Source organism: Leiobunum rupestre, chromosome 2 (genome assembly GCF_980474605.1).
Source record: "Leiobunum rupestre chromosome 2, qqLeiRupe1.1.hap1, whole genome shotgun sequence".
Classification (NCBI taxonomy): domain Eukaryota; kingdom Metazoa; phylum Arthropoda; class Arachnida; order Opiliones; family Sclerosomatidae; genus Leiobunum; species Leiobunum rupestre.
The window spans coordinates 27,292,783-27,364,871 of NC_143385.1; the positions used below are offsets into that span (position 1 = coordinate 27,292,783).

At 34.4% G+C, this 72,089-nt stretch overlaps 2 protein-coding genes across 4 annotated transcripts; both read left to right on the forward strand.

The window, feature by feature from the left end:
- The first annotated feature begins 7,326 nt into the window (after positions 1-7,326).
- On the forward strand, positions 7,327-33,227 carry LOC149957238 (tolloid-like protein 1). Of its 2 annotated transcripts, none has more exons than XM_090164752.1 (20): positions 7,327-7,426; positions 9,540-9,653; positions 11,789-11,940; positions 12,487-12,805; positions 15,587-15,747; positions 15,822-16,008; positions 16,093-16,218; positions 21,372-21,532; positions 21,605-21,791; positions 21,876-22,001; positions 24,471-24,631; positions 24,705-24,891; positions 24,949-25,074; positions 28,707-28,867; positions 28,926-29,112; positions 29,197-29,322; positions 29,398-29,507; positions 29,588-29,801; positions 29,865-30,121; positions 32,631-33,227. In XM_090164752.1, exons 2-20 carry the CDS (start codon positions 9,557-9,559, stop codon positions 32,745-32,747), a joined length of 3,162 nt encoding a protein of 1,053 aa, XP_090020878.1. In that variant the 5' UTR covers positions 7,327-7,426; positions 9,540-9,556; the 3' UTR covers positions 32,748-33,227. The 2 variants fall into 2 exon arrangements, with proteins under 2 accessions (XP_090020878.1, XP_090020879.1); XM_090164753.1 differs by having other exon boundaries at positions 29,401-29,507.
- Positions 33,228-53,889: 20,662 nt separating this feature from the next.
- On the forward strand, positions 53,890-64,557 carry LOC149957239 (tumor necrosis factor-inducible gene 6 protein-like). 2 transcript variants are annotated; one of them, XM_090164755.1, is made up of 4 exons: positions 53,890-53,950; positions 59,342-59,455; positions 61,434-61,692; positions 64,237-64,557. In XM_090164755.1, exons 3-4 carry the CDS (start codon positions 61,597-61,599, stop codon positions 64,351-64,353), a joined length of 213 nt encoding a protein of 70 aa, XP_090020881.1. In that variant the 5' UTR covers positions 53,890-53,950; positions 59,342-59,455; positions 61,434-61,596; the 3' UTR covers positions 64,354-64,557. The 2 variants fall into 2 exon arrangements, with proteins under 2 accessions (XP_090020881.1, XP_090020880.1); XM_090164754.1 differs by lacking the exon at positions 53,890-53,950 and adding an exon at positions 57,637-57,722.
- The last annotated feature ends 7,532 nt before the right edge of the window (positions 64,558-72,089 follow it).

Genomic DNA, 72,089 nt, shown 5'->3' on the forward strand with positions numbered 1-72,089 from the left:
CAATTTGAAAACGAGCCTTGGAGGGCAAACAGGGTTTTGGCGGCATAGAGCTTACAATAATCTTACTTATTTTCTTATTAATTTCGTGAAATTATCTATTTAACATGTTAAAATTAATTGATTTTTGCGCTTTTTACGATACGCGGAAATCGAGACGGCAATAAGGTTTATTTTTATCGCTTTCCATCATTTAACGAAAAGAATAAGAACCAAGGCATAGTAAAACTCAAAAATATGGAGGCAAAGGTGGATTCAAGCTTTATAAAGGAAAGACCTACAGTAATTAAAGAAAAAAATAAAAGTGCAATATTATGTTATCTTCATTTCATCACAGGTGAGTTTATATGTTTCTTTTAAAATTTAAGTAAATAACGGTAAATTAACAAATATTTGTTTCAGGAGCCCCTGCCAAATTGTTGGACCAAGATAACAGAGATTGGATCCCAAGTTTAAATTTGGGTTACAAAAAATCTCAAAATTCCAATAAACATTTAAAGATTATGGATAGAAGAGAAAGATTACTGCGAAGATTAGAAATTACTAAATCAAAGACAAACACCCATGATACGCCTAAAGACACCCTTATGGTTTCGGAAGAAGATATGGTTCTTGAAGATATCGTTTCTTTACTTCAACACGAAGAGTCTTCGTCTATTGGTGATAATCTTCCAAATTCCATTAATAACACTACACTCCACAAAAATATTACAAGCCAGACATATTCTGAATCGTTTTAATTTAGTTGAACCTAAATGCATTCAAGTTTGTCCTAACATTCAAGATTCTTCAACTCAATCGGATTTGTGTGAAAAAGATATAGTCAAAATTGAATAAGAAATCTTTAGAAACTAAAACTTAATTCCAAAAAACTACCGCGAAACTCAAAGCTATGTACAGCAATTACGGAAGGAAACTTTCTAGATGAATTGAAAGTGAAATATTATACTGGCTTATCAAGTTGTGAAACTCTGATGATTGTATTCAACATTGTCAAACCAAATAAATCTGCTCTAGCGAAATTTGAACAAGTTATTATTTTTCTAATGAAGTTGAGATTAAATCTGGACTTTTTAGATAAAGCGTACAGGTTTAATGTTTCCAATCACACAGCATCAAGAATATTCCATTCAATTTTGGATATTTTCCCTTTCGACTTGTTCATCTTGTTATTTGCCCATCATTTTAGAGATCAACTCTACAAAACTATTCCACGTTCATTTTTTAATGTGTTCGGGAATAAATATAGGAACTGTTAAAATAGGCGGTTTTTCGATGAAAATCCCGAAACAGTAAAATTTGTTAGCTAAAGGGCAGCTCCGGTCGCAATACAAACATCATCATACAGAAAAATTCGTAATTGGAGTAACCACTCTATGCTCCGTTTCATTTTTGTCCAAAGCATGGGGTGAAAGAGTGTCTGATAAACACTAAATATTGTGGTATATTAAAAAATCTGGGGCCTGGACATTTAATACTTGCTGGTAAAACATAAATATTATCCTGTAAAATATCATTTAAAACATTATATTTAATTATTCATAGATACGAGGATTCAGTACGTTTCCATTGTGCTGAGGTGAATTTGCTTGCGTTTAAAAATGGGAAAACAACAGTTGTCACCATAAAAATTGTATGCTTCTAAACTTTTATAAGTTTTCAATTCATCAAGTGTGTATGCACTTTTACGAAAAAATAAGTATGTAAATAAATCTAAATATGTAATTGGAAGCCACAGTCTGATATCAGTTATGTTGTCATTGGGCCTAACCCCAACTAAATATGTATCTTCACCATCTATTAAAGTAATTTTATTAGCATACCGCTTCCCCGCTGCTACGTCCGTAATACACGGACTTTTAAAATATTCACTTATTAGTAACTTTTGACTTATAACCATTTTAAAACTGAAATAAATTTGAAATGACTAGCTCTCTTCCATAGTGCTTCCCGCTATAAAACCGTGCTTGTCCTCCAAGGGATTGAAAAGTCGTCTACTACAGTGGTTGTCATAGAAACGGAGGCGGAGCTTATGGCCAGTGTCAGAGCTCTATTGGTGATAGGTTGGGTGATCTTCCCGGCCACCGAACGTGACCGTTCATTCCAATCCATCGTTGAAGGTATTCAGGGTTAAAATGAGCTACAAAAGCTTGAGGTTGATGCGGTGGTGCACCATCATGTTGAAACCACATCCGAAGGTATTCGACCAGAGTAATGCCGTCCAACGCATTCGCAACTTCGTTGTGAAAGAGCTACAAATAGTTCTTCCCGTTAAGACAAATATTGGGCAGATCTCGTGATCGCCCATGCGTTAAGTTGAAATTGGACTTGGCCATGGCGAGTGAATCCTAATTGAGGAATAACATCATCTCAAATGAAGAAAATCCGGGTTTTCTTCACACATGATGGTCAGCCATCTATAAAGGTCATAACAACGTTTCGTATCGCCATCGTTAAGTGCTGGTGAAACTCCGCTCGTAACGAATGAAAGTTGTGGTTTCGCAGGGTTCTCTGAACTTTTTGTCTGCAGCCTACAGGTGATAAATAATATTTTCCAAAACCACGGAAAATGCCCCAATTTTCGTGAAAATCAAAATTAAAAACGTACTTCTACAATACATAGTTTTCGCGGAAAACGCTTTTGTATATCAAAAACAAATAACCTTTATATGAATAAAGTAAAATTAATGCAAAATATATTTTTGACTACCAAATCTTTCTAAGCTAGAGACCAAAAGTTCCTATCTTCTTCCATCGACGAAATGACTTTTAAAAATAAATTACAATGTTGATATTTTTATCCATTTCAGAAAGGCTAGCACGTTATCTTGGATCAGTGAATGCGATTTATCTGCCAATATTTTCCTGTTTCGCGATGCAGAAATCTACAAAGCCAACCTTTCGACGAGATTCGTTGTTTCTGAGCATTGCAATGTAAACACCCTGGATGATGCCGATCGCTAAGAACATTTAATTCCTTTAGCCGGAGATAATACTGAGATCAGGACATTATTGATGGTAAAATTGAATGACCCGCGAGAATTTCTGAAAGGACGTCTGATAATTTAAGCTTCTAATTGAGGCAATAGCGAAATAATTTGAATGCATTTTCGGAAGAGCAGAATCAAGGGAGATATTTTATTATTCTATTACAGGCAAAAGGAGAGGAGTAAGAGCTCAGATTTCGGTTATTATATAAAAACAAAAGCTTCATCCAGGACCCGTTATAGAATGCCATCCGCATAAATTAGTATTGATCTGATCTTCAATTTCCAGGAACTCCTTTAATTGGGAATCTAATGATTGATTTTGAACTAGTTTCAGAAAATTATCGAATTTTGCGTAGAATTGTAGTTAGCATTGGATCGTTTTCAGAAAGTTCTAAAATTAAACGGTGAAGTTTACTGTTGTCTTACCAATTTCGAATCTCATCGAATCTGTAAAATCCCCCATTAAATTATTTTGCTAGAGTCCATCGAAAAAATGTTATTTAACTGTCTACAACACGATTAGAATATCAAATGCCTAACTAGGGTCTTTATTAAACAGAAACATGGTGCTAATGAGTCTATAATGAGGACAAGAAAAAATGTATCTGAGGTTTGCTTTCAAATTTATCTGACATTTTTTGGGCTACAAACGGGTTCTAATTAAGTGTTAAAACATTCATCTATTCAAAATGTTATCAAGAACCTTTAAGAACAAACAAGTATATTAAAAGCAAGAAAGTTATAATAAGCTAGACTAATACCCACGGCACCACCTTAGGGTCAACTTATCGAGAAACCTTTGCCATTAATTCAGGTGGCCCGGTTATACCGCGTAGGACTGTGGTGGCAGCCCTTTCTTGACACACGAGCTAACTACTCCTTTTAATTTCTATTACCGTTAACCTGATCAAATTAATATTGTTAGTATCACGTTCATATTTTCATTATTCAAACATAAAGGATAACGATCTAAAGGGTACAGAAAAGATAACTATGAAAATTAAGTTTGATATTATTATTAGAAAAAACCGAAGCTTTATAAGAGATTCATCGAAGCAGAACAGATATTTAAAGGACGGAGAAAACTTCATAGGATACAGATATTATACTCCGTGGCAGCGGAGTATATTTAGAGCTCATCTTTTTCCCCCATTTCCACCTCTGCTGCGCGTATATTGGCAATTTACCGGTTTGGTCGTGGAAGACGTCAACTCAGCTTGAGATACATTTAGGCCTTTTTTGGGTCGCGCTCTAACCTCAACCACTTGTTTTATTTTAATTCTGTAAACGGATTTAAAATCAGCGTGTTTCACTTCATAGGCCCGTCTTTTCACGATTTATAATTTAATCAATAACGCCGAGAATATATAAGTTTTTGAAGCAAGGAAATTACGGTTTCGAGGCATCCATTTTCCCTCTTAAGTTTCAGATTGGCGCGCATGCGCAACGGGAAATGAGTCTAACATGAAAACCGAGGCCTAGCACAAATACAGGTCCTCACCTTAAAATTTTCGTCGATTTTAAAAGTAGATTACGAGCGGAATACTTAAGGGAAAATTATGAATGTAGTCTTAAATAAAACCTGGAAACTTACTAAAAATCATATGAAAAATTCCAAGTTGATTACAAACACTAAAATTATTAAAAAGTCTCAGAATTGCAACACAGTTAGGATAACAAATTCCCGTAGGAAAAGCATTGGGGAGAAAATCTAATTTTCCCGAAAATTCGTCCGCTTAGACTCAGTTCGTGTACATGTTATGCTTGGTTGAACTAATCTATCAGCTGTTAAGTTTAACACTAATAATTTTCGAGCTTTAAAATTTGAAATGCCAAGGAAACAAAGTAAAAAGGCAAAACGACGGGCTGAGTATTTGCACAGCAAAGGTAATAATTTTATGTGGTTGAACTAATATTTGTATCGGTAAAGGGTGTAAAATTGAGGGGACGACAAAAATATCTGGCAGCCTCGTTTGAAACAAACATCTGCAACTAATAGTATAATTATAACAAAAACCGTTCTCCGAACTGAAAAAACTGTTTAGAGCTCCTACCAGTTAAAGCAAATATTACTTTTATGCACCACTTCTCATAAATGGGCATATATTATAACAAAAACAGTTCTTCGAACTGAAAAAACAGTTTAGAGCTCGTTATAGGTGCAGCCTTAAAGGGACATATATTATTTTTATTGTTGATTAATATGTCATTAAAATTAAATTAATTAATTAAATAACCTTAAAATTTTAAAATTTATTATTATTATTGTATTATTTATTGCAGTAATCTGCAATAAGTAAATAATAATAATAATAATTTTTAAAATTTTAATGTTAATTAATTAATTAATTTTATTATTATTATTGTATTATTTATTGCAGTAATCTGCAATATGAAAATAATACAATAATAATAATAATTTTTAAAATTTTAATGTTAATTATTTAATTAATTTAATTTTAATGACATATTAATAAACAATAAAAATAATATATGTCCCTTTAAGGCTGCACCTATAACGAGCTCTAAACTGTTTTTTCAATTCGAAGAACTGTTTTTGTTATAATTTAACAAAATTCCATCTGTGATTTTTCTTCCTTATCAATCTTTTTCGGCATACTGCCCTTACATTTTGCAACATTTAAAATCAATCAATAAAAGACTACCACCGGAAATTCGAGACACATTCTTTAAAAGGTAAGTGAGGCGACACCAAATATTTGATTCAAAGATAAGTAACACCCCAAGTTTAATTTTATCACGTAAGATAAATTAATTTATATATTAACAAAAGTTACATCCAGTTCGATATTCGATTTGACGGAAGCCAGCATTCGATTCGTTTTAGATTATTTCACATTGATTTATATTGGAATCGGGTGACTTTTAAATTTGATTTGATATTCGATTTGATATCCGAATTTTTTTTAATCAGCTAGGCCCAAATCATCTAGCGACTTATAATGCCTTTAAACAGGGGGCCGGGACAATGCGTAGGAGGGTGGCGGCAAGCCCTTCATGCCACGCGAGCCATCAGCTCCCTACACTAACTATTACCGTCAACCTCTAGAATAGGGCCATTTTGCAAGGCGCTAACGTAGAAGACTTATGAAATGACGCTAGGCGGAGCTGCATTTCCATTCCGTTTGAAGGAAAAAGATCTCGTTACTATGGTGATCAATCTCGAACAGAGCGTAGAAGACTTAAAGAACCCGCTAGATGGCGAGGTGCTCCATTTCCGTTGGAAGCAAAAACTACATTGCCATGTTGATCAGGCTCTTACACAGCGTAACATAAATATAAAATGATGCTAAATGGTACAGCGCTACAATTGAGTTACTAGCAAAAAACCAGGTTGAAACTCTTTGATGCATTGAAAACATTTAAAAAAAAACATTCGTCGTAGGTTCCAAAAAAAGTATCACTGACCTTGGAATTACCCATAAATCATTTTTTGTAAAACTTCCTTTTAAAAATATTAAAAATAATATAGTGTCTCATGCAATCAGTTTTTGAATAATGCGCCATTCTATAAACCAACATAAGCCTTTTTGTTTTAATGTGGCTGCTGCGTCACGAGTGACGTATCGATGACGTTTTTCTACGAAAAGCCCAGGACATGAGGGTAAATTCGACTAGGAACCTGGTTTTTAAGTATAAACGGAACTGATCTGCTAAGTATTTCCTGTTGAAAGAGCTACATAAACACCAGCCTATCAAGTGTAGCTTATGTTATGGAAAGGCCTATTCAAGCCTTCATGGAAGATCAAGGATGGCAATATTTTTTAAATTCATTTAAAATTGAGATTTTTTTGTTCGAAAATAACTTAACTAAAGTTTAAAATAAATATACGTAAATAGGTTTTTCATAAAACAAAATATTTTCTTTAAAGTATCAAATTCGTCATTCTCTAGATATCGCAAGTACATGTTTTATGAAGAAACGTTCGATCATATTTCGTTCACGATAAGCGTAGATTAGCAATGCTTTCATTCTAAGTGGCATTCTTGTTACTTATAGAGTTAGTCGCCACGCATTGATTTACTTAACATATTTAATGTTATCATAAGATAATTTTTTGTCATCCTTAAGAAGTTAGGAACGAAATCAATTGGTGTAACCATTTCATCGAAATATCAAATTTCTCATTTTGCTTTTTCCAAACGGTCCCTGTACCCGCCATTAATTTTATTAGCAGGGGCATTTTTAAACACAACCCTTATTTCTCGAGATATATCGGCACTTTTCAACTTTGAGCCTGTGTTCAAGAGTTAAGATTAGAACTATCCTAGTGAGTATGTCAACTGCTCTCCGGAAAAAGCCAGCTATTTCGTACGACTCTGTTTGTAATTATATTTTATCGCACTAAGCTTGTCTAGTCGGACTCGCTTCGTAGGCGAATGGTCTTTTTCTCCAAATTGAGCTCCGAACTTCCAAAGTAAGAGTTTTTTAATTTATTATATATGAACTTGCTTCGTTTCATCATTCAGTTCCGCTTTGTATAGCAAGGCTCTATGAGATAATTATTCGTTAACTCTAGTGCGAAAAGAGCAACCTTTAGAATAACCATTAAATACAAGCCGCTAGAGAATTTAAAACGGTTTTGAAAGATCAAATTGTAAAATTTTATTGTCGAATGTATTCATCCTATGCTTTTTAATACACTTGATGACACCGAAAATGTTTAATTTGATCTTTCGAAACCGGTTTAAAACATTTCGTAAGTGTCTAGTGTGAACGAGGCTTTAGTGATATAAGAAAGAACTTTTTATACGGAAAATTCAAAAGTCGTCTGCCAAATTCAACAGAGTAGTTAACACGACTGAATGTAGAAGGCGCTTTCTTTCCTAAAATAAGGTATCGTTTAATTTTACACGCGCCTCCTGAAAAAGAACAAATGCACGCGCGCGCTATCAACTTTAGTCTTACAAATAAAACTAACATAAACTCGAGACTATTTTATTCAGTGACACGCGCATGCGCGTAGGTGAAGTAAGAAAAAGAGAGTGGAATTTATTGAAGCGGCTATTCTTTTTGTAAACTGTCTAATTGGCAGTTTCTTTTCTGTTATATGGGAATTTGGTCGAATGATATAGTTAAGACTCGTTACTGTTGTAATTACATAAATTATGAGCAAAAATATAAGTAGACGATGACTATATTACTAATAAGCGATGAACTTAAATACTAATAAGTGTATAACTTCATGTTAACGTAACAGATTATGACTATTGCATTTATTCTTGTTTGCCCGTTTAGGGATTTTATAAACTAAAATCCATTTTTGACAAAAAATTGCCAAAACGAAAAATAAAATATCTTTTTTGTGGCATTTATAGATAATTAATCAGAACTAATTATTTTTGAAACTTGCCATTCAATAGATTGTCTTTTCTCAGTGAAAAAAATATAATGGAAGATTTAAAATAACTTTTTTCCAGTTATAATAGCTATTTTATAAGATAAAAAAAAAACTATTTTTCCATAATTCAAAAAATGAATAAAACGAATAAAATAATTGATGGCTTTGCGTAACTAAGCTATTTTATTTAATCAATTCTTATTTGAGGAATATCTTATATAAATTATCAATTGTATAAAATATCAGGTAAACATCACATAAACATCTTTTGGTCGTTTTCCAATAATTTGTCTGACCCGCTTAATTTCTTAGCTTACTTGCAAATAAAATATATATTGTTTAATCACTTTAGCTTACTTAGAAAGAATATATATATGTATATATATTTTAGATTTAAAGTTATTTTATCGGATTGCATTTGTTTTTTACTTTTCTGAAATAAATAATCTTTACAATTAACTTGAAGTTGAAAAACGAATAAAAATAACCGATTTTGGCGGTTATATGAAAAATAACGGATAATGCTGGATAGTGCCGAGCACTCATTTACACAACTGCCTAACCAAATCGCAGAAATCACGTGATAATTTACTCAAAATGAGTGCCGTGTTTTCGTTTACGCACACAGTACGCGGAGAGCACGAGTTATTTTACACGAATTGGATAACAGTTCATTTCTATCAATAATATACGCCTAGATCACGTGTTAATTTACACATTTAGAATATTGTGTTCCCTCTACCTAAAATTACACGAAATGAGTGTCGTTCTTTCGTAAACGTAATCAGTACGTGGAGATCGCGTGTTATGTTACACAACTAGGATATCGTGTCTTTTCTACCAAACAAATACGCGAAAATCAGGTGTATATTTACACGACTAAGGAATCTTGTGCTCTCAACCTCACAAACACGCTGAGATCACGTGTTAATTTACACAAATGTTATAAAATATCAAAATCACACGTGTACAACACGTGTGAAATTTGACAAAGTGTATTAAACTATAAATAACAAATTTACACCACACAAAACACGTGCTATTGTTACCTGGGATGTCACTATTTGAACAAATATTTTTTTTGGTATAAATAAAAATTTAAATCTTCCAAAATAACTGCCTAATATGCGTTTTATAACTCTAAGAAATATTAATAATTGAAACTTCTAACTTTTAAATTGTTTTTTAGACACTAGAATAGAGAAAATGCTGCAGTGGATTCTGAAGTTTCTTTCTTGGACGCTGTTGTTAAATTGGCCTTTGATCATTGGTTGCCTAAACGACACTGATTATAATCTCGAAAGTAATAGTTTCATAAAAATGTTAACTTTCAACTAAATCTACTTGCGTACGAGAATATTAAAATATATTAACCTTTCAAATATTATATAAAAATAAAATCTAAGGTTATTTATTATTTATTTGTAAGTTAAGAAACCGTACCCCCAAGTCAATTTCTAAAAGTAGTTGCCTATAATAACTAAATCGTTATTTGGGATTGAATATAGCAACTACAAAGCCTCTAATATTATTCTAATTTTTTAAGGTTTTAGTTTTAAAAAATCTAATGACCAAAGATTTCTTACGGATTCCTTAGAAAAAAAATCTAACTTTGATTTTTATAAAAGACAGCTGTAAAATTTACACGACTTAATGAAAACAGAAGGTTGTGATTAAAGTTGAGAGCATTTGTAGGGTGGAATCAGCTGACAGACTGGAATACACTGTTAACCACTCTACATGTGGACTCAGATTGGGAAATGAGTTAATATGGCTTGTAAAATTTATGAAAACAGAAGGTTGTGATTAAAGTTGATAGCATTTCTAGCAGTTGCGTAGACAAGGGGGGTTCCGGGTCCAGACCCACTTGGGCCTACCTTTTACTGTACTAAATTTCCAGCCCCTTCTCAACCACCATCTTAACTTCCACATACTTCGATCCCCCCCCCTTGCCGAATTTCTCGCTACGCCACTGAATTTACATAACGCAGCTGATATGAAAATCGATGACCAGTTACCACTTAATATAGTTTAAAAGTAATCCAATTAGTCTGTGTACACCTCTCACACATTACCAGGTGGGAGAAATTAGTACAATATTAAATAATGGGAATTTGAGTTTAATTTTATTCCTGACTTTTTAAATTTTACACCAAAATGAAATATTCAAGAATAATTTTAAAAGGTCTTACGACTAGAGTGGGATTGGGAAATAAGTTATTCTGCCTTGTAAAATTTACACGGCTTAATGAAAAATTAAAACAGAAGGTTATGATTCAAATTTATTATAACATTTTCCTAGCTAGTAAACTGAAATACACTTTCAACCAGTAAAGTTCAGAGTGGGGTAGCAATAGATCAAGTTAAATGAATGAATTTAATGAACATAATAATGATTAAATTGGAATTAATGAAATTGGATTTTACATACAATTTTGTATAGAACTTAATTCTGATTGAATTCTATTTAAACAGCATGATTGTTTGGATTTTATCATCATAAGTATATTTTGTATTTTATGAAATGATGAAATTGGATTTAATCAACTAACAATATTGAACTCAATTTAGTAAATAATTATTTTAGTATTATCTAATCATTAAGAAATTTGCCTTTGTTTATGGAACTATATTAAATGTACACATTAGGATCACATATGTGCATACCGTATTTGGTAAGTGATCTTTAAGTGAGCCAATGATCTTGAAAATATTTTGATTCACTATGAGATCACACACATCTCTTAGAGTGCATTCTAAGATAACAACTGTAAAATGCTGGTTCAGCATTAGATCACATTTAGATCATTCCAATTACGCCCATGGATCATTACTGAATCACTGAAAGTGATCCAGAAGTGTGCTTAAATGATCTAAATGTGCTTTTTGAATTTGCAGTGAGGTTCAACGAGCCCTCAAAAACGTGAAGGAATGCAGAATTAGCTTTATTGTGGACAATTTACATTGCTGCAAGATTCCCTTACACCTTTTGGTGAGGGGTGGCTTTACTTATCTATCATCATAGTTCCGTGCATTTCAAAGGTTTCGCAATTGAATCCAATTTGAAACGAATAAGAAATTAGCGTTTCGCAGAATAGATATTTTTTTTGCTAAAAATGAACTTAAAATTTTAATCCGTTCCAAATGTGAGAATAATCATTTCCCTCGTCGATCGGTTTTAAACAAATAGTTGTAGTCCAAATAATCCAAACCAAATGCATAAAGACACATTTCATGATGACGAACGTTATTAAAATGTCAGTCTGAGTAACAAATAACCTTCAAACATTTTTTGGACTCTTTCTAGTCCATACAATATTTATGATTTTAATTTAAGTTCCTATTCAAACCATCATTTAAAGTTCTCTCTCTTGGAAAATTAGCTTTTTCAAAGTTGCTTATATAATTATTGAACCTCAAAATTTTTAATTTTCGTAGCGACAGCCAATTGCGGTGGACATATTATTAAAGACGAAGGAGAATTGCATAGTCCCAACTTTCCAGACGAATATTATCCCAACGAAGAATGCGTCTGGAATATTACCGTTCCGGATTCTTTCAAAGTAGCCTTAAGGTTTATCTCTTTAGAGGTACATTAAATCTAACCATATGATTTTAATTATGCTCTACGTTCAACATAAATGTATCAGTAACTTATCTTTGGCGTTTTAAAGATTTACCGCGAACAATATTTAACATTACCAAACATATTTTGTCTTTATCAGACTCTTTGTCTCGTTTCGCGCGTTTGGAGGCATGCCAAGGCGTGGGTCTGACCAGTAATAATTGGCTTTTAGGAAGTGAATTTTTATTCGTTCGATGCGCTTATCATTAATTAGTTCAACTTACTAACATAATTGTGAATTAATTTAAAATTTGTGTTTTTTTTATATAGCCACTTGCTCCACGGACTAAACGTCCATATTACAGGGGGCAAGTTGTAAGGTTAACGAAGTTTGAAGTTTAAAGGGGGTTTAAGCGGTCAAAGAATTACAGGAGAACAAAATTAAAATTTTATCTATGAGGCGCTACGATATATAAAATAAATTAGGTCAAAAGTGAAAGAGGGCATGCTAATAAAAGTAGAAACTAACAATTACAATTAGTGTGAAAATTCGCTCTTTCTTCATTCAAAGATCGAGGACAAGGACAACTGCGAAATTAACTATTTGGACATCCTGGATGGCCACGATAACGGAAGTTCGTTGTTAGGCACGTTTTGTGGCACGGAGATTCCGGACGACGTGCAGTCGTCGAGCAACAAGATGACCATCAAGTTCGTCACAAACAACTCAGCTCAAAAACATGGCTTTTCGGCGGTATTCTTCAAGGAAATTGACGAGTGCGAGGAAACGGCTCATCAGTGCGAACACGAATGCGTCAACACTTTGGGCAGCTTCCATTGCAAATGCCGCCTCGGATACAAACTTCAAACTAATGAAAAGAAATGTGAAGGTCAGAGTAAATTTTTAATATCCTTGCGATTCTGGAATGTGATCCTTTAGCTAAGTTAGAAATTCCGTATCAACTTGCCTCTTGTATTTTCAGTAACGGCTCACTAAAACCACATGATTTCATTGTCTTGCAATCCCCCAGATAATACAAATAACAATCATTTCTAAAGGTGGGATCAGGCGCCCACCAATCCACTAGTACCTCAATTTTTTACCTCAATAATTTTATGTTCTACACGCTAAAAAAGGTTGCGTTAAAAATTACCCAAATTGGGCCAATTTTTAACCGAAATCTGTGTCCAGTATTGTACCTACCAAGAAACTTGGGTAAACTTGAAACAACCCAAGGTGGGGTTAAAAAATTACACATGCTTGGGTCAATGGAAAACTACCCAAGTGGTTGGGTAGCATTTTAATAACCCAAAAAAGGGCCACTTATTTAATGACCCAAAAATTAATAGTTGTTTTTTTATTTAACCCAAAAGTAAGGTATTGTTTACTAACCCAAAATTTTAGTCAAATGCGACTTTTGCCCAATTTTATGGTTAATAATTACATTTTACCCCAAGATTTGGTTAGTTGAAACTACCCAATTATATGGATAAAATTGGACATTTGACCAAATTAATTGGGCAAAATCTACAATTAAGCCTATTACCTGGGTATTTATTATATATGTAAATTCAGTCCCCTGCAACAGTTACGGCCTTGTCAAATATCGTTTTTAAAAATTAAAAAACACTTTATTTTAGTACTTTAAATATACAATAATAATTCACAAACTTATGGAATTTGATTTTGAACTCGAAATTTTGACAAACAGTTTTTAAAACTATGAAAATCTTCTTATCACAGATTGTTTTACACGAGTCCGAAATTTTGGTCTTAAGCTAAATAACAGAAACATTTATCCGGAAAGATTAATCTCAAAATAAGAAAATTTTTCAAAATGGAAATAGAGTATGCGTAGTCTGATACTATTCTCACCTAACATAAAGGTGGACATGTCTTAGACGTAAAAGGGTTATTTAAAAATGAAAGTTTATGAAAAATATTCTTGGAATGTTATATAATGATGATAACTATTTTATTTATCCCTTTCCCAATAGGTGGTTCATCAGCAATAGGGCAAACCTCAATGTTGTACGAGCTACTTAATTGTTAGAACATACTTCTAAATTAACCAAAATAGTCTTGAGTTAGAAAAACATAATATAATGAAGTGTGTGTTTAGTCACAATTAATTAAGGACATAGAATTCAATATTTCAATATTGAAATAGATATTTTATGAAAAAAATTTCCATACCATAATAGTCATAAAATATAAAATAATTGTAATACGTCAAACAAATTAAAAGTATTTTTTATGCTCGTTACTCTAATATTTTAGTTGCATCACTTTAAATATCAGTTTAATAGTTTATCTACTTGCCATCAAATAGTTTAAAATCCAAACCAAAACGTTTGATGAAAAATTCCACATGTCGGTTGGTTTACATTTCATTCTAAGCACGTGATTTTCACTGTCGCTTGAAAAGGGTTGTAAATCATGGAAAAAGGTTTATTCTACCTCTGACATCTACGAATATATTGAATAGCTTTCAATAAATTCCTTAAAGTAACGAAAAACCATAATCGTTCCAATCGATTCAATGCTAATAGTTAGGTCCGGAGGTGGCGCCAGCGCCTCCGTAGCAGCAAAGAACGAATTTCGCTATTTTTGATCTTTTGGATATAGGCCGCCTGGTGCGAGCGTAGTGAGCGCGGGAAGTTGGCCATGGTTTGGCAAGTAAACGTTAAAATAATGAACCAATAAAAACTCAACATTCAAACAATCAGATTGTTTAGCAGCCGACATAATGGAATTTTACCAGTTTTTGGGTACATTTTACCCAAGTTGGGCAATAAGACAAATCCGGCAAATAAGCCAAACACAAAACCCTTTCACAATAACCCAGAAGTTTTAGAACAACCCAAAATTGGGTTTAAAATTAACTCAAATTGGGTAACAATAAATTTTACCCAGAATATTTAACCCATACCTTTTTAGGGTGTATAGTTGATTTTATAAAGAAAAAAGTGGTCTTGGCCAACTTGCCAAAATTTTACCAAAACACAACTTTATTTGTAAATTCTTTGCACGAGTGACTTGCACGTGTTCTAGATAAATTGATATTCCTCGCGACTGTACCGCGCGTTCATAGACTTGTAAAAGAATGGTAAAAGACGCTGTGACATTAAGAGCCACAATAAAATAAGAACTATTAATCTTAAGATAACGTTGCCTGCGATTAGTCGATACGCGGTGCTATATTATGGTTAAATGAAACATTTTGACATTTCGTCGAAAAATGAAATAATCATTTTCAATTTGAACGAAATTTTTTTTTTAAATTTTATTAATTTATCTTCAAGCCAATTAGAACGCACTAGTTAAAGAACAACCTGGCCCTAATTTTCAAAGTTTTTATTTAGACCAGGTAAAAATGATATGATAAAGAAAATAATGTATAACAATTTCAAAAAAATAACCCATCAACATTCTAGAAAAACTTTCTTGTAATTACTAGTTCTTCACCCCTGTTACAAAAAATTGTAATTCCTTTAATTTGGAAAAGGAATATAAAATACCTATAAGTAGATAAAAGATAACGTGAACAATGTCATAATGAGTTTTTCAAAAAATCAATGAACTAACTTAATAGTAAAAATTACCGCCGCTTTAGTTTTTCAATTAAAACTAATTTTGGAGTTGTCTTGTAACTTCTTTCCGTTCACAGAGAGCTGTGGGGGCGTAATTGAGATGTCCGATGGCTCTATCAGCAGTCCATCCTATCCTGATCGCTACCCAACTGATAAGAACTGTACTTGGGACGTCATAGCTCCTCCTCAGTATCGAATTACGCTCACTTTTACTCATTTCAATGTGGAAAATGACGACGTAAGTTTTTCCTCGATCCATTCATTTTTCTGTCTCGGAGAACGCGTCTCAACTGTTTCACTGTTTTGTTGAAGCAAGTTTGTATGTACGACAAAGTGGTTGTCCTCAGCAAGATGGGAGAGGACGAGATGTCAAAGCACGGGATTTTTTGCGGAACGAAACTTCCACCCGTCATCACATCCGAGGGAAATCACCTTCGCATTGAATTCACCTCCGACAGTTCGGTGCAAGGAAGCGGTTTTATCGCAGTTTTCTCCACCGGTATGAATTGGTGCTCGCTATTCTTAGAGCTACTACAAAAGGTTATTGCCCAACAACTTTAACGTTTCGTGAATATATTCCTAGATAAAGACGAATGCGCCATAAGCAACGGCGGATGTCATCATCTATGCACAAATACCGCTGGAAGTTACATATGCTACTGCCAAAAAGGGTTCGTTCTACAAGAAAATAAACACGACTGCAAAAAAGGTGAGAAACTTCTCTTTCTTCAAAAGCGCCACAGAAATCATATACTGAACTAACCAACACTTAATTTTTCTTATACACTTATTGGTAAAACAAATAAAAAAAAATCGCATCACTTTGAATGGTAGCCTTAAACGTTATAATACATGTATCTCAAATTTGAAACGATACTTTTTTATGAACGTTCCAAAATAGAAAGTAGTCATTTAGCTTTTTCATCTTTTGCAAATTAAAAGTATATTTGGGTTATAACATTTGGTTTTACGTAGTAATGCCACTATGGGCATCTGGATTTTAATAAAAGTTGAAAAGCATAATTATTTTAAAAAAACGAAGTCAAACTACTTTAATTACACAGTAAAAACTTTTTAATATAAAATTAAAAATTATAATACGCTATACAGAGCGCACGACTAGTTTCGCCGTCTGATACAGAGGCATCTTCAGGTCTGATTTTAACAATCAACAACAAGTTCAAAAATTAACAAGTTGGCAAGCCAAAATAAACCTCTCCTCGGAAGAATTGTCCCTAGTGGTATTAATTTCTCGAGATACCGCTTAAAGTTAAATCTCCGCAATTAAAAGTTATTTGTTAAAAATGTTATCCCAGTTCTATCCCGCCCGGTATAAAATTTTAATTATAATTATAAACATTGAGACGAAACAACCAATTTTAATTTATTCAGAATATCATAAGTTAAGTAGTTACTTCAGTGAGTTAGACGTACTATAACAATGCACAATTGAATTAAACCCTTTTTACAGTACAAGTTTATCAGTTGAATATAATACGCAGCAAATTTTAATGAAATAAATATCTACAGAGGGTATTATAACGACCGTTCGCTTTTTGGTTTATAATTTTAACGGAATCGGGCAGATTTTAATTAAACGACAGTTTATCGAAATTTTGTTAAAAGAATATTCCCTAAGGCCGCGCGACAAATTAACGAGAATAATTTCCCGTCACCGTTATATCGCAAATTTATTTGATTCGGGATTGCCAGAACTGTAATGTTGTGGGCGAGTGATTAGAAAATAAAATGGCAACCAGAATTATGCAAAATTATAAATGTTTATTTTTATTTAGAACAGTCTATGGAACGTTCTAGATTTAACTTTCATCAATAAACCAACAATATATATCCCTTCTACGTAATTGTACAGAACTGGTACTCAAGTGTCTAAGACTAGATTTGTCTTAGTTCATCGTGATTGAAAAATAAACCAAAACACACTTACACTTAAGTAAATATCATAAATTATACTGAGTAATTTGAACTAAATTTAAACTACCTAACTATTAACTCTGTCTAAATTAACAGCTGAGAGCTGTTTGCTACTAATTACTTCCAATCTACTTAATTAGCATCACAGGTTGAGTTGATAATTTCAATTCAAAAAATAATAACAATCAATTTTATCTTACAGCTTACTTGAGTTAGTTCACAATTACTTTAACACTTTCAGTCTTAAACACGCACTGTTCATACACTTAAGTCCATTCACTCACGTTCCAAACGCGAAACACAATTTAACTCTTTTCTTGACCGAAGACCGAACATACTAATTAAAACCGCAAAGTTACCTCATAACGTTTGACCGACACCAGGACCCTGTCATGTAGTAGTTCGTCTGACAGCTAAGAACTAAGAAAGACTTTATCTTCTATATTGACGGCAACGGCCTTATATACTTATATTTTATGTTTTTTTTGACCCGTCGAGATTGGACTAAAGTTCAAAAAATATAAGAGATTATATTTTTTACCCGGTTTGATTGATAGTTCTCCACACGGTGGCGCTATATTATTACTTTGATATAGTTTCCGCGGGAGTTTTGAATAATTATCCTTTTTCTAAGCATTATTAAAAGGTAACAATGAACTACTTTTTGTGTTTTAACGAAATTTTGTTAAGAATTAAACAAAAATTTAAAACAACACAAAAAACCGTACCAAAGAATAAACAAACAAAGTTCAATATACAATATATACAGATATTGTATTAATCCGTTTAGTAAAAAAACCCGCCTTATCATAATGGTTCCTTTACTTTAATATTTTCCCTAAGGAAGTCAATGGCTCGGCGGTGAATTATCCGCAATGTTACAATGCGACCCGAGTTCAATACCTGATCACGATCAAATTTTACATTTAATTTTATATTTAATTAAATTTAAGATTAATATAATCTATAAATATTTAATTAAATATAAGATTAATATAATCTATAAATATTTAATTAAATATAAGATTAATATAATCTATAAATATTTAATTAAATATAAGATTAATATAATTTATAAATATTTAATTAAATATAAGATTAATATAATTTATAAATATTTGATTAAAAATATGATTAAAATAATTTATAAATATTTAATTAAATATAAGATTAATATAATTTACAAATATTTAAAATGATGTAGAATAAATTATAGTACCTAACGTTATAACTTTGTAAAGGACATTCGCCAAATCTGTTTTTTAGAAAAACACCGTATGCTAGCAAGAGTTGGTGGTTGAGTGTTTAGAGTAAATCTCTAGCACGAGGCAGACCCGGGTTCGATTCCCGGCCGGCGCCAATGATTCGCAAATTGATACTAAGACGAATACCGTGTACAATTGGTGGAAACCCTGCCATTGGACTCAGCACACGTTCCGTCCCAAAGTCATTAAGAAGAAGTTGGAGAGAAAACGCCCGTACAAACACGTAGACCCAACATCCACAACCATCATAACACAAACGCAACAAAATCCACACCCACAACATTCACAACACGAACTCAACATTCACAACCTACACATAAACATTGCAATAACGAAATATCCAATCAAACTGAATTAAAACTGTCGCGACGGTAAGCGTTGACGAAAAAAGACACACCAGACCCAACCGCAAATCAATCCGTTAACGCTCACCGTCACACGGTGATTTTGCCAACCCTTCGAGAAACTGCGAACGCAGAAATTTCGAGAAACTGCGTACGCAATGATTACCCTTTGCCCCGAAAATGCGGACGCGTTGGCAGGCCTAACAGACAGGCAGACCCACCCACAGACAGACAGACACGGTGATTGTATGACCCCTCCTAGGGGACTTTGTCCCCTCGGAGAGGTAAAAATGCACAGTTAGTCAAATGGGCGTCACAACAATAATCAGCAAACCAAAGTTCAGCTAATTATTTGTTTCAATGTTTAAATTTTCAAACATTTCCAAATTCTGAATCTTTAAAATGTTGAAGTAAACAACAAAATGTAAATTTTTTATTCGGCCAAAAACCAGACTTTATTCATTTTAGGGCGTTTCGTTTACATGAAAAGAAGTGTTTTCTATTGAAAAAAATGTCTTGAAAATATTAGGCTTATAGAAATAATAGTTTTTGAGTTTAATGCACTGGCCGATTAAATTAAGACACCCTGTATAAATGGTTAAGTAAGGAATTATCGACACAAGCTTCTTTAGTTATAGGTGTTATATTCCGCTAATTTTAAATCTTAATATGGACTCTTTTCAATTCTGAAGATATAGTTGTTTTATCTTTTATAACATTATTAAAGGTTAATTTTAAGATTATGTCTAAAAATCTCTTATTGTTTGACCGAAACAATCAGATATATCTTCAAAATCTTACATTACGCTTACAATATAAACTAAACCTTTCGACAAATAAAGTTAATGTTTTTAAATATTATGCTTAACTACATTTATAAAACATTATTGCGCTAGAAAATCATCCTCGTTAAATGTCTATATATGTCTATATTCTGGCTGACTTATATATTTTAATTATTTATTGAAAAACTTAGTGAAGTGCAGATACTTCAATATATACCATACATTATTAATCATAAAACCCCAGTGATACTCTAATGAACTCTTCGTGCCAGCCTGCTGGTATTGTCTTTTTATTCTGTAAACTTATGACTTCTAAATCTTCTGGGCTCCACCCATTTTCACCGAAATCCCTTTCTAGTGTATTGGCTTTCCCACAGAATCTTCTCATTTATCGCTCGATTTCTCTCAACGAGCTTCCCCCTTCCAGGAAAGAGGCGCACATTACGCCGATTCATAAGAAGGACCCTAGATCGGATCCTACCACTTATCGCCCTATAAACAATCTGAATCAGGCTCCAAAACTCAGTGAGCATTTGGTGTTTGATCAAATAACATCCTTTCTCCACCGTACTAGGTTTTTCTCTCCCTCTCAACACGGTTTCCTCTCAAGGCGCTCTTGTCTTACTAACTTGCTCGAGGCTACAAATGCTTGATCTCAGTGGATTGAAGACGGCTATAGTTTTGATATTTAAACATAAATTTTCTAAACCCTTTGATTCCATGCCCCACGCTTGATGCCTTGAAGCCCTTGATGTGGATTAAAATTATTTGTCGAATCCGAGGGGCTGATCACTCCGCGTAATCGGTGTACAGAGCCGTACCTTTGACGGTACTAATGGGATAACGCGAAATCTTTGAAGTCCCTGCCTTTGGTAGTGCTAATCTAAGCGTAATCCGGCGTAATCGGTGTACATACTTTCTAAGAGTGGTTAGCTTCAATTTTCTACGCATACCAATAAAGTCGGTTCGATGGCTGAACTTATTAGACGTAATTTTAATTTTCGGAACTCTAAACTTGTAAGCAGCTTTACCATTCACTCACTCTCCCGCTTATTGATTACTGTCCCCCCGTTTGAACTCAGAATTTATTCACTGATCTTTCAGCTTTGCAAAAGGCGCAAATTCAAATTTCAAAATTAGTTACCAAATTTGAAAAGCTTCCAGCCCTCTCCCGGTTACAAGCTCTTGGTGTACATTCCATCTCCATTAGTCAAAAAATTAATAATTGAATTTTTTTAATAACAAATTAGAACTTTATTTTACAGATTATTTTAAGTGCGGTCTTTGCGGTCATCAAAATTCTAAATGGTTTAATTTTTACAAATTTAAAAAGATAAATTTCATATCGACATATAAAAGTAAAAGATCGACTTAAGAGCTTTAAAAAATTGATTTCTAAACATAAATTGGGTAGCTCATCTTGTCAATTTACTACATTTCTTTTTTTTTGATCGCTGGAATCTCATTGGTAATTTTGAATGGCTTCAAATAATTTCGGATAAAATATTATCGTTCTTGAATCGATATTATTAGACTTCTGTCGCACTGTGATTGAGATGTCCAACGGGTATATCAACAGCCCATCTTTTCCTGATCTCTACCCAACCAATAAGAACTGTACTTGGGACGTCATAGCTCCTCCTCACTATCGAATCACTCTCAATTTTACTCATTTCGACGTGGAAGTAGAAAACGTAACTTTTTTTATCAATTCATTATTATGTCAAGTAAAACTCGTTTTAACTGTCACATTGTTTAATTCGTAGCAAGTTTGCAAGTACGACAAAGTGGTCGTCCTCAGCCAGATGGGAGATAACAAGATGTCATGGCACGGGGTTTTTTGCGGAACGGACCTTCCACCCGTCATCACATCGGAGAGAAATCAACTTCGCATTGAATTCACCTCCGACAGTTCGGTGCAGAAAACCGGTTTTATGGCAATTTTCTTCACTTGTAAGAATTGGTGCTCGCTATTCTTGGAGCTACTTCAAAGATTTACTGCCCGGCAGCTTTAATGTTTCGCAAATATCATCCCAGACAAAGATGAATGCGCCATTAGCAACGGCGGATGTCAGCATCTATGCACAAATACCGCAGGAAGTTACAGGTGCTTATGCCAAAAAGGGTTCATTCTTCATGAAAATAAACACGAATGCATAAAAGGTGAGAAACTCCTCTTTTTTTAAAAGCGTCACTGGCATTGAAATTGGACGCAATTTTCCAACCCTTCTTACAATGCGTGCCGTTATACACTTCTCGGTAACATAAATAAAACCTTTTTTGTATTATCTCAAATTTTAAACCAGAAATATTTTTTTATGGATGTTCCAAAATAGAAAGCAGTTATTTAGCTTCCTCGTATTTTGCAAATTAAATCTATATTTGGGTTATAACATTTGGTTTAACGTAGTGCAAATGGATTTAAATAACATTTGCGGAATTTCCTCTAGGCTTATGATGAGTAAAAATTTAAAAGCATATTTATTACTTATAAATGTTAAAATTTAAAAACAATTCCCAATTCTGACTATTTTAACTGTTGACTTAAACAAACAACATGGTAATTTTCTCGTCTTTTTTTAATTCGGCCAAAACCAGAATTTTACGCTTCTAGCAAAAATAGTTTTTGAGAAAAATGCAATGGCCGATTAAATTAAGACTCCCTGAAGAAATGCTTAATAAACGAATTACTGACAGATATACAAGCTTCTATAAATTTTGGTGTTACAATCTGCTAATTCTTCCAGAACGTCATATGTAATCTTTTCATTTTTGATGAAATATTTGCTTTTTATTTTATGACATTGATTATTATCACACACAGGTTAATTTTTAGGGTTTGTCTATAAAATCTATTATTGTTGGATCTAAACTATCGGATATTTTCTCAAAATATAACATCACGCTTGCAAAGAAACGAAAGCTTTATACCGAAAAATTAGCAAATTTGTTTTTAATATTAAGCTTCGTGACATTTAAAAAACATCGTTGCTCTGGAAAAATCCTCTTAGGAACTACTGAAATGTGAGTCTGTAACAATTCTGGCTGACTTATTTTTTATAATACTTTATTGAGAAACGTAGTGACGTGTAGGTGCTTTAATTTGTAATAGCAACTATGTAAACTTTGTTCGTCGATTTCTTTCAAAGAGTTCTACACATCATTTTTTTAATTAAAAAAATGGCTTGATCTCAAAATGGCGGAAATGCCTTGAATCGGTAAGCTAAACTTCTCTTAAAAGACAGAACTCTTAAGAAAATTACTAATTTCTGCATTTAAAATTATAAAACCAATAAATATCTACAAGATTTAAAATGTAGACCATTTATATGAAACTCATGGTAACTGTTATCAAAAATTGCACATTCACTCATCACTTGCCTTAATATGGAAAAAATTCAATGATTTCTTGTTTCACAATAGGTTGACCCAAAAATGGAAAATTCTTATAATGATGGCGCTTTTGGCAAGGTTAACGTGGAAATTAAACTCGTGGTCGCGAGACATGAGCTTTACTTTAGATGGGCAATGGCATAAAGGAGCGAGGATTTCTTATCTTTCTCAAGAGCTGCTTCATTAATTTTCGTTTTCTTCCAAGAAGTTAAAGACGCTTTTTTTATCCCAGACTTGAAAGTGCCGCGATTTACGTCATATCCCTTGTGGAAGGTTTTATTAAAATAATTGTTTTTATGGCAGGCGTATAAAATATTATGTTTTATATGGTGTTATTCATCAAAATAAGCTAATGGTCGTTGTGACTTCAAAATATTATAATAATGCGACAGCGAACCCTATAGCATCGTTTTATAGCTAACTAATTTAAAGCCGTCCGAAAACAAGCCTGGTTTACTATTTTAAAGTATCCTGAAAAATAAAAATATCTACATGTAACAACAGTTATTGGCTTGCTCCGGGACAAAAAGAGATAATAACTTAAGCTAAATATCATTTAGTTTATTTCAGATGCATTAGTTAAAGATTTAACATATTCAAAGATTAAATTCCTTCATTTTATGTTTACTAAACGTTGAAGCCATATGGCTGTTCAATTAACTGAATCTAACGAAATTAATTATATACGCATATAAATTTAGAAAATAGATTGAAGGCTGAGGATAATTTAATTGATTAACATGCCTTCAGATATCTAAAAATTACGTCTTAAATAGCCTGATCCATTCGTTGTTGGAAGCTTTACACTCTAGGCTATTGCCAAATTGGTGCATATGGTGTAAACCAATGAATGATCTTAGTAGGAATTGTAGCCTGCTACTTAAGCTGTTGCGGCTTCTTAATTTTACTTGCATGGGTAAAGAATATCACATCAAATTTCACCTGCGTGTATGTGAAAATGATTAACATCCATTTCAGAGAAAAGCCTTTAAGTAGCTTCGCCTGCTTAAGGGTCTTTGAGGTCGTCGAAAATCTAGAAGTTTTTATCTTTACAAATTTGAAAAGAGACTACTTATACTTAAGTACTTAACAAATTTGATTTCAAAATAAAATTTTGATAGCCCATCTTGTGTATTTATCACATTTCTGCTTCTTCAGTTGCGGCAATCTATTTAATAATTCGGTATAGCTTAAAATCATTTCTGGTGAAAAAACATCAATCTTCAATCTTTTTTATAGAATTCTGTGGCGGCTTGATTTATATGTTCGACGGCTTAATCAGCAGTCCATCTTTTCCCGACCTATACCCAAACAATAAGAACTGTACTTGGGACGTTATAGCTCCGCCTCAGTATCGAATCACGCTCAATTTTACTTATTTCGATGTGGAAGCTGAAAACGTGAGTGTTTTTTATTCATCTATTTTAGAATCGCGGAAAACACGTCTTAGCTGTCGCACTGTTTAATTCGTAGCAAGTTTGCAAGTACGACCAAGTGGTTGTCCTAAGCAAGATGGTAGAGAAGGAGATGTCCAGGCACGGGGTTTTTTGCGGAACGGACCTCCCACCCGTCATCACATCCAAGGGAAATCACCTTCGCATCGAATTCACCTCTGACAGTTCGGTGCAAAGAAGCGGTTTTAGCGCAGTTTTCGCCAGCGGTAAGAATAAGTGCTCGCTATTTTTTGAGCTTTAAATATTCGAGATAATTTTTCCAGATGAAGATGAATGCGCCATAAGCAACGGCGGATGTCAGCATCTATGCACAAATACAGTTGGTAGTTACTTGTGCTACTGCCAAAAAGAGTTCGTTCTACATGAAAATAAACACGACTGCAAAAAAGGTAAGAAACTTGTCTTTAGGAAATTATTTGCCCGCGAATTGGATCTTTTTACCCCAACCCATCTGGAAATTAAATAAAAAATGCTTTTATCAAAGCAGTTGAAAGGTTGATTTAAGGGGGAGTAGTTGAGATCTATGAAGTTGAAAATGTTTTAGGTTTACAGATTTTGGTTTTTGGAATTTTCAAAAGCTAAGTTTATTTCTAAAATAATTTCGATCGATTTTCCTCACCTTTAATATATTTTAAACCCTTCCCTTAAATTTGAGCCTTGAAACTGTAACAGAAAACGGGGCATATTTTGCCTAAAATTCATATTTGTAAAAGAAAGCCATAAGCTGGAAAATAAAAAGTTTTTATTTAAAAACCATATATTTAATATAACGGATCAGTACTTTGCTGTAGGATATTTTACTTTATTATTGAATGTAGTTAACAGTATATAAAATAGTTTTAAATATATTATATTCAACTTAACGTTTAATTGTTTTATGTCAAATTGACTTCTAATTAAATATAGTGCGAAACTTTTTATTTTACATCCGCATTAAAAGGGACCCAGCGTTAGATCATCTGGAACGCCAATTGTAGATTTTCACAGATTGAATCTTCGGAATGTAATAGGTTATTTTTGCATAAGGTCATTAATATTGAAATTGAAAGACAAAGCTACTTGGATAGTCTTTTTTATTAAATGGTTAATATTTTGACATTTACATTTGGTATTTATAGCATTTTGGTAGTTGAATTCCATGTGATTATGTAATATGAAAACGGAACAAGAGAAAACGTTGTTTCAGATCAGTTTCGTAATGTAATATTGATTAAAAATAGAGAAAGAATACCCTCGCAAGAACGCTTATGCAATAATTACCATTTCTGTACAATAGTTTATTTCGATAACAATGATGCGGCAAAAAGTTTGTAAAAATAATTTATCCAAGATACAAACAGGCCAGCGAAATATTTCTTAAACCCACATCTCTACTGATCAAGTGATTATCTTTGCCATAACCCATAAGAGATGTCATACTAATTTTTATATTTGAGGTGCCAATTTCAAAATTGTATTAAACGGTAAAGCCCTTAATAGCTGACAATAGTTAACAATGATTAAATATTTAATAATAATAATTGATAATATATAATTAATTTACCGGGAATTTTGGATACTGCAGCTCTTACCGTTTTACATTCATGCATGCGTAGGCATAAGTTTTTAAAAGTGAAATAAAATTAATTTAAAAAGATTATGAACCATTAACTCTAATAAAAATGTTTAGTAATAATAGTTAGTACTATGTGATAGCTTACATTAAATATGTAAAAACCAATCGATCCAGAATGATTAATGATTATATAAGGAAGTTATTACCGTATACGTACAGGGGTGCTAAGGCTTAAGTTTTTAAATGTTGATTACAATTAATTTAAACAAGATTATGGTTATTTTATGTACGCCTAAATAAATGTATCTCAACCAAATTTATTTATAAAATATACATTTATTTACACTGAAAAGATTTAAAAATAGTTTGAGGCGATGCTTTACGAAATATTATTTTTAATTTTGTAACATGGCTGCCAGCTCACGAACTTCCTAGCCAATGAAAGCAGACATGTCAAAAATTTGTCTATGAGGGAAAGCCATTAGTATCTTCTTATTTACTGTCGAGTAAATCTTGTATAGTATTGCAATTTTAATGTGTTACACAATCATTGTTGACAGTAAGAATAATGCCGCTAGCCTCCCTAAAGCCTGGTTTTCACTTGGCGGAAAATCACCGACAGAAAGTTCGACGTCGGCGATTTGGTTTTCGACGTTTCGCTCACTGTCGGCGTTTTAGCATTTTCACTTGGCGTTTTTTTTAGTGCGGAAATAAAGCGATTTTTTTCTGGCAGCGAGTTCGTCGGCTTTCGTCTGATAGTGGCGAGTGTAGATTTAAGCCTAGGCCTAAAAATGGATGATTTACCTGATCATAATAGTGAACTATTGATTAGAGCTCATGTAAGCATTTAAAATTTAATGTTATTTTACATGAACTATCGTGTTCAAAGAAATATGAGTAATGAAAGATCGGTTTGTGTGAAAGAAACATACTGGAAAAGAAGGCAACAAGGGTATCAAGAAAAAAACACGTTCCAAAATTCACAGAAAAGCACGTGGCCGAGTTCCGGATGCAAGAGGCAGGAAATTAACCATCCCCCCTGACGTCACAGTCACCTTTCGAAAATGGTTTTTGATTGGTTGAAAAAGAGCGAAATCGCCCAACTGCGCGAAAAAAATAGAAATGAAAATCGCCACGGTACAAAACCGAAAACCGACGGAATTTCCATCCGGCGTTGACGGAAATTTTCGCCCATTTTCCGTCGACGCCGGACTTTTTCGCCCAAAAACCGCCAAGTGAAAACCACGCTTTTAATGCTGAATCTTGGGCATGAAAAACCTTGAAAATAATTGTCTTTTTTTCTAAAAGTGAACAAAAAGTTATATTTTTTCCTGCCTTCTAGTGTACTGTCGTTTCCCATAGGAAAGCATGTTCGGCCCATAAATAACTCTGGCTTACCGGCCAGAGTTAATACACGTTGTTTTATGTGTTTCTATATTTAAAAATAACTCCATTTTTTAGATCAGTTTTGAATGGTAGCATTAAAGGTTGGAATTTTTTAAGGGGCAGGTATTAAAAAATAGTTAAGGTAACAATGGCATTTTTTGTAATAATTTTAAGCATAGAACAATTATTGTTTTTAAATGTAAAGCATATTTGGGTAAATTCAAACGGTCTTAGGTAGTCCTGCCACCAGGAGCAACATTTATCTAGTTTTAATAAATGTTTACCTGTTTTACATTTGTTATTTAAAGTACATTTCAACTCGGAATGTTTAACATTGATCAAATGTAAAGCTAGTTATTCATGATATGCGTTCACAGCACATTATTTTGTTTGAACTGCGATACAACTGCAGCGAACATTTTATCATCGTGACAACGAAACAACCAGGTTGCTTTTATTCAGCTGTTATTAAAACCTCAATATTGAATATTTAAACAGCTTATTTAACGTTTTAAAAAAACCTTAAACATTGTGTTTGTTATTAGAAAAATACTCTCAATATTGCAGATAAAAACAGCTGACACTGAACTCGTTCATGTCCTTTATGGAACAAAATCCCATTCATTTTATACAATTACGGACAGAAAATCTTCTGCCGCATACAATCTGTCTCTGAAATATTAGTTGAAAATATGTGCTACTCAGAATCCGTTACATACGTGATCTCCAACCCCATTTAACTGATCTTTACTAATTTTTTTAAATTTAAGAAATTCTTTGTCTAAATCATTTTCCAAATTTCCGAATATTTGTTATATTAACCATTTCTGTAAATTTCGAATGATTATTTTCTAAACCATTTTTTAATATCTACCTAAAGAAATCGGAGAAAAGAGCACTTTAAATATAAAAAACACAATGCTTTTTATTTGAATTAAGGTTTATAGTTGTATTGTATGAGCAATTTAGATTTACTTTCGTTGACAAACGGGCAAATTCTGTCAATGACTACTGGTAAAATTGTTTATTTAAGAACTTAGGGAGCAATAAAGATCGTTCTTGAATGCTTCATATTTTTAGACCTTTGTGGCAGCGTAATTGAGATGTCCAACGGCAACATCAGCAGTCCATCTTTTCCTGATCTCTATCCAACCAATAAGAACTGTACTTGGGACATCGTAGCTCCTCCTCAGTACATAATCACGCTCACTTTTACTCATTTCGATGTGGAAGGAGACTACGTATGTTTTTCTTGATCCGTTCATTTTTATATCAACGGTACCACTGTTTTATTCGTAGCGAGATTGCAAGTACGATAAAGTGGTTGTCCTCAGCCAGATGGGAGAAAACGAGATGTCTAGGCACGGGGTTTTTTGCGGAATGAACCTTCCACCTGTCATCACATCCGAACGAAATCACCTTCGCATTAATTTCACCTCCGACAGTTCGGTGCAAAGAAGTGGTTTTAACGCAGTTTTCATTACCGGTATGAATTAATGCCCGCGATTTTTGTAGCAACTAGGAAGGATAAGTGCCCAACAACTGTAATGTTTCTCGAATATCATACTAGACAAAGACGAATGCGCCATAAGCAACGGCGGATGCCAGCATCTATGCACCAATACCATCGGTAGTTATATATGCTTATGCCAAAAAGGGTTTGTTCTTCATGAAAACCAACAGGAATGTCGAGAAAGTGAGAACTCTATTTTAACCTACAAAAGCGTTATTGCCTGAATGAACTACAATTCTTTTTGTCGCAATTTGTTAGTAGGTTATTGTTTCCATCAAATAAATACTACAGATTTTACGGTTTACCACCCTGGTCAAGGAGATTGCTCGTGGTACATTAGTACCAAGCCTGGACATAGAATTAATCTTGTTAGTTTTGATTTCATTTTGTAGACGAAATATAATTAGCTATGTTATTCTCAACTCTTGAAAATTTGCCTCGTATTTAGGTTTTTGAGGCGTTTGAACTGAAGGCCCACGAAGATTGTTCGTACGAACATATTACCATTTACGATGGAGATAGTATCGAGGCACCAACACTCGGTAGCTTTTGTGGAAACAACGTACCTCTTCCTATTTTGACTTCCAGTAACCACATGTACATGGTTTTTAAATCAGGCTCGCCTTTACATGGAAGAGGCTTCAAAGCATCTCATAGCACCAGTTCGGTTTACTAGTTTTCTCCAACGGATTGTTAATTTGAGTCCAAGTTTTTTTTTCCTATAGTTTGTGGCGGTGATTTGGTAGCTACTGCGTCACTAAACCAGTTGTACTCTCATTCCACTTTCGGCGACCTCCCGTACGATGACCAACAAAACTGTGATTGGGTGATCAAATGCGACCAGGAAGGTGGCTGCTTTATCAAGTTGAAATTCTGGACTTTTGAGATGGAGATTGAACAAAATTGCAAATTCGATTTCGTAGAGGTTTATGACGGACATGACGATTCGAAAAGGCTCTTGGGGCGATACTGTGGCAGTAGTGTATGCATCTTTTTATGTATTTAATGATTTCTAATAGCTTGAATTAAAAATGTGGGTAGTTGGCTTACTAACGTTTCAAATTGGGAAAAATTGCATAATGTAAAAGCCATTTTAAGAGTAAAAAAGTTATATGGTTTCTTCATAATTGACAAACACTTAGACCTTCAAGCTGCGTTCATACTTTAGCTTTAAATCAGTTTTCTTTGCGAGTCCCCCCCCCCCCTTTGATTGGTCGAATCTGGAATTCAAACCGGTTTAAAGTAGGTTTAAAGCTCCAGTGTGACCATGACCAAGTTTAACTTATTTGGACGAAACATTATGGAAAGTGGTGTCACTGAAACGGCTCATATTCTGGTCCACTATTGCGAAATAAATTATGTAAATAATATCACTATTTTTGGTGTGAAAATGGACGTTTTATTAAAAAAAGCGTTGTTTTCCAACTGTTAAAGAGATTTTGGCGAATAACTTAATCTAAAACGTTCAATATCTGTGTTTGATTGTCAATATTGAGGGAATCTTGATTCACTAACAGTTTTTAAAGCCTTTAGTGTCAGCTGATTAAATGTTTTGTATTGAGGTTTTAACTGCAGATAAATATCCCCCGTGGTGTTTTTTTCTTGCTGCAGTGACAGGGCAGTCCAATCAAAATGATCTATAGTGTACCAACATCATGAAAAATTTACTTCATACTTAAGTTAAATTGAATATTGAGAATTTCAATGTATGAATTACAAACAATGCGAGAGACGGATAAGGCCGAGTAGGCTGAAGCCTAGGAGCCCATTAAGAGCAATGGTTGAGGAACCCAAAGAACCTCGACGCTATGGGATAATATGGCACTGCAGAGAGATAAAAGTTAAATGAAATGCGCTTTATATGACCGCTTAAATTATCTTCTTTCCAAACATGTATTGATCTTTTCATTAATTGATTTTATCAATTATTTCTGAAGCGGACGTGTTTGTAGTAGGCCATTTAAAGATGAAATTCAATTTTATATTAAACTGAATTCTCCTAATATAAACTAAAAATAATCATAAAGGTCATTGCAGTGGCGTAACTAAGGTCTCCGCCCATCCCTACCCCCGCGAAACTGGTTTTGGGGCCACTTATAACCGGGACTTCGTAAAGGTAATTACTCTTATATAAAATGTGATTGAGGACCAGCAGCGGCGTCCCTGGAGTCACTATCGGTCATGGTTCCTCTCCAAGCTATCATGGTCTGAGTCTTTGAGTCTTCCAAAACTATCTACGTTAAATAACGACATATCACTAAAAACAATGTTATTCAATAATTACACATTCCTAAATCTACTTTGTTTCTTTGACATACATTTTGCCACCACTTCATCTAAATCCAGTTTTCGGCACGTTTAACGCTCAATTCTCATCACAGCTATATCGCTTAACCTAGAATCTGTCATGGGTTTTCTTAAGAATGTTTTGATTATTTTAGATTAGAAAAGGGCCTTTCAGTGGACGCGGAAGTAACTGGTGAAGTTAAATATTCCTGAAATGCGGTGCATAAATCTGGCAGACTACTTGCTATATAAAGGCGGGTCCTTACAATAGATATTTTATTTCTGCCAAAGATGTTTGACTCCGTAAATAAATGGAAAGATTCCTTTTCTCCCTTTTCGTAAACAGTAGGCCTCTATATGGTGTTTTATATTTTATATGGAAACTATTCCCTCATAATCAGTATGCCTATTGTTGCTGCGTTACTCTCCATTATTTCCTTATTACAAAAATTTAAATATTATTTGAAACGGACCATTTTTTGATTTTGACTCAAATTTGGGCTCTTTGAAACAGTATGCATTTGGTAGTTTCGTTATTCGATCTCATTCCACAAATCACTGTTGACTGAATACGTTTCTTCAACAGATGAATTTGATGAATAACCTAATTTTGAAGCTTTGAACATGGAGCTAATATAAATCTTCTTTCAAGCTTCTTCTTCTTTCGTATCCTTTAATTTGATTTTCCGCGAACCTTTTAAATATTTTCGAGGCATTTTAGATAATATAAAGTATCCTTATCCTAGTTAATATGACTTATTGCAAAGATGAGCTCTACCCAATACTAGGCATCTAATACGATTAATGATTTTAGGGCCCCCTGACATCTTCATTGCGGGGTCTGAGGGAAGCTATTTACACCACTGGCTGAGTGGGAACAACAGATTTTTAACTAGACAACGTCTTCGGAATAAAGCCGTTTATTAGAAACTTGAATCTATGGTACCAATTTAGTTTTTAAATATGACGCTATTTGGAGACACGTGTGCAGTAAATGTTTCTATAAAATACGGGAGGTCATGCGACAATATCTGAAACCCACGTGTAAAAGTCGTGTTCAAGTAAAACACATGCGCTCGTGATGCATATAAAAACATTTTATTCTTTTAATTGGTATGGTTTTATTTTATAGAAACCCCTATTCTGTAAAATGTTTTCACACTTTATCTACACAATCTTTGATAATACGTATCCGACCCTTGTAGGTTCCGCCCGAGCTTACCTCATCAGGAGATTCTTTGCTTCTCCGATTCCGTACCGACCAATCCAATACTGGCAAAGGATTCTCAGCATCCTACCAAGAAGTGCAAGAAAGCGTCTGAAACTTCAAGGACCTCATGAAAGCCAAAATTAAATTTATTGCCAACATTTAAAATTTGCATCTAGACGTCCTACCTCTAAAGTCAGTTTATGTGAATGTGAAAAATTAAAAAAATTGTTTTTGTAATAATTCAATATATTTCTAAATACGCTCGTATAAGCTTCCTTCTTATTTTTTTTATTTAACACTTGCATGTGTTAGTTAATAATTACTAATTATTCCTGTAAGCTTTGTCTTTCCCAGAAGTCAAAGGGCCCACAATTATGTTATAATAACAATTTCATTTATTCATGCATATATTTTTTATAGTTAGTCTCGGAGATATTTAGTTTCAGGAATAGTATAAACCCTCATTTAAGCCTATGGCCCTAGTAGTTGACCAAAATTCGGAACCCTTTAAGCTAGAGCTATAACTAAATTCGTGGGCGTTTGTTTTGTGATTTGAAAAGTTAGTCCTTTAAGGGTAATTATTACTGTTAATAAAAAACTTTGCGCTCTTTTGTAGAGAACTTTAAATTATTTATGTATTAATCCTCATTTTATTTAATGCTTTGATTGAATGAAATGTAATTTCATCTTAACATTTCCCTATTTTAGTGTATAATTTACATAATGAACGAAATATTTAAGGTTATTTAAGTTAGTTCATAATTGGTATTTATTTCTCGCAATTAGTAATTTAATGCAAAAATTAAAAACTACTTATTATTATTTCTACTGATCATTTAATTAAATTGTAGATTGCTCTTCGTTTGATTCTGAGTAGTTGAATTCGAAAATAGAAGTCAGTTTTCGTTCAAGGAGTCGGAGAGAGAAGCCTTGTTAGTTTGAATGTCGAAAAAAAATTAAAAACACATTGCATCTTTTGCTTTATGTTTAAATTTTTATCGGAATCAAAAAGATTGCGGTCGTTTTGCAACAGGACAACAGCGCCAATAGAAAAATTAGTTCAAACTTAGTTTTTTTTCCGAATTGAAATATACAAGTCACGTAGCTCATGCATCATAAAAATGTATAGGACTTTGAACCATATCTTTAATGCCTTTTAAAAAGTATAAAGGTGTATCGAGAATCATAAAGTAGAGAAAATCCCATCCACTTAATAAAAAAGGCTTACAACTTGGCATTTCAATTCATTTGGCTTTCACCATCGTAAAATAATAATTAATTTTGAAATTAATAGTAAAATAATAAGAAGAACGTCACAGAAATAATCTGAAATAATAACCGAATAGCTACTAGGTCAGAAAATAGTCAAGCCACGAATGGTGAATTTTTACAAATCATTCCTACAGCAAATTAATAATATAAAAAATAATATTATATAAAAATAAAAGGGCATAGCGAAAGTTTACGGTAGCCAATACTATTTTCAGATTCAATTAAGAAATTGTCGACTATTTTGACGCGCTTATCCTTCTAACGCGAATAATCGTAAAAAGCAAGCACCGCAGCGAGTGCAATGTTTAATTGGGAACTAACACTCCTAAGCTTTAGGTGTGGCTGGCAGGTTGGGTTGAAATTGTTTTCAATAGGACAAAAGCAAAGGTGACGTTGTGTGACGCAGAAAGTGAGTTGGTGACAGTGTGAGAAATAAGGCACTATTACCGGCCAATCGCCAGTTTCCCTGGTGACCACTTCATTATGTGAAAGTTTTTTCCCTTCAAGATTTAAGATCTTTAAAAAAATGCCATATTCAACCCTAAAATTGTTTGGTCTTTGCTTCTTTGCTGTGTGCTTGGCTTTGTGTCAAAAGAAGAAAGTCAAAAAAATCTAAAGCCATTACAGTTAAGGAAAATGTGAGTGATAGTGAGACAGATATAATTGCGAAAATTTGTAAGGAAGTTGGTATTTGTGATGACCACACTGAAATTTAATCTTATTACTAGTCAGTGTAATAATTGTGATAATAATATGGTAAATGTTAACTATAAAAGAGAAGGACTTAAGTTAGTTAATTCACCTCATTTCAATGTGATCCATTTGTGATAGTAGTGATTTTTTAAATTTAACATTGCTCAATAAAGATGTTTCTACATATTGCTAAAGCAGATTTATAGTTCTTTATTATTCACTCCAAAAATTTGAAATACCCATAATAACTAACCCACCCAAGCACATTTTGTCAAGAATAGATAATTTTACCATAAATTATGAAAGCCGGATTTTGAAGGTTAAAATGGTAAGCTTTGGAGAGTGAAAGGGAAGACGATGGAACAAGTGACTTTACTATAGTTAAAACGTGAGGATAGGTAATTTTCACCCATTGGCTCTCGAAATAGATCCATATTGGCCATTTTCTGTTTACCCTGAACCACGTAGCCGCCAACCGTAGAAGCTTATTAACCACTCGAATTACTTCTGCTAAAATCCAGTAGTTGACTAGCTTCTTTCGTTTGTCGTTATGAGGCTCTGGTAATGTTAACTGATTTCTTTTAAAATTTCTGGAACTTGATATTCAAGTTAGAGGTCGTTTAGGCAGAGGGTGCTTTTTCAATGACAGTCTTGAAAACACGTGTTTTTAAAACGCGTGCCTCGACAACTCGTATTTATTTAATTGGCAGACGATTGACGGCGCATGCTTTGATCTATGAAAGCGCATCGTCTACTTGGGACCTCTAGCCCGACCACAGCCGCAAGTAGCAGAAAGTTTTCTCTTACACATCTATTTGGGAGCTTTGGTTAGTATCATGTAATTTTGACAGTTCGGTTATATTTCTGCAGTTCTAATCAATTTTGTGCAAAAGTGGAAACATATTTATATAAGTACAATTTTGGTTAGAAGGGTTCAATCTTGAGAGGTCATTTATTTTTGGGGAGCTTTGGTTAGCAGTACCGAAATTTAGACGAGTCATTTACTTTGCGAAGCTTTGATCACTATATAGTGCTCGAACTAGGTAAGTATTTATTTGCAATTGTCCAGCTTTATTTAGATTAATGTAATCTTAAGAGGTAATGTTTTGTGTGTTAATTGGAACAATAGCCCCGCCACTCCCTTTGTTCCTCTTTCCGCCCCCTCTTAAAGTACTTTTTAAAGAGATTCCAATGGTGTTAATTATTTCCCGCAAAGCATTATTTAATAAGTTGGCAAGCCAAAATATACATGTACCTCTCCTCGGAAGAATTGTCCCTAGTGGTATTAATTTCTCGGGACAACCCTTAAAGATATCTCCGTAATTCAGAGTTATATACAAAAAACGTAATCCTGGTTTAATCCCGCCCGGTATAAAATAAAAGCAACAAGATCACGAGCCAAAGACGATCGAATGATACTAATAGACGATCCGCTGTCTACGAGGGCATTAAATTGAACTCCATTTTTTTGTGTAACAACATAATACGTCACTTCATGGGTCTGTGTGGCGTTGAAATGGCCGGTGGTCTTCTTGGTGTCGACACTCGTCGGTTTGACGTAGAAGTTGACCTTTTTCCCACAATAATAGCCAATTGGCCTCGAGCCACAAATCTTATCATCATTTGCAATGCAGTCCATAGGTGGTTCCTTTTTACTTAACATTACTGATATTGAGGGGTTCAAACCACGGGGGAATCAAACTTCGTTTTGAGAAGATTGCGCTGATTCGAATGCACGCGACTCGTAATATGGTTGGTAAACGTTTACAGGGTAGGGCTATGATTCACCGAAATTTCTCCACTTTCGAAACGTGGTGGTTGTAATCGTAGAGGCTGGAACTCTGTAGCATTAGGATTCATTCCCTGACGAGTCGAACCCGATTCATGGTGATATTTCTGCAACTGTAACTTTGCAATTTCAACAGCCAGCTTCGAAACAGTATTCTTCAATGACTCAATTTCTTCTTTCGAAGGTTTAGTCAGTCTTGTGATTTCAGGAGTACTAACAGTCGCTCATTGCGACGTTCCGTGAACATGGTTGCATGGGCGAAACTCATTCCGTCGTAATTCATTAAGTGCTTCGCACCGTTTCGTGACGGCCAAATCCTAATTCATCAAAGTTTAAATGTTTGTTCTACATATTGATTATAATATGTGTAAATAAATCAAAAGTATATTTCCAAAATTACAAACGAAATGGAATTTTTCATACTCAAATTACTTTGGGTATTATATCAAGAAAATTCAACGACGATGCTCGCTTATTAAGACTTTATTTTAAGCGATTTTCATGCCCAAGATTCAGTATTGTGGATGCCTACTTGCCTAGTGGGATTATTCTTACTGTCAACAATTATTGTCTGGAAGTACTACAATGAATATTAATGTATCAGCGTGGGTGTACAGTACAGAGATAGCCATACGGATTTGTTGCTAGTACTGTCAACTTCAGCGAGAAACGTATTAGAATCCCGTCATTTAACGAAAGTTAGTCGACTGTAGATAAGAAGCTTCGTACTGTAATGAGTTAGTGTACCATTTTTGACATGGAAGGCCAACTGATCAGCTCGTATCCAGTTTCAGGGAAAAATGCAAAAATTAAATTTTGTCCGTCTTCGAGTTAACGTTGTTTTTCGCACTTTACTCAAGAAATAATAAACCATTTCTTATGGGAACTTTATTTAAATATCATTATTTATAGGTAATTAAGTATTTTTAAGTTAAAATTATCATTATTGTAATTAATTTACTTGCAGTTGAATGGTAATTAACATTTAACCGTTAAGCCTTTGCTTCGTAGGGAAAATTAGCCTGTAGAACCCGATCATATATTCTCGGTTAATAACGTATTTAGTAGTATCAGAAAGAATTTTGTGGAAAGTGAAATTTAGTTTGAAGTTAATTTTGTTTTATCTCTTCCATAGGTTTTTTCACCCAGCTGGTTTTTTACAGAGTTAAAAAAAATAATAATTGAATTTTGATTTAGGTGTATCCATCTAGCATTGTGTAAATAATTTTGGGAATTTTAATCACAGTAATGAAGTATGGTAAATATTTGAATAATTTTTCATAACAATAAACGTTTTGGGCATTCAAACGTAATCCTCTATGTAAAGGCGTCTTAATTATTCAAAAGCTTAAAGAGTGAGTAGACTGAAATTATTGTTATTTGAGGATCAGTAGTGTACGAGCCATACCGTCGTAAGGTAGTACAGCCAGAATAGGACCGGAGACCCACCATTCAAGTACTGTTGATAAATGTGCTTACTTACACTAACAAGGAGACATCCCGAAGTGTAACCAACTGATTTTGTTTAAACTCGGGGGATTGGTAGACCTTCGTGTATCATGAAAAATCCTAAAGGGAATTTATTCAATGGGCAACCGTTTTGCCATGGCAACGAAAAATGTTTTTGACAACGCAAAATATTAAATTTTCCCATTGAAAATAACATGGGATTTTCACCTCAAATTGATCAAAAGTGGATCAATTTTGATGTTTTTTTTTGTCAATTGTTATCTATTTTTTCTATTTTTGGCATTTTCGAAATGTCGAAATTTGTTAAAATCCCATGTTATTTTCAATGGGAAAATTTCCATTTGTTGTTGTCAAAAACATTTTTCGTTGTCATGGCAAAACCGAGGGGTAAGACACTCTGCGAACTCGGTGTACACTGCCGTACCTTTGACAGTGCTAAATGGAACTCTCGAACTCTTGAAAATATGTACCTTTAACAGTGCTGAATGCACGAACTCAGTGTACAGATTATCTGAGACTGTCTTACCCCTCGGGTAAAACGGTTGCCCATTGAATAAATTCCCTTTAGGATTTTTCATGATGCATGAAGGTCTACCAATCCCCCGAGTTTGAACAAAATCGATGGGTTACACTTCGGGATGTCTAGTTGTAAGCGCGTTAGATTTTTTTTTAGTTTTTTAATATAACATATATTCATATTAATTGCCTTTGTGGCTATTTTCATTTACAATGTCTGTGTACTGTACATACATGAAAGATTTACCAAAATTAGCATATTTCACTTGCTTGCTAAAACCTGTTATACACCTATTATCTTGTTATCTAAGTCTTAATGGGAAATTAAAACTCAATATGACATAATATTTTGAAATAATGATGATAATTGGTTAAGTAAAATATTTAAGATAATATTCAATATTTTAAATTACATTAAAAAATATAATAATGTCTGTTCAAAATATATTTAAAAATAAAACCTATTTATTTTCTAACTTACGGCTTTTATTTTCAATTATAAATTTTGGGCAAAATTTGCCTTGGAGGCATAGCAAAGGGACAGCTATTAAATAAAAAATGCTTTTATCAAAGCAGTTGGAAGGTTGATTTAAGTGGTAGTTCGGATCTATTAAGGCACAGATATTCGAAATGTTTTAGAATTAAAGAGTTATTTTTTGGAATTATTTTAAAAAGCAAAATATATTTCTAAAATAATTTCCATTAATTTTTATCACCTTTTATATATTTTAAAACCCTTTCCTTAAATTTGAGCCTTGAAACTATAACAGTAAACTGATAAAATTTTAAATTTTAAAAGATTACGTGTAAAATTACAGCATTTAAATTGCTGAAACTGCGTCTATAGCATTGAAAATCAATGCCAGAAATAAGCGTTTCAAAAATATGGTGCCTTATCAAGCAAAATAACTCAGCTCGTAGTATGTCTTTTTCTTTCGAATTTTTTATCCCACAACTATATTTTATATCCATGGCGGCCGATTTTAAAATTCATTTTAAATATTTCCATTGGAATTTACATCATTCTGAACTAAACACGCGTACTCCTTTACAATTTAAAATTTTATATAAAACTGAAAATTTTACGTCCTACGGTAAATAAAAGATTTTTTAAACAGAGTAGCAACTAAAATGTAGGTGTTTGTCCACAATAAAATGCTTGGCTACTCAGAATTAATATGCGCTGATAAAGTGAAACGAAAATCTGGATAGCTGACGGGGAAGCGAATAACTTAATAGAGTTGTCATTGTTTTTATTTCTTTGGGCCATATCGAATGTTGTCATTTTCATTCATTGGCCCACAATGATTCTTTTCCAAATTAATAAAAAATATTTAACAGATGTGTTGCATAAAACTCCAAAAATTTCAGATATTGGTTTTAAAAATAAGAATTACTTTTGAGAAAACAAAAAGATGTAAACACACTTTAGGCACTACACTACTTAATTTCCCCTCACATCGCTAATGCACCGACAATCTTTAGCACTTGAAAAATATGAATAATCTAATTGCTTTTTTCAAATCTAAACCTGGCAGTTGCCTTAGGTTTCACGGCGCTGAGGTTCCAGTTGGTAGATTTCATTTGAGCGTAACATTGGTTTCCGCATTTCGACATGCATATTTTAATCCTGATCATATGGTTCAAAGATTTAATCCTACGCATGTCGATGGCTGAAAGGTCTTTCACTAATGTGTATTTTAATATACTAATTGAAGTTTATAACAATGCTGGGAAACTCCGAGTTATTTAATTTAGCACGAGCAGTGATGGCCCATTTTTTATATAGCTGCTTATACACAAAGTGGTCTTTTAAGGGTCAGTAGCGCAGCCATCTGTGTACTAATTGGAGTGCCTGCGAACTTGTAACGGACTCTTAAAATTAAGAATCAAAATAATATTATCTCAACAGGTATATGGAGATAACTTTAGCTTTGTTAAAGGTACAATACACGCTGGAATAATTACACATCGAAAGGTAATATATTTTATGGCGTGCCCTAACAAACGTTTTAGTTATGATGTTTCTAAAATTAATTGTTATTGGATTTTAAAAAGGAATGACTTATTATATGAACTCATAATAAGCCGTAAATGTGTTACAGGTTAAAACGATATTTATATGAAAACGGTAAAAAATGAAAAAGTTATGTTTCTATTATTAAGTGCGGAACTTGGTAACCCAAACGTTTTTGTATACAGGGTGTTACAAATAAGAGTAACAAAACTTTTATATTGTATTCTATGGGCTCCTACCAGTTTAAAATGTCCTATGATCCATTGTCTTAAAAAGCTCCGTTTCAGAGCCACTTGTTTTTATTTTCGAAAAAAACCAGTTGGTCTCATTCGATAGAACTCTTTGACGCGCACGCAGTGCCGTTAATTTCCGCCGCCTACGACCAACCCCCTTAAATTGAGAGTGACGGAAAAAAAACAAGTTGGTTTCATACGATAGAACTTTTTGACGCGCACGCATTGCCATTAATTTCCGCCCCCTCCGAACAACCCCCTTAAATGGAGAATCACCGAATGGTACGATGTCGTACGCCACGAAAATTGTAATACGCCCTAGGGTCAAGTCTCATTTTTCGCGAGGAACGATACCTTTCCGCATCTTTATTTTAAAAATTACTACACCTTTATAACTTCTTTACCTCTAAACTGTGTGCAAGTGTCAGCTCTGTCAGGTAAACAGGGGGAGCAATAGCCTCCCTTTTCCTATTTTGGGCATAGAATTTGTAATTGATTTACTTTTAAATTCTGTTTCACTTTTCTTATTTAGGTTAAGTTTCTAACATTACAAAAATTAAAACAATTGTTTTGTCGTTTCTTCAAAGTTTTATTATTTATTTAAAAAATTTATAATTCCCAACATAAATTTCATTTTATTATCGTCATTCCGTTCACGACGACCCGAGTCGTCCGGCCTTTGACGGCGACGTTGGCGACGTTGGCGACGTGAGTGATTACCTATTTCACCCGTGATACTTTCCGTCTATCAAACGATAGGAAATCACATGGCCTCAACAGCTTTTGTATTGGTTGGCCCACCCGGGTATCCTGAAGGTGGGTGGTGCTGCGGTGGCCTTTCTTTAACATAGGATATCGAACGATAGGAAATTACATGGCCTCAACAGCTTTTATATTGCTTTGCCCACCCGGGTGTTCTGAGAGTGGGTGGCGCCCAAGTTTTAATCCTTCAACTTAGGGTGGAATTTTATATGTCTAACGATAGGAAATCACATGGCCTCAACAGCTTTTGTATTGGTTTCCCACCCGCGTATCCTGAGGGTGGGCGGTGCCCACTCTTTAACATATGAAGGTAAATTGTATATCAAACAACAGGAAATCACATGGGCTCAACAGCTTTTTTCTTAGTTTGCCCACCCCGTCTCCTGATGGTGGGTGGCATCCACTCTTTAACTTAGGGTGGTAATTTTTATATCAAACGATAAGAAATCACGTAGCCTGAACAGCTTTTGTATTAGTTTGCCTACCAGTACCTGTGTCTACTGGCCCACGAGGGGTCGGAGTGTGCAATAACTGGTGGCTTTACCGGGGAGTCGGGGTCCGGCTCTTGTAACCCATCACGGGCGGTGGCGCGCTGGGAGATGTTAGCTCCGTCCAATTGGTCCTGTCTCCACCTCCGACTACGGTTCGGTGTGGGCTGGTAACTGGGCTTCGGCCCCGGCTAACGGAGAGGGTCCAGGCAACCTGGGGTTTGGCTCTCTACCTTCGTAGGTAGGATGTCGGCCGGAGTTGCCAGAGCATCCGCTCTCATTCCCACTGCTGTGTGCGAAGTTGACAGATAAAAATTGATAAACCATTAACTAATATTAGATATCAAACAGCCTGTTTATAAATAAATTGTTTTTTAAACAAATTAACTGATAAATAAAGTAGTATAATAGTATAAATTATACGTTTCCGAAATGGTATTTTTTATTTTTACATAAATTGTAGATTCGTTAAAAGTGGGGTTTTATTTATATATTATATCTTTACTCGTTATCCGAATGGCTAACGTGGGTAGTCATAGTTTTTTTTGAGAAAACGTAAGTCGTGGTAGCCGGTAACAGAGTAGTCAAGGGAGACAGTACAGGCAGTTCGCGCCAGTGGCGCACCCAGGTTTGATTTTGTAACGCAAACGGTTAGAGAGTAACAATGCCAAATTCGTTCGTATTTGGATCTCAAAGAAACTGGGGAATCCACCAAATTGGGCAAATGACCAACTTCTTAGACCAGAGGGTTTTCTATGTCTAATTGATTGACGAATTGTTTGATTTTGTAACGGCGTCGTCGTTCCGCGGCGTCGTCGTTCCGCGGGGTCTTAGTTGTACGGATATTAAATTTTGTGGGAGTGGTGTACTGATATACTTGTGTATTTATAGATGCTTTTACGTCTGTGTACGAGAGTGAGTAACGTAGAGCGGTTTTAGGGATCAAAACCAATTGAAAATATATCAAAATAACAGCACTGTGTTAGTCAGAGACCCAGAAAATTTCGCCATTTCTACTAAGTTTTGTGATCTTCGGGAAAGTTGAGGGTGATTCCTAATTTCCTCCTCACAGGTTCGTCCCTGAACGATTTCTCCATTCCTGCCACCTTCTTCTCTTCCACCCAGCTCCAAAAATGTACCGACGCCCCTATTAGCTTTGTTAAATTGGTGGGAGAGCTGGTAAAATTGGTTGCAAATTTAAAACAATTCCAAATAATATTTGTTGTATTGTTTTGGGCTCCAGTATATCCTACGGTATTTCAAGCGAGGTAGTCGTAATAGCGCATGGATATATATAACTTCGAATTCTATTCGCAAACATGCCGAGAAACGTTTAAACTTTTCAAACGGATATGGCTGCGCCTTTACTTTAAATATACGATGTTCAAACGTATAATATATGACGTTAATAGGAAATAGACTTAACTTATAAAAAAGATATTATTTTGATAGCCGTTAATTCGAATAGATTAATAAATTATACGATTCATTTCTGTATTCGTAAATTGTATCTATTGATCAATCGCAAAAAGTCTTATCTATAGACAAAATAAAGCAATTAACGTTTATCCAAAAATATAATGTTTACAAATGGAAAACCAAAAATATATAACATTATTCAAACTTTAGCTGATTTCATGTAACCAAAGTTAAAGATAGCGGTTTAATTTTTTAAAACCAACTATTCGTTAATAATTTATCAACGGAAATATGTATAACACAAGATAATGGATATCCGATTCCGAGCCCTATGTAGAAGTTTAAGACAACACTATTCTACAACGTGAAAAAATGCGAGGAAATATTCAAAACAACACGTGGCTGTTTTCCGCGAATTTGAGATACGAATAAATAATGCCGGTTTTAGTATAAATTTTTTAAATAGAAAATTTAAAAACTTTCTTTTTCTTCGGAATTTCAGGTTTCTAACTTAAAATATTAAGACACTTCCGAAAAGTTTCGACTTGCCTTAACGCCGTTTATAGTCTACAGCGACGTACGCAATGGGGGTAGTGGAAGCCCCCCATATTGAGGAGAGTGGGCAGAACGAGGTCGACTTGGAGAAACGAAGACCTGCATCTGCACTTCAAAGTGTTCTTCACCCTGGAAGCGAAAGTTGACCAAAGCATACCATAACCCTCCCCCATTGGACGTCTTCGTAACACCCCTGATGCTTCATAACTGGAACCCCTATGGGGGCCTCCATAGGTATTTTAGCATAGGGCCTCTAGTAGTCTAAATCCGTCCTTACCTTAGTTACCTACAAGAATCATTTATGGTGTGGTTCGGCCAAATATGTCATCCCTGATTAATCAAATACGGGTGAGACAACTATCCAGAACTACAGGGTTATCAATGAAATAATGGCTCAAGGATCTCAAAAACCTTAAATACGTCTCTGTTCGTGCGAACCTATATCTCTATAGTCATGTCGCTTTTAACATAATTGTTCAAATCATAGCTGCCGTCAGAAAAATCAATTCTCATTTTTTAGAATGTATTCTAAAAAATGATAATTGATTGACGGCAGTTATGATTTGAACAATTACGTTATTTGGTACAATATTATTAAAAAGGTCATTAACCTACAACTACAAGGATTCCGCCCTCTTACGTAAATAAAATAGTCCACTCAAATTGAATCGCTCACGTTTTTTCCAAAGTTATAAATTCAGAACGTATTCGATTGTTTGTGTTAATTTAAAGATAATGTCTTCGACGAATGTCACTTCGGGTAAAAACATAGTTACGGAACAGACACCAACCGTAATTGATATCGACTTCTCTCGAAAATTCTAATCTGGCCAATATGGTAGACGGAATTTACAGGATCACTTTTCATACTGCGGAAATTTATCAGACGGGAACGGTTTACCATCTAAGTTCATCGTACTCAAATATCTTATTTGCAATTCGATTTATCATGGCGATAACCCGAACAACTTTAAGAGACATCAGACGGTAAGATATTTTATTCAATTCATTGAATTTTGCCCTCGTCTTCGAATGACCCGCGGTATACCCCTTAATTTTTTTAATTCGTACCTAAAACATCTTTCGAGGTATTAGGTCTGCATCGATATAAAGATACCCCCCTGTTTATCAACCGTTAGGCATGAAATGCTTATATCATAAGTTTCTAATATTTTACATTAGTATGACACTTCGTATTCTTCACACGCAAAACGTTTATTGAGATCTAGTGACAAGAGATACACTATAACGTTCTTCGGCGCAGTTACGCGTCCGTCGCTCTCGTGTCTCGCTAGGGGGCGATTTTTTTACAGCTATGACGTCACTCCGTGAATGGCTCTCAGTAAAATATTTCCCAAAGAGACAAACTTATTGAAGACTACTATAAACTTATGGTAATATCAATTGAAAAAGTATTACAAAACCTCGATAATATAATTTTGGCTTAGCCTAATTTAGTGCTTTTCGATTATATTTTTGACCTTGAAATTAATTTTAATTTGACAATTTTGGCTCGGCAGAAGCACTTTTATACTAGCAAAAGTAACATAATAAACATAATTATAACAGTTCCTATTCACCCAATACTAATTTTTTAATGAGTTCCCAAATCGCTCATACTTATGTTTATTTTGTTACTTATGAGACTAGGTATAGAGTTGCATCAAAAATTAAAAAAACCACACCTTCTATCTTTTACCGTTTTCTCACAAAAGAAAAATGTCATTTGTCAACACTGCGCCCATGTTTGAGCGGTTTTAAAACAAAAACTAAACGGGTAATCAAAAATGGGTTTACCCTGAAACCTGAAGCCCGGGATCTTTACCGTCAAGACTGAAGACGTTTCCCTCCAAGATATCACCATGTCAGATGAACTTGGTTCGAAACCTTCTGCGTCCACGAGCCAGTTATGTGACAGCGCATTAGCGGATACTTTCGATGAAGTTATAATTTCTCTTAATACATTTGATCCCGCTTGGAAGAAAAGTCATGCCTAGCGCATACTTTGCAACTTGTTGTCAACGATAGCTTAAAATGTTGCGAAACTGCTACTAACTTTTTTTTTGAGATACACAAACATCGGTGTCGACCCGAGGCCTTAGACACCAGCACACACACAATAACTGATTAATCAGGGTGAGATATGTGTAACGGCCACGCCAACGGGGGGATACGCGGGGACAGGGGTGTGGACACCCGTGGCGGAAGTATCCCGACCACCCTTTGGGGGATTGGTACTCGTCCTCACACGGCCTTCCACAAACTCTGCCTCCCGGACGCCTGGGATTACAGGAGTGAGCCACTACTCCCGGCGCTACTAACTTTATTCAGAAAACTAACTCGTGGATAATGTTTTTTCGTCGATCTCCTAAATGGACTTCAATCCTTAAAAAAAAACAGACTAATCTAATGGTCTCAGTTTGCACTAGGTGTAATTCAGTGTACGAGGCGATCGCGAGATTATCCGAGGAAATATGTAAAGATATGAACATATTAAATCGCGAAAAGGTAGGGAGAAAAAGCTAAACCCTAAAAGACATTTAAAACAATAAAAAACACGCGATAATAAAATAAAATAAAATAAAGATGCAAAACTCGATCTCGATAGGCCTTCGAATAAAAACCCAAATTAAGAATTAAATTAAATCACCAAAGACAGTTAACAACAGTAGACCGATGCAGTAGATATATTAATTCATATATTGATTTCGTCTCTAAGATCTACCTAGGCAGAGTTTTTACTAGAGTTGTGTAAATACCATTATTGGAGATCGATTCGAATCTATATTATAACAAGACGTACGACAGTCAGAATACACAAAATCCTTCTAATGTGTTAAGTTTGTTTGAGCTATTCACAGCAACCTGCAACGCCGGTATCGCAACCAAAATATATCCACGGTCACACATATATACATATTTACACTTATTTGTTACTTCTAGTCATACTTTGAAAGCATCGAAGATTGCTTCGATCAGTGTCACTTTTATTTTTTACTTCTGATCACACTTATTTGTTACTACTAATCAGCCGTTGAGTGTCACACTTATTCTTCTAGTAAGTTATTTGTTACTTCTGATTATACTTATATGTTATTTCTGATCATACTTATTTGTTACTTCTGGTCACACAAATTAGTTACTTCTAATCACACTTATTGGCTAAATCTGATCACACTTATTTGTTACTTCTGGTCATACGCCGAAGACTAGGCTGATCAGTGTCATACTTAATTGTTACTTCTGCTCATACGTTGAAAGCGCGGCCCACTCTGCAGGCCTTGAAAAACGCCAGAGGGAAACGGGCGCGTAGACCTCTATAAACACGCGGATTTACAATGTTGGAAATTGCGGGGGTCCGTATACGCTGCCCAAACAACCTTACTTAGAATTAAATTTAAGGAACGTATTTGCAATTCTAGGTTAAATGTAAACCACAGCTATTAAAAAATATAACTTTCATGAAAATCGGACTTAAATTAAGGAACTATATGTAGATTTTTAGGCGAAAATATAAAACCACGAAAATTGGGGTCCCATAAATTACCCTGAAAAATATACTTAAATTTAATATTTACTGATATAATTAAAGTTGTAGGTCGGCGGAATCCTAACCTATCGAATAAATGTTTTTTAACGTTATCGGACTTAATTTAAAGAAAATATCTACCACATAAAGGAAATCACTGAAAATAGTAAATTGGGCAAATGCCCAACTTCTTGGGCTCCGATTTGAAAACTTTATGAAAGACAATCAATGGCAATGTATGTACATTCGAACGAGATATCATTGACTCGTCTAGCCCTAACCGTTGAAGAGGTATGCGCGACACGGCGCCATCGGCGGCATCGGCGGCAACGGCTACACTGTACGTGAGACTAATACACACAAATCCTTAGGATTGTGTGTAAAAACCATTCGTCGTCGTCGTCGTTCGAGCTTTTGATTAGTCAGTAAGGAAGGCGAAGGCGGGCCGGCGAGGTAAAAGCGACCCGCGGAACAGAGGGAAACCGAGACTGCCTTTGGCTTCGTTACTGAGGTGGTTCGACTATCTATTTTCTCAAAATCTGTCGCCCCTGAGAGTTGGGCCGTGTTTGTCCCAACCCGCAATACACCCGAAATTTTCTCTCTTTCCGCGGCGAATTTCGGAGGGGGGGGGGGGGATCGTATTGGGTAGTTTCAGAAGGACTGTCAGTTTTGGAAACGGGGAGCTGGGAGGCGGAGGCGGGGGGATTCGGGGTCGTTCCGATTTAAAAGTCCTGTGGCGCTCTCGGCGTGCGTTAGTCCCGTGGCCTTTATGCATTAGCCATTTGATACAGGGGGCTTAAAGAGATACAGGGGGGTTTGGTACGACTGAGAGTTTGTGTTATTTTTGCGGGGAAAAGGGTACCACGGTAATTATCACATGGGAAAGCGTAGAGGGGGTACCACGGTAATTATCACATGGGCAAAAGGGGGAAGGGTACCCCGGTAATTATCACATGGGAAAAAGGGGGAGTAAGGGCTTTACTGGGGTGGTTCTACTATGGGGAAAGGGTACCACGGTAATTATCACATGGGAAAAAGAGGAGCAATGGCCTTACTGCGGTGGTTCGACTATGGGGAAAAGAGTGCCACGGTAATTATCGCATGGGTAAAAGGGGTTGCGGGGCGTACTGGGGTGGAGTGCCTCGAAACACACAACTAGCTGAGGGCCCGCCTGTAAGGCGGGGGGAGGTAGACTATGGGGTTAAGGGTACCATGGAAATTATCGCATGGAAAAAAGGGAGGGGGCCTTACTGCGGTGGTTCGACTATGGGGAAAAGAGTGCCACAGTAATTATTGCATGGGTAAAAGGGGTTGGGGGGGGGGGCTCGTACTGGGGTGGAGTGCCTCGAAACACACAACTAGCTGAGGGCCCGCCTGTAAGGCGGGCTTCTCGGCTAGTATCATATAAGGACTAGTTCGGAATTTTAATTGCATACTCTTTGATGGCCTTGAATATCAACAAATTAATAGAAACTGTGGTTATTCGACCAGTTTGCAATTTATTTGAAAATACCAAATATTTTTCCCCACCGTCTTCGAATATTTACTATTTGACCAGGAACAAGAAGTATGACCCAATCCTTCTGGTGTATTATGTTTGTTCAACCTCTACCGAACCACCTGCATTGCCTGGTACCGTTAAATATCTACCTTGAAAGCGACGCGTACTGCTCCGATAAGTGTCACACTTATTTGTTACTTATGGTTTCATGTTGAAAGAGACGCGTACTGCTCCGATAAATGTCATACTAATTTGTAACTTCTGGTCATACGTTGAAGACCTTGCAAACCGCCTGAGAGAAAATCACGTAGATTCCTCAATAAACACGGAGTTTTACGATGTCACAAGGTGCGGAGGTGTGTGTAAAAACGTGTATTCCCGAGCTTTTCCCAGCGCTATTCGATTTGGTATTAGCTTAATTTCCAACATATGACACCATTCAGAACGAAATGGTATGACAATGAAGGACTACCTTTTTTACATAAATTTAGGGCTATGTGAATTTATAGAGCGAAAGCTAGAGGTCGGCGGAATAAATTAACCGAAAACATTTCGATTAATCATAAACATTGTGGTTAACTGTTTAGTTATGGATATAATTCACGACCAATGAATGATTGTACATGCGAAAAACAGGTTTTTTCGGATAATTTTCGGTTATGTGTATGAAAAATAACCGCATAATTTCTTACGCAAACGCCTAGATGTACATAGTCTAGTGCGTGTCTTTTAAATCACGCACAAAGCTAAATTGAAAACATAAATTTACAGCCAGAAATGTTGGATTCCCTAATTAACGTTCGGTCACGTGCAAAAACCGATAAAGGTGGTCGTAAAATATCTTTCACCCTGCCAACTCCGGTCGTTTTCTCTGAAGCCAAAGAATTGTTGGAAATTTTTAAGCCATTGAAAATGGCCACTGATAAATTTCAACGGCGAGACAGTCTAGCGGGAGAGGTAATTCCTGAGCTTCTCACGGTATTTGGGATGGTATCAGTCGTTGATACGGACATTTTTGGAGTCTTGCAAGTTAGCATTCTTTTGGAACTGCACAAGAGATTCCACTGCGTTTTGAACGACAATGACTTAATAGCGGCTTCCGTTCTAGAACCGCGAATAAAGAAAGATTTTTTCAATCGTAAGGACAAAGTTATTACTAGAAACATAAGCTAATGAAACGAAGTGATCAGAACGTTTCCCCTCCGCATCTCCTCTTTCTCGGCGCGGCGTTTACGTGCCGCCCCTTTGAATCATATGGAAAATTTCCTCGCCGATACCCATGAAAGAGGGGATGGCAAGGGGTGTAGCAGTGGCGAAGATTTCCCCGCCGAGACAACAAGCGTATTCACTCTTCGCTAAATTCGTTTAGATTCGAAATCTAAACCTGATGAGGAGTTTCTTTTCATAAAATACACAGTAAAACAACTTCATTAAAGGAGTTTTGTAAATAAATCAATAATCGCACCATCTTGTGGTTAGATACTGCACTAATTTTGTTATGAGTTTTGTAAAATTTCTTCCAGGAAAATTATCATCTACCAAATTGAGTTCGGGGGTTCGACCAATAACCAACTACCAAAACCATTTTCTACAGTTATATGTTATTGAACCAATTACATTAAATTTAAATATATGCCTCTGCATATTTAAAAAACTTCTAAAATCTTCTAAATTTTATATTTTACACACGTTTTCAGCAAATTGTATTTCTGTAAATAATCTTTGCAATGTAACTTTTTGTCTTTTAATATTGCCACATTTTCCTAACTTATGTCAAACTTGACATTAATGACACTTTAAAACCAACTCAAGAGAAATGACCTATAAAAATCGGGGTCTATATACTGATGCAACACACGAAAGGTAAAAATCATAAATAATATATATAAGCCGCAATTATCGTAAAATGTCGTAGACAATTAACCATTTAAGGTTGAGTATGTTTTTACCTACGTGTTATCCTAAGGTCGATAAATTAACAATTTATGTTTTAAAAACAATTGTTTATTAATTGAAAGTAATATACAAAAAACATAACAAAAATAACTTTTAATAGATAATCATAATGATATGTAAAAAAAGGAAATAACGAGTTCAGGAAAGTTATATAACAGGTTTTGTATAGAAATATCCTCGCGAAAATTTGTTCTGACATTCTTAAAAAATGAGATTGTTTGTTTATTTGACTTAAAAAATACTATTTTTCTAAACTTTAACCATAAAACAGTCAAATCCGTAATTCCAGCCAGTTTTTGGACGGAAATAGGTACTAGAATTCTTGCTCTAACGATTTGAAAATTAAAATAATTTTGTTTTTAACAGTAAACACCTAAGTTTGGCCAAAACACAGGGAACTAAAAACGTTTAAAGCTTAGTTATCCGGAAGGGGCTTGGATATGACGATTTGGTAAACGAACGGTAAATTGGGGCTGTATGTTGCGAATGTTATATTTACTATCCGACATTGGGTTTTTCCCGCCAATTCGCAATTTGAATTGAACCAAATCGACCTTTTTCCTCAAATATGCACGAGGCGAATACTCGATTTTAAAACCCAAATAATGAACAATCAAATCGAATGGAATCGTTGTTTAAATCAACTTAAGCTACTTTCACATGAAAGCGGTAGGAAACGATTTGGATTGCTTGACAACGGTCAAGCCGGGCTCACACAACTCTCTCGAAAAGTTTTGAATCGACTTTAATCGTTATCAAGGCGAAGTGTGAACGTGGCTTAATACGGTGGGCTATTAGCGAGTGAAAGCTACTGCTACGCGCTCTGTTGGCTGCCGTCTAAAACTATATAAGTAGCTGTAAGCGTTTGGAAGCCCGTTTCGTAAGAACCTCTTACGGCACGCAAATACGCGTTCTTGTGAACGAAAATAGGTTTTAAATCTTTAATACTGGAATTATATCATTTGTTATATTGTTTTTCGTTTCGTACATGGTAACACAACGCTATTATGTCACCAAAATTGAGATATTTTTATCTTGTTTGATAACAAAAGACGGTAGATCATAGGCGCTGAGCAGCGCCACCTACTCTCGTTTCGGTCCCCAACTGTAGCTGGTAAAGGTTTAAATCTAATTACCAACGTGGATTTAACTTCATTTTAAAACCATACTGTACGAATAATCTCTAACTTAAAAGATTGTGGACACTAGGAGCAACAAATACAAGGAGTACGCAGCTAGCCTTAAAACAAGCTAACGCAGTGTTGTGTACAAATTTCATTGGACGAACCTTTACGCTGAACCTTTTACGAAAAAGGGAAGACAATTTCCGAATTTTTCCATTCTAACCAATGAAAACTGTGGGCAAGAAAATGTACGACTTTTGACGGGTTGCGTTCTCCTCGTGTGGGGTGCTGTGTTTGTTGCTCCTAGGTGGAATTAACGTTTTAAAAGCTGGGAAAGGAAATAGAATAGGTAATATTCGGGCAGCACCACCCCTTGAGCCTTCCTCTCTTAACTGTTCCACCATCCTTCTTGAGTCTCGTGTTCCCTAAAATTCCACCAGAACCACTTCCTTAAATATCGAACTCAGAGAAGTAACACCAGCATTCGCTCACCGATCTAGTCGGCGAAAATTTATTTGCTTCCTTCCTTAAATAGAGACTTTAACAACGCATTTTGTTTTTCCGGAAAAATAACACCACTAATTAAAACCCAATGTTAACTTGAGTTAATCTAACCGTACAATCAATCTAACGAACAATGCTACACCCAGTTTCGAATATATTCAATTACTGTAGCTGACTCCTGAAATACTGATTTGTCATTGTCGAATGCTAAGCATCAAAATTAAACCATTTTAAGTGTCGGTTTGTTAAACTTTATAACTTAGATATATAAATTAGGCAACTCGCGAGTCATTCCAAAATCTGAAGAACAAATATCTGCTATTAAAAAAACACATCTTTTCAAGACCTCGCCCTCCCGTAAAAGTACTTATTTTGAGGCAGGGTTTGTTGATAATTGGATCGGTTCAATTCGTTTTTGACCGAATACTGGAAATTAATTCGCTTCGAGATTGGAAAGTCCAAAAAAATTATCACTGACCTTGAAATTACCTATAAATCTTTTTTTGTAAAATTTCCTTTTAAAAATATTAAAAATAATATAGTGTCTCAAGCAATCAGTTTTTGAATAATGCGCCATTCTATAAACCAACATAAGCCTTTTTGTTTTTATGTGGCTGCTGCGTCACGGGTGACGTATCGATGACGTTTTTCTACGAAAAGCCCAGGACATGAGGGTAAATTCGACTAGGAACCTGGTTTTTAGGTATAAACAGGTATTTCCTGTTGAATGAGCTACATAAACACCAGCCTATCAAGTGTAGCTTATGTTATGGAAAGGCCTATTCAAGCCTTCATGGAAGATCAAGGATGGCAATATTTTTAAAATTCATTTAAAATTGAGATTTGTTTGTTCGAAAATAACTTAACTAAAGTTTAAAATAAATATACGTAAATATGTTTTTCATAAAACAAAATATTTTCTTTAAAGTATCAAATTCGTCATTCTCTAGATATCACAAGTACATGTTTTATGAATAAACGTTCGATCATATTTCGTTCACGATAAGCGTAGATTAGCAATGCTGTCATTCTAAGTGAAATTCTTGGTACTAATAGAGTTAGTCGCGACGCGTTGATTTACTTAACATTTTTAATGTTATCTCGAGATATTTTTTGTCAACCTTAAGAAGTTAGGAACGAAATCAATTGGTATAACCATTTCATCGAAATATCAAATTTCTCATTTTGCTTTTTCCAAACGGTCCCTGTACCCGCCATTAATTTAATTAGCAGGGGCATTTTTAAACACAACCCTTATTTCTCGAGATATATCGGCACTTTTCAACTTTGAACCCTTGTTCAAGAGTTAAGATTAGAACTATCCTAGTGAGTATGTCAACTGCTCTCCGGAAAAAGCCAGATATTTCGTACGAGTCTGTTTGTAATTAGCAGCGTCTCGTTATTTTTCATCGCGCTAAGCTTGTCTAATCGGACTCGCATCGTAGGCGAATGTTCTGTTTCTCCAAATTAAGCTCCGAACTTCCAAAGTAAGAGTTTTTTAATTTATTATCTATGAACTTGCTTCGTTTCATCATTCAGTTCCGCTTTGTATAGCAAGGCTCTATGAGATAATTATTCGGTAACTCTAGTGCGAAAAGAGCAACCTTTAGAAGAACCATTAAATACAAGCCGCTAGAGACTTTAAAACGGTTTTGAAAGATCAAATTGTAAAATTTTATTGCCGAATGTATTTATCGTAAGCTTTTTAATACACTTAATGACAGCGAAATTGTTTAATTTGATCTTTCGAAATCGGTTTAAAACATTTCGTAAGTGTCTAGTGTGAACGAGGCTTTAGTGATATAAGAAAGAACTCACTGATTTCATTTTTATACGGAAAATTCAAAAGTCGTCTGCCAAATTCAACAGAGTAGTTAACACGACTGAATGTAGAAGGCGCTTTCTTTCCTAAAATAAGGTATCGTTTAATTTCACACGCGCCTCCTAAAAAAGAACAAATGCACGCGCGCGCTATCAACTTTAGGCTTACAAATAAAACTAACATAAACTCGAGACTATTTTATTCAGTGACTCGCGCATGCGCGTAGGTGAAGTAAGAAAAAGAGAGCGGAATTTATTGAAGCGGCTATTCTTCTTGTAAACTATCTAATTTGCAGTTTATTTTCTGTCGAATGATAGTTAAGACTCGTTACTGTTGTAATTACATAAATTATGAGCAAAAATATACGTAGAATGTATTTATCGTAAGCTTTTTAATACACTTAATGACACCGAAATTGTTTAATTTGATCTTTCGAAACCGGTTTAAAACATTTCGTAAGTGTCTAGTGTGAACGAGGCTTTATTGATATAAAAAAATCTTACTGATTTCATTTTTAATAAATCGACTAACCCTTTAGAAGGTACTAACGGAAAAAGTTAACAAATACAGTGAAGTAGCGAAATAAATTGTCTGGCAGGCATTCGCTTAGATTGTAAAATTTTAAAACGAAAAATTCTTAATAAGTTGAACATACGCCAAAGTAAGCTGAAACCAGTAAAAATAGTCTTGCCCAAGCCTGTGTTCTTTATCAATCAAAGAAAACGTTTTCATAGCGAGAGCCAGAATAATTTTTTCAGCTTTCCAGATATAACATGTTTATCTTAGCCCAAATTCTGAAAAGCTAGGGCTTGCGTTATGATTGAAGATATATTCCCAACAGAATAATTCAACAAACGATATTTCTACTAAGAAAAACTTAAAAATTATTTGTATTTACAGCGCGACCGGCAATTAAAAATACACCAGCAGTTGGATGGTAAACAAAGTTATGTTATAAATAATCTGCCAGATAAAAACCTCTTTCAAGGTAAAAAGACTTAATATAGAATATTTAAGAGAAGCCACGGAATTGAAAAACCTGTGCATATGGAAAATGGCGCAAATGGAGGGATTTTTTAACAATAGGTACTTTTGTTTTTTTGTGTTTTGTTTTGTTGTTTTTTGGTTTGTTATTTGTGAAGGATTACAGTAATGCAAAAAGTTTTAACCGCAAGTTATTATTTAAAAAGATATGATCAACGTAAAATTGCTACTTGCTAACAATTTTTACAACGGAAAATACGACATATTTCGAGATTTCTGTACGTGTTGGATAAAGTAGGACTGATGACGAAAAATAAAAAGGCCCAATTGCAAATCAGTACTAACTTATAAGGGTTGGGAATTTTTCCCGTATTTCAACGCATTTTACCCTTTTTTTAACCATACTATGTCATATTATATGTCTTCTGTGTGATGTTGACTTATACAACGTCGAATTTATTCTAAGTATTGGCGCCTGACGGCGCCGCGCACTCACTTCGCTCGAGCGCTGGGGGCGCGCGGCGCCTCCCCAACCCCATACTAAAAAAGCTATGGGCCATCTATAACGCAACCTAGAGGACAGTACCAAGCCTGACGCATCAAGTATCGTCAACCCGATATTAATCCAACTAACCTAATAATATAAATAACCTAACCTATTATCCGCGCCAAAACCCCTAAAATGCATTGAAATACGGCGAAAATACCGAAAATAAAAAAGTAAATTAGTATGTTTTGCATTTCCACATTTTATTTTTCGTCATCAGCCCCACGTTATCCACAACGCATTAAAATCTAGGAATTTAAAGAATCGTCCTAGGGAAAATTCACTGCAAAAGGCCAATGTTTAAAAATTCATATCTTTGTTAATCGCCGGGAGTAGTGGCTCACTCCTGTAATCCCAGGCGTCCGGGAGGCAGAGTTTGTGGAAGGCCGTGTGAGGACGACTACCAATCCCCCAACGGGTGGTCGGGATACTTCCGCTACGGGTGTCCCCACCCCTGTCCCCACGTATCCCCTCGTTGGCGTGGCCGGTACACATATCTCACCCTGATTAATCAGTTATTGTGTGTGTGCTGGTGTCTAAGGCCTCGGGTCGACACCGATGTTTGTGTATCTCAATAAAAAAAATATCTTTGTTAATATTCATTTCCGCCAAAAAAAAATAAAATTAAAATAATCCCCTGCTTGCCCTCTATCCAAAAAAATATATAAAAAAATCAGGTGGGGGGGCAGCTATTCTACACGTAACCCAAAATTGCTTTCAAGTAACAATTTTAAATTTATCATATCTTTCTAAATAATAAATTGTGGTTAAAACTTTTCGCATTACTGTAATCCTTGACCATTAATAAACAAAACCAAAAAAGGCGTATTAAAGTAGAAAACACATTTTCGGTTTGCACACGTTTTAAAAATTTAGTAATATCTTGTCGTTAAATCTAATTCGTTCTCAGTCCTACCTCATCCAACACGTACAAAAATCTCGAAATATGTCATATTTTCCGAGGTAAAAATTGATGGCAAGTAACAATTTTAAATTTATCATATCTTTCTAAATAATAAATTGCGGTTAAAACTTTTTGCATTATTGTAATCCTTGACAAATAATACATCTAAAAAAATAAACAAAACCTAAAAAAAAACAAAAGTACCTATTGTTAAAAATAGCCCAAATGGAAAATATCTGCGCGAGTGGAAAACCGCGCAAATGATAAACCGCACAAATGAAAACTATCTGCGCAAATAAAAACTGCGCATATGAAAAATGCGCAAATGAAACACGCTTTAATGGAAAACTGCGCAAATGGAAAACCGTGAAATTGCATATGCGGTTATGGGAACTGCGCAGTTGGCCCATTACCCAAACAAGTAGCGTTCAAAATAAAGGAACTAAAATTAAATATTGATCATTTTACTATAATATTAGAATTCGGCATATTTTGAGAGATTCATTAATATTTTAGCTAGGTTATTTGAGGTTAGGGGGTAAAGTTTGGTTAGGAGAGGTATGCTGTGTAGGATAAGATTAAATTAGTTGAGGTTAAAAAGGTTTAACTGACTTTCTTTAAAGGGATGGTGCAACGCCGATATAATCTTCTTTCTATCGATTCCTCTTCTATAATAATTTTCAAAAAGGATCGTCACTCAATATTATAGATAATATTCGAATTTTAATAAATTAAAAACTGCGGCGAAATCGAGCAAGAAAAATGGCTACCGTTTTTAGGCATGTATTTCAAACAGGCCGCGATTTGTTGTAGCGGCCAATGAATGGCGCCCGTATAATCCGCGAACGACAGCCAATGAACGGCGAGTTTCTCGGGGTCATGGTCTGTACATCTCCGGCTGTTTCTAAAATTGTTTTCTTTGCGTTTGATTCCCAGACAGATTTCATATTTAAATCGATTTAAAGTTAACATTGAGACACTTTGTATAGAGAAGAGCTGCTGGTAAGCTTCCGTGCCATATTTCAACGTCTTAAAAGGTTTTTACTCGCTAAATCTCTCTTATCTATCCTTCACGACCCAGGCTTATGGTTTATTTTACTTGTATAATTTTTTTTTTGTAAAATGGTTGAAGAAGTTGGAGTCCAGCCCTATAAATTTGAACCACTGTTAGCAGACCACCCCGAATACAATGATATTAATGATGAATATGATGGTAGTGGTAATGAAATAATAATAATAAATGAAACGAAAAGAAATGTTTTATTTACGTGTTTAGCAACAGTACCGAGGTACCTACAAGGTTAAACACGGGGGAGCGGAAAAGGGGAAATACAGATGAACGTAATTGTTAGTTACAAATAATTGAAGCAAGTGACGGTCATACCGAGACCTAAATAATAATAGTATTGGTAAGACTTAACATAAGCCTTGGTCGTGAAGGATAGATAAGATATTTAGCGAGTAAATACCTTTTAAAACGTCTTTTCTAAGTGAAAAAATATAATGGAAGAAAAAAAATTACGCTTCTTTGAGTTATTATAGCTATTTTATAAAATAAATTTATTTTTCAAAGTTTATCTCTCAAAAACTATCTTTCCATATTTAAAAAAATTAATAAAACGAAAAAGATAAATGATGGCCTTGCGAAACTAAGTCATTTTATTCACTCAATTCTTATTTAAGGAATATCTTAAATAAATTATTTATTTTATAAAATAACAGCACTTAAAGATAAACTTCTGTACGTCTTTTTCCAATAATTTATCTGACCCGCTTAATTTCTTAGCTTACTTGCAAATGAAATATATTTTCTATATAAGTAAGCAAAAGTGAATAAACAATATATAAAATTTTGGTGTGATTTAAAGTTATTTTATCGAATTTCATTTTTTTACTTTTCTGAATTAAAATATCTTTACAATTAACTAGAAGTAGAAAAACGGATAAAAATAACCGATTTTGGCAGTTATTTGAATAATAACGGATATTGCCGGCCACTATTTTACCCAACTGCCTAATTAAAAAAAGGCAGACATTTCGTGATAAGTTACTCGAAGTAATTGTCGTGTTTTCGTATACGCAAACAGTACGCGGAGATCACCCGTTATTTTACACGATTAGGATATTGTGTCCTCTCTACCCAACAACCATATGGATATTACGTGATAAATTACACGAAATGAGTGTCGTTTAGTCGTAAACGTAATCAGTACGTGGAGATCACGTGTAATTTTACACGACTAGGATATCGTGTCTTTTGTATCAAACAAATACGCGAAAATAAAGTGTATATTTACACGACTTTGAAATCTTGTGCTCTCAACCTCACAAACTCGCGAATATCACGTGTTAATTTACACAAGTGGGATATCGTGTTATAAAATACTAAAATTACACTTCTTTTACTCGTGTGAAATTTGACAACGTGTTTGGAACTAGAAATACCAAAATTACACCACAAATACACGTTCTATTGCTACCTGGGATGGCATTGATTGAAAACAAAAAATATTTTGGTATAAATATAAATTTAACTCTTTCAAAATAACTGCCTAATATGCGTTTTATGGCTCTAAGAAATAATAATAATTGAATCTTCTAATTTTTAAATTGTTTTTCAGACACTCGAAAAGAGAAAATGCTGCAGTGGATTCTGAAGTTTCTTTCTTTGACGCTGTTGTTAAATTTGCCTTTGATCATTGTTTGCCTAGACGACACTGATTATAATCTCGAAAGTAAGTTTCATAAAAATGTTTACTTTCAACTAGATCTACTTGCCTACGAGAATAATAAAATATATTAACCTTTCAAATATTATATAAAAATAAAATCTACGCTTATTTATTATTTATTTGTTTATTTATATAGCAACTACAAAGCCTCTAATATTATTTTGAGAAAAATGCAATGGCCGATTAAATTAAGACTCCCTGTAGAAATGCTTAATAAACGAATTACTGACAGATATACAAGATTCTATAAATTTTGGTGTTACAATCTGCTAATTCTTCCAGAACGTCATATGCAATCTTTGCATTTTTAATGAAATAATTGCTTTTTATTTCATGACATTGATTATTATCACACACAGGTTAATTTTTGTGTCTTTAAAATCTATTATTGTTGGATCTAAACTATCGGATATATTCTCAAAATATAACATCACGCTTGCAAAAAAACGAAAGCTTTCCACCGAAAAATTAGCAATTTTTTTTAATATTAAGCTTCGTGACATTTAAAAAACATCGTTGCTCTGGAAAATCCACTTGGGAACTACTGAAATGTGGATCTGTAACAATTATCCCTGACTTATTTTTTATAATACTTTATTGAGAAACGTAGTGACGTGTAGGTGCTTTAATAAAGACCCTTAATTTGTAATAGCAACTATGTAAACTTTGTTCGTCGATTTCTTTCAAAGAGTTGTACACATAATTTTTTAATGAAAAAAATGGCTTGATCTCAAAATGGCAGAAATGCCTTGAATCGGTAAGCTTAACTTCTCTTAAAAGACAGAACTCTTAAGAAAATTACTAATTTCTGCATTTAAAATTATAAAGATTTAAAATGTAGACTATTTCTATGAAACTCATAGTAACTGTTAGAAAAAATTGCACAATCACTCATCACTATGCCTTAATATGGAAAAAATTCAATGATTTCTTGTTTCACAATAGGTTGACCCAAAAATTTAAAATTCTTATAATGATGGCGCTTTTGGCAAGGTTAACGTGGAAATTAAACTCGTGGTCGCGAGACATGAGCTTTACTTTAAATGGGCAATGGCATAAAGGAGCGAGGATTTCTTCTCCTTCTCAAGAGCTGCTTCATTAATTTTCGTTTTCTTCCAAGAAGTTAAAGACGCTTTTTCTTTATCCCAGCCTTGAAAGTGCCACGATTTACGTCATATCAATTGAGGAAGGTTTTATTAAAGGAAATGTTTTTATGCCATGCTTATAAAAGATTGTGTTTTATATGGTGTTATTCATAAAAATAAGCTTACATTTGGTCGTAGTGATTTCAAAATATTATAATAATGCGACAGCGGACCCTATATCATCTTTATATAGCTGGCCAATAGGCACTAGCATAAATGGTTTTGGTCTACCCCAACTTGTTAAAATGTTCCAGGAAATACGTCATGCTATGGCTAAACTTAGGCCAGCCGCTATCAAAGTTGGCCGTGGTCTTTTATGAGTTATACGGGAAAGGTTACCTACGAACCTTAGGGGCCACTTCACTAAGCCTAGGTTAAAAACATGTTTTAAAATGCTAGTCTATTTTCGCTATTTCCAATTTTTTAGTCAACCAAATTATCAAAATATAATATAATAAATTAAGTTTGATAACTTAACCATGCTTTTGTTGTTTTTATCTGTTAAAACTTGTACAAATATTTAAAAAACAACTTAAATTACCACCAAATTTTATAAATAATTTTCTATAATAAAATCCCTAAAAGGTTAATTTTTAAAGATGGTGGATTTAACCAGTATGATGGAAGTCGTTGGCAAACAGTAAACATTCCTGCAATTTTAAAGCCTGGTGAATATATTTTTTACCGTATGATGGCGCTCACAGGTTACCCAAAAGAAATTTTACCCAGGTTGCCTTGAAATTTATGCTACCACCTATTATGCACCGGTTTGGTTTATTAGTTTTTCCAGGGGATTGTTAATTTCAGTCAAAGTTTTATTTTTATTATTTTCCTAGAGTTTACGGCGGACATTTAGTAGCTACTGCGTCTTTAAACCAGTTGTACTCTCATTCCACTTTCGGCGACCTCCCGTACGATAACCAACGAAACTGTTATTGGGTGATCAAATGTGACCAGGAAGGTGGCTGCTTTATCAAGTTGAAATTTTTGACGTTTGAGATGGAGTTTGACCAAAATTGCCAGTACGACTTCGTAGAGGTTTATGACGGACATGACGATTCGAAAAGGCTCTTGGGGCGATACTGTGGCAGTAGAGTATGCATCTTTTTTTATGAATATTACGATTTCTTATAGCTATCATTAAAAGTGTGGGCTTTTAAAAATGGTAAAAATTGAATCATGTAAAAGCCATTTTAAAAGTAAAAAAGTGATATTGTTTCTTTATAATTGACAGGCACTAAGAACCTCAATCCGCTTTCCTACTTTCGCTTTGAATCAGTTTTCTTTGCGAGTTCCCCCCCCCCTTTTGATTGGTCAAATCTGGCATTCAAACCGATTTAAAGTGGGTTTAAAGCTCTAGTGTGACCGTGACCAAGTGGTGTCACTGAAACGGCTCATATTCTGGTCCACTATTGCGCAATAAATTTTGTAAATAATATCATTTTTTTTTGTGTGAAAATGGACGTTTCATTAAAAAAGGGAATTAAAGCGTTTATTTCAAACTGTTAAAATGTGCAATATTCAGGGAGATTTTGGCGAATAACGTAATCAAAAATGTTCAATATCTTTGTTTGATTGTCAATATTGAGGGAATCTTGATTCACTAACAGTTTTAAAGCCTTTTAGTGTTAGCTGATTAAATGTTTTGTATTGAGGTTTTAACTTCAGAGAAATATCACCCGTGGTGTTTTTTTCTTGCAGGAACGCTACAGTGACATGGCAGTCCAATCAAAATGATTTATAGTGTACCAACATCATAAAAAATTTAGCTCAACTTAAGTTATATTGAATATTGCGAATTTCAACGTATGAATTACAAACAATGCGAGACACGGTGCCGCAATATGAATAAGGCCGAGTAGGCTGAAGCCTAGGAGCCCATTAAGAGCAAGGGTTGAGGGGTCCAAAGAAGCTCGACGCTATTAGTTAATATGGCACTGCAGAGAGATACCAGTTAAATGAAATGCGCTTTATATGACCGCTTATCGGTCATGGTTCATCCCCAAGCTATCATGGTCTGAGTCTTTGAGTCTTCCAAAACTATCGACGTGAAATAACGACCACAGATATTTTATCTCTGCCAAAGATGCTTGACTCCGTAAATAAATATAAAGATCCCTTTTCTCCCATTTCGTAAACAATAGGCCTCTATATGGTGTTTTACACTTTATATGGAAACTATTCCCTAACAATCAGTATGTCTATTGTTGCTGCGTTACTTTCCATTATTTCCTTATTTCAAAAATATAAATATTATTTATTTAATTTTGACTCAAATTTGTGCTCTCTGAAACAGTATGCATTTCGTAGTTTCGTTATTCGATTTAATTCCACAAATCACTGTTGACTGAATACGTTTCTTCAACAGATGAATTTGAAGAATACCCTAAATTTTGAAGCTTTGAACATGGAGCTAATATAAATCTGCTTTCAAGCTTCTTCTTCTTTCGTATCCTTTAATTTGATTTTCCGCGACCCATTTAAATATTTTCGAGGCATTTTAAATAATATAAAGTATCCTTATCCTAGTTAATATGACTTATAGCTTCGCTATAAGTCATATTAACTTATCGTTGGATTTAATTTATCCTTGCCAGTCTTTTAGTAGCGTATATACAGTTATTAAAATTGAACCTCTGTACTTATTTTTATTTTATAGAAGAGTCTGTATATCTACTCAGTGCATATATACTCTGGTCAACTGGGATGCAAATGGACATTTAGATTAGGAAAATTTAGTAGTAACGGGGTTATGGGACAAAGTAATAGTTTATTTATATATAATTAAATTTATAAATAAATAAATAAATAAAATAAAACTATATTCCGCGCCTCATAGCTTTTCTTATTATAAATTATATTACAATTAAAATTTTAGTAAAAAACGTAATAAACTGTCACGGAGTATAGTAATAGTTTATTTATTTATAAATTACATTAAAAGGTAGGGGTCATAGTAATAGTTTATTTATATATGAAGATTTTTATTCTAATTGGTCGTTTGCACAAATTTATTAAGCTGTCATAAAGCTATGATGAGCTTTACCCAATACTAGGCATCTAATTCGATTAATGATTTGAGGGGCCCCTGACATCTTCATTGCGGGGTTTGCGGGGACGCTATTTATACCACTGGCTGAGTGGGAACAACAGATTTTTAACTAGACAACGTCTTCGGATTAAAGCAGTTTATTAGAAACTTCGATCTAAGGTACCAATTTGGTTTTTAAATATGACGCTATTTGGAGACACGTGTGCAATAAACGTTTCTATAAAATACGGGAGGTCACAGTGGCGTAGACAAGGGACAGGGTTTCCGTGTCCAAACCCCCCCCCCTTGGGTCTACCTTTGACTGTACTAAATTTCCACCCCCTTCTCGACCCCCCTCTTAACATTCACATACTTCGACCCCCCCCCCCTTGAGGAATTTCTGGCTACGCCACTAGGAGGTCATGCGACAATATCTGAAACCCACGTGTAAAAGTCGTTTTCAAGTAAAGCACAAGCGCTCGTGATGCATATAAAAACATTTTATTCTTTTAATTTGTATGGTTTTATTTTATAGAAACCCCTATTCTGTAAAATGTTTTCATACTTTATCTACACAATCTTTGATAATACGTATCCGACCCTTGTAGGTTCCGCCCGAGCTCACCTCAACAGGAGATTCTTTGCTTCTCCGATTCCGTACCGACAGCTCCAATACTGCCAAAGGATTCTCAGCATCCTACCAAGAAGTGCAAGAAAGCGTCTGAAACTTCAAGGACCTCATGAAAGCCAAAATTAAATTTATTGCCAACATTTAAAATTTGCATCTAGACGTCCTACCTCTAAAGTCAGTTTATGTGAATGTGAAAAATTAAAAAAATTGTTTTTGTAATAATTCAATATATTTCTAAATACGCTCGTATAAGCTTCCTTCATATTTTTCTTATTTGACACTTGCATGTGGTAGTTAATTCTAAACACTCGGTTAATAATTAGCAATTATTCCTGTAAGCTTTGTCTTTCCCCTGAAGTCGAAGGGACCAAAATTATGTTATAATCACAATTTCATTTATTCATGCATATATTTTCTATAGTTAGTCTCGGATATATTTAGTTTCAGGAATAGAACAAACCCTCATTTAAGCCTATGGCCCAAGTAGTTGACCAAAATTCAGAACCCTTTTCGCTAGAGCTAACTAAATTCGTGGGAGTTTGCGTCACTCTTAAGATCGGGCTAAGTTATTCTGATTTGAAAAGTTAGTCTTTAATTGTAATTATTACTGCTAATAAAAAAACTTTACCCTATTTTGAAAAGTACTTTAAATTATTTATGTATTAATCATCATTTTATTTAATGCTTTTATTGAATGAAATGTAATTTCATCTTAAAATTTCCCTATTTTAGTGTATAATTTACATAATGAACGAAATATTTAAGGTTATTTAAGTTAGTTCATAGTTGGTATTAATTACTCGCAATTATCAATTTAATGCAAAAATTAAAAAGCTACTTATTATTATTTCTATTGATTATTTAATTACGGAAGTTAAATTGTAGATTGCTCTTCGTTTGATTCTGAGTAGTTGAATTCGCAAATAAATAAAGGTAAGCATATATTCGGGTAGCTAAGTTAGTAGAGCCAAGAATGTATTTATTTATACTCAGGGAGAATGAATATGTCGAGACTATCGACGGACACGTTGAACCCCTAACCGCGTCACGGTAAGGGGGTGGGGGAGGAAAAAAGGAGGCGGTCGTATTTTTGCGTCCTCGCTGCACCGTTAATCGCGTCGAAAAACGTAATTTTTAAGAACCAATGAGATTGCAGTATTATTTGATTTTATTAAAGCGGAGGAGCATACCGGGGGCTCCAACGAGTGGAATTAGAGAAACGATAAAAATAATCTCGACATATTCATTCTCCCTGAGTATAAATTAATACATTCTTGGTAGAGTGAATAGCAATTTTTCACCCATCCTGACATACTTTGTAGTAATGTTCTTTTCCATTTTCGGTGTCCCTCGCTTTCTGTTGACGTTGTGTGAGCAGAAAAGCAAGAATAAGCAATAATTCGAGCCTTATTTATAATTATATCTGGTGTAAGATAATATTAGACATACAACTTATTGCTAAACCATTTCCTATAAAAATTAAAAAAACAATAAATATTTGTTCACTGAACTGAGGTAAAGAATTACGTATGATATATTTTTCTATTCATTTTCACGCAAGTACTTTTATATGTAATGAATGCCATTTTATTTTCTAAATAGGGTGTATTAATTAATTAATAATAATTAATTAAACAATAAAGAAATTATTTATATTTTTTTCGGCAATAGATTTTTAACTTAAATAACAGTTTTTATCAAAAGATAAGTAAAACCATAGTTCTTAGTATATCATAATATGACCTTGAACTAATTTTGTACGTTAATATTCGACAGCAGTATCCTTTATTTTACTGAAATAATTTAATTTAATTAAATTTCGAATGCGCACGATAAATGAAACAACGTCAAGAGCCCCTAAAGTTTCCACATCGATTCTACGATTGACTCCTGGTTTATAAAGTGAAGATTTACATATGCCATTATCTTTTGTTAAGCTGTATTTATCACATTATAAAATGTGTATAGTTCCTTATAAATACGTACAATATTAATAAAACATAAAACTCAAGTTTTATAAAAGTTAAAGTTTTCGTACAAGAATATAAGCAATGAAAAATCTCGCTGAAAAATTGAGGAATTCAGTCTTTCTTATTCCGAGCGTACCTGGAATTTATGAAGACAACTGGTGCTCTTCGCATCGTTTCACTGGTCTCAAATGAAATAAAGCTACGCCTTTCGTTTTAATAGAGGAAACCAAGGGTGATGATGAAGTTCAATATTCATGGACGAAAAACATATATAATAGGACTTATAATACAGGGTGTCTTAATTTTTTTATTTATTTCAAAGAAAAATGCTGAAGAAGCCTTCAGTGGTGGGCTTCTTTAAGAGCTTCGTACAAATGAGAGATATAGACTGTATACAATAGTAATAACAAATAGCAGACAATAAAAAGCAAATATAATACAATAATAAAAGAAGGGGATGAGACTAAGTGGAATAGGTACTGTTACGGATCATGCGTTTGGGAGCGCATAAATGTCGCGGTATGACGTCTGAAAGTGGAACGACTCGAGATAGAAATAATATCCCGAGGCAAAGAGTTCCAATTATCTATAACATTAGAAGTTAAATGATTCTGACGGGTGGAAGAGAGAACACGGGATTTGTAAACTGTGAGAGAATGGCCGCGGGTGCGCGAGGAGTGAATGGTAAATAAATCCTTGAGGTTTAGCGTCAGGTTATTGTAAAAGAAATCATGGAGTAAACACAGATGATAAGACGATGACGGAGGTGAACAGGGTCAATGTGTAATATACGTATGTGGGAGGGGGCTGGCAGGTTTACTAAGGAATGGCGAAGTTTGGAGAATGCATTTTGCGCTTTTTGGAGAGCGAGGACGTCAGTTTTGAGATACGGTTTCCAAACCTGAGAGCAAAAGTCAATGTGGGGGGGGGGGGGGGGTGGGGGTGGTATAATGGAGTTAAATAATGTTTAAATAAGTTTTGGGGAGCGGAAAAAGAGGTTACGGCGCATAATGAAAAACAAACAAGATGGAACTACCCAAATGTTTTTACGCCTCCTGTTATTGTAATGATTGTACTGTCTGCTAAAAATGAATTTTTTTAGCCAAACCATTGTTTTATTATTACAAATTAAGTTTAAGAACAAAAACCATTTAAGAAGGAATTACAGAAAGTGTCTTATAAATAAGGTTCAATAATGCCACCGCCCGCTGCTATACATATCCGTACGCGATGAAGCATAATTTGGAAAGAACGAACGGACCATATCTGGAGTTACGAGTTGGAAAGCTGCAATGATTCTCTGGTGCAACTCGTCTTCGTTAGAGACTGGCGTCTTTTACACTTCCTCCTTGACGTATCCCCACATATAAAAGTCCAGCGGTGTCAAATCTGGGGACCTAGGAGGCCTTTGCGCTGGACCATTTTGGCCAATCCAACGCCTAGGGGACTCGGTGTTGAGATAATGTACCACACCTCTTTACTGGTGAGGAGTTGCACCGTCATGCAGTAATCAAAGGCGTGGGAGGTCAACTAAAGGCACATCTTCTAATGCTCACCCCATTAAGAAGATTCGGAAGAAAAAATGGTCGAATGACGCGATCTCCAAATAGACCTGGTCAGACGTTAAAGCGGAATCATACTTGATTGTGGTGAGGAAATCCCCAGTGCGGATTTTCATCGTTTTACATATGGTTATTCTGGCGGTTAAAATGGCCGTCTTTCCCAAAGGAGCACACGTCGGATGCCAGGATCAAACGGAGGAAATCTTCGTTTTCGTCCGCCCTGGTACTGAACCAGTTAAAGAAATCCAACCTACGTCGCTGATCACCATCGTGAAGTGCCAGATATAGTACTTTAACAAGTCGAAATCGGAGCAAGCCATTCTTGTACTTGCTCGAGGGTAAGCGAAAAAGTAGGCGATGACTGTTTCTTCCATATTATTTTTATGAATTCCAAGTCCGCGAAAGCTAGTATTCACACTGCCGTCATCTTCGAAGTCAGCAACAGCTCGGATAATAGTGTTGTGATTTGGTTGACGGTCAGGATATAACGTTTCAAACAACCGACTTGGTACACGCGCGTTTCGATGTCCATCACCGTAGTATAACTCAACCATCCAGGACCACTGTTCACGAGTATAACGATTCATATTTTTTACCGGAGTACGTTGAGATAATTATTTTAAAAAAAGCGGTGGCACTTTAAATACTAAAACGGAGCCACATTTGAGACGAAAAAGAAGTGCAAAAACGGCTTTCGGAAATTCAGTTGGCATAAATTAGACATTTTTTTAAACCTCGTAAGACCTACTTTTTCTTGTTGAATAAAAAACACCAGTCTATTGTCCCTAGAAAACGTGTGCCGGGTCCAATTGTACTTCCTTCAATTTTTTCTAAAACTTAATTTGTAATAATAAAACAATGATTGGCTCAAAATTTTAATTTTTAACAGACAATACAATCATTACGATTACGTGAGGCGTAAAAACATTTGGGTAGTACCGAATGGTTTGTTTTTCATGACCAATTATTTCAGTGACGAAATGTCAGATTTCCACCATTCCAATTCTATTATAGGTTTTCGAGTATGCTCTACAACTTGCTTATAGAAACTTTTCGGCTACCAAAACCTTACACTTCAAAAGCTATGAAAAATTTCACGATTTTTCTGAAATTTACAAATCACAACGATCTCCACCGAGAGAGTACAATCCGAAAATGTCACATTTCTAGAAAGTATAGTTTTGATAAAAATGCCTGGGCCGATCAAATGAAGACACCCTGTATACAGGTTGTTTCGAATGGTTCGGTCCAGCCATTTTTCTTAAAATCTATTTAATATAAAATACTTAAGTTTTCAGGGTTTTTATTATGGGTAAAGGGGTTTTTTAAACTGAAAATTTTCAAAAAATTAACAAACTTTCGCAATAGTTTTTTATGACAACATACGTTTAAATATTTTAATGAATAATAGTTATAACAAGGATGGTTTAATTCTTCTACTTTCAGCCGCAGTGCAGCTATCAGCACGATGATGCATATAATGAAACGCGCTCTGAATATTATCACGAGATACCAGATGAAAGCTTGAATTATTTTTCCGTTTAAATCCCGTGGGTTTTTAAAAGGCGTCCACTCAGAGAGAAAAAAGTAGTTTCAACAGTAATCAATAATGTAAAATATACAAATCCTTTCGTATTATATAGTTCACTTCACATTACTGTGGTTTTTACAAGTCCATCCCTTACTTCTTAAAACAAGCGGTTGTAATTGGTTTTTAACTTTTACTAACTGTAAATAAAAAATGAGCATTCGTATTTTTTCCATGTAATTACTAGTAATTCTTACATGGGCATGGTTAGTAAGTTAACACAACCAAAGACTAAATGTTACAACTTTCATTTTGACTTTACATAAGATCTGTAATACATAATTACAGATTATAATTGTTGTTTTCAACGACTAATTCTTGTTTTTGTAACTGGGCTAGCATTATTTAGATATTAATGTATATTCACACTAAATATTACCTCATAGTACGTATTTTATACTAAATGAATACTAGTAAAATGACTATATTACTTTTTTTAAAAAAACAAACAAAAAATATTTTTAAATTTTTACACGGTAAAGCTCTTTTTACATTAAGTCTGTAGACAGTGGTGTAACTAAGGACCCGCAGAGCCCGCGACCGCCCGGGGCCCATGACAAATAGGAGGCCGTTTCGTTTTAAGGGCCCACTAAAGAAGGTCAATTGGGGGGGGGGGGGGGGGCGTGCAAATCTAAACGATTGAAAACGCTATGAATAGGCTCGAGGGGAAGGGGGTGCAAAATCTTCATAACAAATAAAAGGGCTCTGAATGAATGAATGAATGAATGAATGAATGAATATTTATGAACTCTTTGCAAGAAACAAATCCCTTTGTAACAGGGAGGAATTAACATTACACTGAATCCGCAAGTTTTAGACCAAAATTCATCAAAATAAACAGGAAGTAAATCATATGTTTAGACTAAAAATAGACATTAATACACAGAGTTAAAAATTAATATCTTGATATCTTGTGGGGGGGGGGGGACAAAATTTATCAATACGCCACGGTCTGTAGACTTAAAATTGCGTGTAGTTTCATGGTATTACGTATTTTTTAAAATTATATTATTATTAAAATAGTGATAATAAGAATATATTATTATTTTAATAAAACACATTGGCTTGTTTATATTATTGCACAATATTATTAATTTAAACCGATTTCAAGCAAATCATCTAATTACATTTAAATGGTTATATTGAGGTATATTTATCTTAATTCTAATTAAGATAAAACATACTTAAATATATCCATTAAAATTTAATTAGTTTATTTGCTTAAAATCGGTTTAAATTAATAATATTGTGTAAGAGCAAGAGTCAAGTAAGTCGAGATACGTAACTTTTGAAAACATTTCAAAATAAGAAACCTCGTTAAAGTGTGCTTTAAAGTTTATGGCCTAATTACCAAACTTTCGGAGTCTGACTGTACAAATTCCTTAAAAACATTAATAAATAGATTTATTTGACCATAAAACCTTTTGTATTCAATGAAATAAAATACGTTTTGTACTTCCTTATAACATTTTCAGAAAACCTTATGATATAAAATTTCAGTGTAAATTTTACGCGAGGAAACGTAAAAATTATTTTCTTTCAACATTATTTTTACTGATCCTCTTATAAAAATTACTTCAAGATAATTTAAAATTTTAATAAATGGTATCTGATAAATTTTACCGCCAAACTGTATATTTTACATTACATAGATTGTTATATTAACAGGGTTTATATTTAAAAGTACAAGAAAGTTCTTGTTAAAACGAAAAATCGTCGTCGTTAACACAAAACCACGTAACTTTATTCACAAATCTTAAAAAGATACGTCGTTTGGTTTTAAAAGCGACGAAATATTCACTGAGGAAAAAAATAGTTTAAACAGTAATCAATAATGTCAAATATGGGCTACATATCCTTTGATATTACATTATTGTGGTTTTTACAAATCCATCCCTTACTTTTTAAAACAAGCTGTTGTAATTGGTTTTTAACTTTTACTAACTGTAAATAAAAAATGAGCATTCGTTTTTTTACAATTAATTACTAGTAATGTTTACATCAGTATGGTTAGTAAGTTAACACAGCAAACGACTAAATTTTACAAATTAAATTTTTATTAAACATAAGTTCTGAAATGCATATTATTACAGATTATTAGTTTTTTTCAACGATTAATTCTTGATTATGTAACTGGGCTAGCATTATTTATAAACGATACTACACTTTGGTCTTAGCCAAAAGACCGAGTTTCTTCATTCTTTGGCCATACTCACGAAAAACGCTTAAATTATAGCAATTGTTTAAAAAGCTTCTTCTATAGACACTAAGCCGTATAATAAAAGACAAATTATTATGTAAGCAACTTATTATTGATTAAAATTGTCAATAATCAGTTGGTTTTATAGGGTACCCTGCTATGCGTAGAGAAAGTTATCCCAGCGTTCTAACATCGTGTTAAACGTGTTAGGCATTATCCCGGGAAATAAATGCACAATTCGGTAATACACATATTTCCCTTTGAAAACCTGCTCTGAAATAGGCGTATTTCCTCGGGAAATAATTTATTTTTACTGTAATAGGCTTATCTCCCCGGGAAATACCGGGTATCCCGGCTAGTTAAGCCCAAATGTTTTTAATATATTTTCTCGGTGTTAAGTTTAAGCGAGGAACCGTTAAATTATTCGCTTTTAACGTTAGTTGTACTGATCCTCTCGTAAAAAGTACTTGAATATAGTTATAAATTGTAATATATGGTATTTGATAAAGT

Coding starts and splice junctions, on each gene's coding strand:
- LOC149957238 (XM_090164752.1), top strand. CDS start 9,557: ATGCTGCAGTGGATTCTGAAGTTTCTTTCTTGGACGCTGTTGTTAAAT. Junction 11,941..12,486: donor TAAGGTTTATCTCTTTAGAG/GTACATTAAATC, acceptor CTTCATTCAAAG/ATCGAGGACAAGGACAACTG. Junction 29,508..29,587: donor CTGGACATAGAATTAATCTT/GTTAGTTTTGAT, acceptor CCTCGTATTTAG/GTTTTTGAGGCGTTTGAACT.
- LOC149957239 (XM_090164755.1), top strand. CDS start 61,597: ATGGAGTTTGACCAAAATTGCCAGTACGACTTCGTAGAGGTTTATGAC. Junction 61,693..64,236: donor GGCGATACTGTGGCAGTAGA/GTATGCATCTTT, acceptor CGACCCTTGTAG/GTTCCGCCCGAGCTCACCTC.